Here is a 72,089-nt window from a genome sequence, read left to right on the forward strand (position 1 = left end):
ATAGCTGAGTGAACTGCTCCCAAGTCAAAGCTGGTGATCCGGCTGGTCTAGCCAAGCAATAATTCTCCACCAAGTCTTGGCGGATCCAGATAAGCGAAAAGTAGAAAAATCGACCCCATTGGTCTCCACTATCCCCATGTTCCCGAGAACCTCATGACAGCTGTCTAGATAATCCTGGGGATCCTCAGTAGATGCACCGCTGAAAGTAGTAGTGAAGAGCTTGGTGAACCTGTCCAATCTCCACAAAGCATCGGCAGACATAGCTGCACCATCGCCGATCTGAGCTACCACACCCGGCTGAACTGCTCCAACTGGCCGAGCTGCTGGATTCTGAAACTGGGGAGCTACCTGCTCCGGAGTGCGAGTAGTAGGAGTCTGGGCTCCTCCTCCAGCCTGAGAGACGGCTGGTGCTACAGGAAGTAGACCTGCTCGGGTGACACTCTCTATAAGGCCCACTAGACGGACCAGAGCATCCTGAAGAATTGGGGTAGCAATAAACCCTTCTGGGACCTAAGCTGGGCCCACCGGAACCGCTGAGGCCGGAACCTCATCATCAAAATCAACCTGAGGCTCCGCCGCTGGTGCTGCTGCTCTAGGCTGAGCTCTGCCCCTGCCTCGGCCTCTATCATGGCCTCGGCCTCTAGCACGACCTCGGCCTCACCCTATGCCCCTCGTGGGAGCTGCTGCTGGGGGCTCGGGCTGCTGATCGGTAGATGAGGAAGCGCGTGTTCTCACCATCAGCGAAAGAACAGAATAGAAGTTCAATTAGCATTGAGAAACCAAACCGCACGACAAGAAAGAACAAATGTGAAGTTTTCCTAACTCTGTAGCCTCTGGAGGATAAATATAGACGTCTCCGTACCGATCCCTCAGACTCTACTAAGCTTGTCCGTGAATTGTGAGACCCATGTAACCTAGAGCTCTGATACCAACTTGTCACGACCAGGATTTCCCACCCTCGAGAGTCGTGATGGCGCCTACTCGTAGAAGCTAGGCAAGCCACGAAATATAGAAATTCTTAACTCTTTCATTTTAATCCTTTTTAACAACTTGAGTTAGCAGGTAATCAACATATTAAAATTTGCGATAAACAGAAATAAGTGGAAGATTTAAGCAGCTAAAAATAACCAAGCCAGTACTACAATGCCAATATACTCCTCTACCCAGAATCTGGTGTCACAATATTCACGGACGGACTAAGATTACTACATCAAATGTCTCAAAGAAATACAATCTGTCTCGAAATCTAATGAAAACAGAGTACATAATGAGATAGAAGAGAACGCCGGGCCTGCGGACGCCTGCAAGACTACCTCGGGATCTCTGGATGGACTGAAGGCTGGCTCCCCAAGTGCTACTGTCCAAATGCTGCTCCGGTATCTGCATAGTGCAGAGTGTAGCATCAGCACAATCGACCCCATGTGCTGGTAAGTGCCTGGCCTAACCCCGACGAGGTAGTGACGAGGCTAGGACCAGACTCCAGATAAACCTGTGCAGTTATATAATATATAGCGGAAAATAAACAGGAATAAACAATTTAAATGGGAGGGGATACATGCTACGGGGAAAAATCTCAAATCCAGCAGGAACTTAAGAGAAATATGAGAGAACAACTCAGAATCTACAACAAAACAATAGTAATACTATTGCGGCCCGCAACCCGATCCAATATAACATTTGTTGCGGCGCGCAACCGGATCCAATATAACATTGTTGCGGCGTGTAACCCGATCCATATTTAGTATTGCTGCGGCGTGCAACCCGATCCATATTTAATATCGTTGCGGCGTGCAACCCGATCCATATATAGTATTGTTGCGGCGTGCAACCCGATCCATATATAGTATTGTTGCAGCGTGCAACCCGATCCATATATAGTATTGTTGCGGCGTGCAACCCGATCCATATTTAATATACCTTTAGCAACAACCATATCAAGAGTCCCGGAAAGGGATCAACAATAAACTACACTATCCCGGCAAGGGATTCGACAGTAAAAGTAAATACGTCCCGGCAAGGGAGAATCAGCTATAACCATTCTTAACTCAACTTCTATTCATCTCAGCTAACACCAATATTCAAATCATAAGTAATTTCTACGAAAGCAAACTTAATCCTTGCTCAATATCAAGAATCATCAATTAAAGCATCCGTAGTATCATTTAAGAACACAACAATATCAATTTAAGACTCACGGTCATGCTCGCCACCAACGTATAGATACTCGTAACCATGCCTATACGTCGTACTCAACAAGAAGCAAATAGCAAATAGGACTCAACTCCTAATCCCTCAAGCTAAGGTTAGACCGAACACTTACCTCGAACTTCCACGGCCAACTCAATCCTCAAACACCGCCTTTCCTTTCGAATTCGGCTCCAAATCAATTGTATATATATATAATCGACTTAATAACATCAATATATGCTAAACAATCCAATAGTTTTCTAATCATTCTTCCCAAAAAGTCAAAAATTGACCCCGGGCCCGCTTGGTCAAAACACGAGGTTCGGACCAACACCTGATCACCCATTCACCCACGAGCCCGAATATATAATTAGTTCCAGAATTCGACCCCAAAACGAGGTCTAAATCACAAATAATCAAAAAGCCCAAACTCTACCCAAATCCCTAATTTTCTACCCTTAAACCCCTAGGATTATTGATAAAAGTTGATGAAAAACATTAGATAGTTGAAAGAAATCAGTTAATGAATACTTACTTGTGATTTGGGAAGAAAATCTCTAGAGAAAATCGCCCTAGTTCTTCTATTTTTGTGAAAGTTTGAAAGAAAAATCGCTGAAGTTATATTTTAAAAGACTCACTGCCCGACTTCCGTATCTAAGGCTCGTGGGTCGCATCTGCGCAACCGCACGTGCGGAAAAATGACCGCTTCTGCGGAAATGACTTGGCCCACTGGGGCCGCGTCTGCGAGGGAGAAATCCGCTCCTTCTGAACTGCTTCTGCGGAATTTTGCCCGCATCTGCGAAGGCTGGACCGCACCTGCGATACACTTCCCGCACCTGCGGGTCCGCATCTGCGGCCCAAGAACTGCAGGTGCGGTTACACCAGAACTGGTGCAATAGCAGTGTTTTCCTAAGTTTAAACACCCCGGAACCTACCCGAAACTCACCCAAGCCCTCGGGGCTCCAAACCAAACATGCGTACTAACTCAAAAACATCATATGAACTTATTCGTGCGATCGCCAAAATAACATCATAAGCATCGAATTAAACCTCAAAATCAATGAAATATTTCAAAACTTCTTAAAACATCAAACTTTGAATTTAAGGTCCGAATCACGTCAAACGGATTCCGTTTCTCACCAAACTTCACAGAATTATCTTAATTCATATATAAGACCTGCACCGGGTGCCGGAACCAAAATACGGGCCCGATACCAGCATGTTCTAATAAAAATTCATTTCCTAACCTTATCAACAATTCCAGAAAACAATTTTCTTTAAAAATTCATTTCTCGGGCTTGGGACCTCGGAATTCGATTGCGGGCATACGCCCAAGTCCCATATTTTCCTACGGACCCTCCGGAACCGTTAAATCACGGATCTGGGTCCGCTTTCCCAAAACATTGACCGAAGTCAAATTAATTCATTTTATAGTCAAAATTTATCATTTTTACAGATTTTCACATATAGGCTTTACGGCTACGCGCACGGACTACGCACGCAAATCGAGGTGATGCTAAAAGATGTTTTTAAGGCCTCAGAACGCAGAATTCATTTTAAGGTCATCACATTCTCCACCTCTAAAACAACCGTTCGTCCTCGAACGGACAGAAGAAGGAAGTACCTGAGTCGGGGAAGAGATGGGGATAACGGCTCCGCATATCGGACTCGGACTCCCAGGTCGATGCCTCAGGATGCTGACCTCTCCACTGAACACGAACAGAAGGAAAACTCTTCGATCTCAACTGATGAACCTGCCGGTCTAGAATAGCTACCGGCTCCTCCTCATAAGACAAGTCCTTGTCCAACTGGACAGTGCTGAAATCTAACACGTGGGATGGATCACCGTGATACTTCCGAAGCATGGATACACGAAACACTAGATGCACGGCTGATAAGCTCGGCAGCAATGCAAGTCTATAAGCCACCTCTCCCACTCAATCAAGAATCTCAAACGGGCCAATGAACCTAGGGCTAAGCTTTCCCTTCTTCCCAAATCTCATCACACCCTTCATAGGCAACACTTGAAGCAATACCCGCTCGCCGACCATGAAGGCCAAATCTCGAACCTTGCGGTCGGCATAACTCTTTTGCCTGGACTGAGCTGTACGAAGCCTATCCTGAATGATCCTGACCTTGTCCAAGGCGAACCAGATCCGTACCCAACAACTGAGCCTCTCCCGGCTCAAACCATCCAACCAGAGACCGACACCGTCTACCATATAAAGCCTCATAGGGAGCCATCTGAATACTTGACTGGTAGCTGTTGTTGTAGGCAAACTCTGCTAAAGGCAAAAACTGATCCCACGAGCCTCCAAAGTCAATGACACAAGCTCGGAGCATATCCTCCAAAATCTGAATAGTCCGCTCGGACTGCCCGTCCGTCTGGGAATGAAATGTTATGCTCAACTCAACCCGTGTGCCCAACTCTCGCTGAACTGCTCTCTACAAACTCGAGGTAAACTGCGTACCTCGGTCCGAAATGATAGACACGGGCACACCATGAAGGCGAAAAATCTCCCGGATATAGATCTCAGCTAACCTCTTAGAAGAATATGAGACTGCCACAGGAATGAAATGCGCTGACTGTCTCAGCCTATCAACAATAACCCATACTTCGTCGAACTTCTTCCGAGTCTGCGGGAGTCCAACAACGAAATCCATAGTGATCCGCTCCCACTTCCACTCGGGAAGCTCAATCCTCTGAAATGAACCACCAGGCCTCTGATCCTCGTACTTAACCTGCTGGCAATTCAAACATCGAGCCACATATGCAACGATATCTTTCCTCATTCTCCGCCACCAATAATGCTGCCACATATCCTTATATATCTTCACGGCGCCCGGATGAATAGAGTACCTGGAGCTATGGGCCTCCTCTAAAATCAACTCTCAGAGTCCTTCCACATTAGGCACACAAACTCGACCCTACAATCTCAAAACTCCATCATCACCTAAGGTAACCTACTTGGCACCTCCGCACTGCACCGTGTCTCTAAGGACCCACAAATGGGGATCATCATACTGCCGATCACAGATATGCTCCAATAATGAAGAACGGGCGACTGTGCAAGCTAACACACGGCTAGGCTCAGAAACATCCAACCTCACGAACTGATTGGACAAGGCCTGAACATCCAAAGGAAGCGGCCTCTCACCGACCAGAATATAAGCAAGACTGCCCATGCTCGCTGACTTCCTACTCAAAGCATCAGCCACTACGTTGGCCTTTCCCGGATGATATAAGATGGTGATATCATAGTGTTTCAATAACTCCAACCACCTCCACTGCCTCAAGTTCAACTCCTTTTGCTTGAACAAATACTGAAGACTCTTGTGATCCGTGAACACCTCACATGCCACGCCATACAGATAATGCCTCCAAATCTTCAACGTGTGAACAATGGCTACCAATTCCAAATCATGAACCAGATAGTTCTTCTCATGAATCTTCAACTGCCGCGAAGCATAGGCAATGACCTTGCCATCCTGTATCAACACTGCGCCAAGTCCAATACAAGATGCATCACAATACACTGTATAAGGCCCTGAACCTGTAGGCAAAACCAACATCGGTGCCATAGTTAGGACTGTCTTGAGCTTCTGAAAGCTCGCCTCACACTCATCCGACCATCTGAACTGGGCACCCTTCTGGGTCAACCTGGTCATCGGGCTGCAATAAGAACGGACGGCACGTAAGATGTTTTCTCACAACTTCCACGAGATACAACTCATACAGGTAAGCATACCACAACACAATATCAAACAACAAGAATTTCCCCAGGCCATCATAAATCATCACAATCAACCCCTGACATAGCCCACCTTGTCTCGCCACGTGTGCAAATAATAACATAATAAGTGCCCGCCTTGTTTTGCCACACGTGCATCATAATGTTCCCACCTTGTCTCGCCATATGCGCAACCCACATATAAGTATATACATATACATATCCCGCCTGGTCACACCGCATGTGCAATATGTCAATAGTAGAAATAGCACGGCAGAAACCTCGTGCAACCCCATAACAATAACCGCACGGCAGAAACCTCGTGCATCACAATATCAACAATCGCACGGCAGAAACCTCGTGCACCACCACAACAAGTGCCACAACAACAATGACAATATATACAAGAAAACGACAAGTAAATCAACTCGAGAACTTTCGATCACAAGGAGACAGTAAAACTAGCTCACAAGGAATAACCACAATAGAGAATACTAAGCGTAATAAGAACAGCTCAACAAGGGAGAAAATAATGTGAAGCAACAATCCCACAATATGTAGTTCAACAACAAGGAAGCTAACACGAATCAAATAATTCCAAATAAGGAAATATCAATTAAATATAGGATACCTAAGCTTCGTTTAAGGTTGGGCAATTTACGAAGAATATACAACAATTTCAATTAAGGATGAGCNAAAAGAATGAAAACTAATTCAAGAAGTTTATTGAGATGATGAAAAGCTTGTCGATCAATGTTCCTTTGGTGGAAGCTCTTAAGCAAATGTCGGGATATGCCAAGTTTATGAAATACTTGGTGACTAAAAATAGATCTACATCGGGCTGCAATAAGAACGGACGGCACGTAAGATGTTTTCTCACAACTTCCACGAGATACAACTCATACAGGTAAGCATACCACAACACAATATCAAACAACAAGAATTTCCCCAGGCCATCATAAATCATCACAATCAACCCCTGACATAGCCCACCTTGTCTCGCCACGTGTGCAAATAATAACATAATAAGTGCCCGCCTTGTTTTGCCACACGTGCATCATAATGTTCCCACCTTGTCTCGCCATATGCGCAACCCACATATAAGTATATACATATACATATCCCGCCTGGTCACACCGCATGTGCAATATGTCAATAGTAGAAATAGCACGGCAGAAACCTCGTGCAACCCCATAACAATAACCGCACGGCAGAAACCTCGTGCATCACAATATCAACAACCGCACGGCAGAAACCTCGTGCACCACCACAACAAGTGCCACAGTAACAATGACAATATATACAAGAACACGACTAGTAAATCAACTCGAGAACTTCGATCACAAGGAGACGGTCAAACTAGCTCACAAGGAATAAACCACAATAGAGAATACTAAAGCGTAACTAAGAATAGACTCAACAAGGGAGAAAATAATGTGAAGCAACGATCCCACAATATTCACGAATCAAATAATTCCAAATAACTAAATGTCAACTAAATATAGGATACCTAAGCTTCATTTAAGGTTGGGCAATTTACGAAGAATATACAACAATTTCAATTAAGGATGAGCAGCGGGAAGATAATCATAACCTCAATTAAGACTAAACAATTATAGGAGAGATAATAATGGTTTCCAATAAAGACAAGCAGTTATGAATAATAGCATGACAACAGAAGAGGTAAAAATCTTCAATTAAGCAAAATAAGAGTCAAATAGGCAATAAGAATGAATCATAAAGCAATTAATTCCAATTAAAGCATGTAGAGGTGAAACTAGTAAATGGAAGCTCGATCATATCAAGAACGACTTCATACTCAGTGAATACAAGGACTTAAGAACTCTAAAAGGCCAACTTTCCACAAATAAGTCCGAACACTCACTCGTCACCTCGCATACACGGACTACAATCAACATAGAAGACTCAAATCCTAAGGGAAAGTCCCCCACACGAGGTTAGGCAAGATACTTACCTCAATCCGGCCAATTCAATACTCAATTTAGCTTTTCCTTTACCAATTCACCAACACTCGGCTCAATCTAGCCAAAAACGACTTGAATACATCAACCAATGCAAGAGAAAACACTTTCAATTAACAAAACTATGGTTCTTTCACAATTTGCAAAAAGTCAACAAAAGTCAACTCTGGGCCCGTACCTCGGAACCCGATAAAATTTACAAAAACCGAACACCCATTCCGCTACGAGTTCACCCATACAAAATTTATCAAATTCCGATACCATTTGGTCCTTCAAATCATCATTTTACCTTTTTGAAATATTCTACAATTTTTCCCAAATTTTTCCTTTAGATTCTCATGAATTTGATGTTAAATCTAAGATATAATCACAATATATAGTTGAAAATTGATTGGAGACACTTACCCAATGATTTGGTATGAAAATCTTCTCTCAAAATCGTCCACTCTCGGAGTTAGGGTTCAAAGAATATGAAAAATGAGTAAAAACTCGAGTTACACAGCTGAAAACAAGCTGCAGATGTCGCATTTGATGGATATGTTCGCGATTGCGACCATACCAGAAGCAGCAGTTTTCCCGACACAAAAATGAGCATAACTTCCTCATACGATGTCCATATTTGATGATTTTTTTTCTATGGCTCCATAATTTCGATAAGGATCTAATGGTTCAATAAAAACTGAATTTGGATCTCATTTGCTCAATGTGGTATCATTTTTGCTTGAAGAAACGACGATGAAGCATCCAAAAACAAGCGCAACATAGCCTAAACCTATCCGAAACTCACCCAAGCCCTCGAGGCTCTAAACCAAACATGCACGCAAGTCTAGAAACATCATACGGACTTGCTCGTGTGATCAAATCATCAAAATAACATCAAAAACTATGAATTTAACCTCAAAACTCATGATTTTCTAACTTTTCCACCGGACGTCCAAATCACGTCAAATCAATTCCGATTCTCACCAAATTTCAGAGATAGGACTTAAATATCATAACAAACTTGTACCAGGCTCCGAAACTAAAATACGGGCCCGATACCAATGAGTTCAAATATTAATTCATTTATTTATTTCCTTTAAAAACCAGCACAACAATTTTCTTCAAAAAATGTTTTCTAAGGCTAAGGACCTCGGAATTCAATTCCGGGCATACGCCCAAGTCCCATATTTTACCGCGGACCTCCCGGGATCGTCGGAACACAGATCCGGGCCCGTTTACCAAAAATGTTGACTAAAGTCAACTAAAAACTAAATTTTAACTCTAGAAACTACTATATTTTTCATACTTTTACATAAAAGCTTTCCGGTTTCACGCCCGGACTGCGCAGCAAGCTGATACACATAGTATGAAGTTACTCGTGACCTCAAACTGCCGAACCGGACGAAATTGCTCAAAACGACCAGTCGGATCATTACAGGTGTTTAGGTGATGTCCCGTTACCCAGCAATTAACCAATTACCCGCATAATAAAGAATTATCTCAACTTACTTAAAATATTACTTAGTTTTAATACACTTTATATAATTTAATACCATGATCATGTGGTATCATATAAAATAAATACATACACTATTATTTTATTAAAACATCCATGTAAAAAATACATATATTTTCTCAACTTCTAATTTTCCTAATCTCGTATAAATAGTAAAAATTTCCGTATGCTTAATTTTAAAATGGTAAAAAAAAATAGCCTTCTTTCCTTGTGCGAAAATAATTTCTATCCTTCTACAAGAAAGAAAATCCAATTATGGTAGATATATTACTATTTCCTTCAACAGATATAAAAATAAATATGGTAAGAAAATCAGAACAATCTTCTCAATTATTTTGATTTTTCTTCGGTATAAGTATAAATTGATTAACTTTCAATATTCTTTTCTAAAACATCATGTAAGGTTCGTACTATTATTAAGATATTTTTTTTTTGTTATGTAAAATAATAATAACTTATAATATACATAAATGAAGACTATTTGAATGAGACTGTGTAGATGTGTGTACTAACTTCTATCCTTTCTAAATAGATATTAATCACTTATATATTCCTAGAATTGTATAACCTTTTCTGCTAGTCTAGTTCTTTTCATTAAATCATTTAAAAGGTTTAACCACACAAACTTATTGGCTTTATAAATCGAAATATGTTGCCCAGAGCATAACTTCATTAACATGTATTTATCATGATTTTTTTTTTTGGACTTATAAAAACTAAAATAAAATTACTCACGGCAATCACAAAGATTTTATGTTTGTTGAGCGCAATTTTTATTACAACAGCTTGTATGAAAATGTATCTAACGCTATCAAGGTTGTCAAACTTACGGGGTGTAACAAGTTGACTTTGTGGTTACTGGGCTCGAATTTTTGTTCCGAAAGTTGGAAAAGGTCTGTTGTGTCATTTGTGACTTGTGTGCAAAATTTTTGGACAATCGGACTTGATTTTATAAGTTTCAGCATCGATTGTAGAAGTTGGAATTTCTTAGTTTTCATTAGGCTTGAATTGGGGTGCGATTCATATTTTTGATGTTGTTTGATGTGATTTGAGGCCTTGACTAAGTTTGTATCATGTTTAGGACTTGTTGGTATATTTGGTTGAGGTCCTGGGGGCCTCGGGTTGGTTTCGGATGGTTAACGGATCAAATTTGGCTTAAGTTTAATGATGAGGTGCTACAGATCTGGTTTCATCGCACCTGCGGTGGGATTGGCCGCAAGTGCGGACCTGTAGAAGCGGCTAAGCTTGCGCAACTGCGAAAAGGTGGAAGGTCACTGGGGATCGCAAGCGCGAAAACGTTTTTGTAGATGTGGATGCGCATCTGCGCAAGGTCGACCACAGAAGCGGATTTGGGCAGGCAGCATGGAGTCGCAGAAGTGACGAATGGTTTGTAGATGCAGTCCCGCAGGTGCGAAGCTGGGACCGCAAGTGCGCATGGTCAGCTGTTAAGTGGGTTTTGTAGATGCGAAGTTTTCTCTGCAAAAGCGGGAGCGCAGGTGCGAGCCCAAGCTCCACAGCTACGAAAATGCCTGGGTAGTGTTTAAAATTCGAGGGTTTCGTGATTTTTATCATTTTCAACTTTGCTAACTCGGACTAAGGCGATTTTTGAGAGGGATTTCGAGGGGCTTCTTTAGGTAAGTCACTCTTGATCATTTTTATGCAATAATATTATTTCCCTATTGAATTTTCCACCTAGTTTGTATGTTTTTAGGGTGGAATTTTGGGAGTTTTAGGCTAGGGACCGGAGAGTTAAATTTGGGGATTTGAGTAACGATGTAGTGTCGGAATTTGGTAAATTTTTGTATGGTTAGACTCGTGGTTGAATGGGCTTTCGGATTTTGTAACTTTTATTGGATTCCGAGGCATGGGCCCGTGGGTTAACTTTTTGACTTTCAAATAAGAACTTAGCATTTTCATATGGAATTGATTCCTATAACTCGTGTTGATTGTATCGAGTTGTTTGTGGCCAGATTCGATGCGTTCGGAGGCCAAAGGCAAGAGCTTGCTAGCGGAGTGATTCGATTTGCTTGAGGTAAGTATCGTATTTAAACTCGGTTGAGGCACCAGTTGTTGATACCCAATTTTTCCCTATAATATTTTTAAAATGCATATATACCTTCAAAACTATGCATTAGCATCAATGGACATTTTTCATAGTTTTCATATTTTTAAATTAATTTATTCTAGTATTTTATTTATATAAATGATCATAAAATTGCATCACAAATGGCTCTATAACATTTCATTGATATAATTTTGCTATTTATAGCCATATGAAGTTCTATTTATTTCACAAATGGCCAGATTTACACCTTTTGGTTATAATTGCATTGATTTTGCAATTATAGCCCACGTACACATCACTGCATGATTTTACCAAAAATTGGTCCCTTATATTTTTAAAATATTGAATAATTATTTTGAAGCACTTCTACGCATTTGAAAATTATTTTTTCTCATAGTTAATTATTTTATAAAATAATTTTTATTCAATTATTTGGGTATTTAACAAATAGCCTTTTAATTTCTCTAATTTTCGGACCTAAATACCAGCCCAAGTCCGTAACCCAATTCAACCCACGCCCAAATTCAATTAAACCCGACCCAGGCCCCCCTAATCTTGGCCGTTGATCTCTCAGATCAATGGCCCGTATTTGTTCTTACCATTTTAATTCCAAACGACCCACTCTAACCTAATTCATTTCCCACCATACTCTGTCGCCCTCCGTTCCCTTCTCTCTCAAACGCTCTCTATTTGAACCTTAATCATCAGGCGTCGTCACCAGCTCACACCACCATTCGATGATGTTTCTTCGTCATCTCAAGCCAATACTGGCCTCCTACTTGCTATGGTCCATCAGTTTCCTAGATCCTTGAGAAGATCCAAGGGACCTAGGCGGTCTAGCTTGCACCTGTGATTTCTTTGCCTGTTTCAGGCCGTTTGCTCGACCATGAGTAAGAAACCTTTCTTATTTTGCTATGAACCCATCGTATTGGTCCATTCTATATTCTGATTTACACGCTTTTCCTTAGTCAAATTCCTTGCTTTGTGATTTTTATCCTAATTAATCTGTATTAGGGTTTTTGAATTATTTTCCGTCTAATTTCTCTGTGTTCCTAAAGTTTTACTCAGCCTATTTTGTTTACGGAAACTGATATGTTCTTTCCAGAATTGTTGAGTGATTTGCTATGTTAAAAGTTCGTGTGCATGATTCTTGATTATTTCTTTGTTTACGACTTTAATTAGTCTTCTGTCACGACCCAAAATCCCTCCGAAGGAGTCGTGATGGCACCTAGTCTCTAAACTAGGTAAGCCTAACATTTACTGAAATAACATTAACATTTACTGACTTCAAATTAAATAACTATCAATAAATCACAATTTCCAAAACCGGTGGTACAAGTCATAAGCCTTTCTAAGAGTAGTTATACAAAATAAATACAACACTATTCCAGAACGAGAAGGAATCAATGGAACGTAAATACAAATCAAGGTGACTCCGAGGCCGCAGGCCTGCGAACGCAACAACAGGTTACCGTGAGTCTCCACTGCGACGAGTAAGAATGTATTCAAATAAAGAAGGCAATACCAACTCAATCAATCACATCATGTCTAACACACAATCCCGACCATCTCAATCCTCGGTTTCTCATATCATAATCCAACTTCCGAACCTTCAGCACACATGGCACCTTGTGCCCCCATATTTTCCATCTCCCTTTTAACAACAAAATCCACATGCTATACTATACATAATGTTCCTACAAATGCACTCTAGATGTTCAAGAAGTCTCATTTACCTAGTATAAGTAAATTACAATTTCTGAACTAATTAGGAAAGGCAGCGAGAAAAGATGAGGTTGTTTCTTTTGAAATCATTTGAGTAAAGAAAGTACCCCTTTCAATTAAAATACAACATCGACTGGATTATTACCTTTAACATGGGAGTTAATAACTTAAAACTTAGTAGAAATTCCCTTTTAAGTAAAATACGACCTCAGACGGTTTAAGGAGATATAATTGAGAAACTAATTGAATTAACGAGGTAACAATTTTTGAAGTTTGAAGTATTGGAATGTATATATATATATAAATACGGCGAAGTATTGAAAACACTGTAGGTTCCAACACAAAGGATCACAACAATAAAGGAAATTAAATAGTTAAAACACTTGAATTGATAACAACAAATAAACACAGCAACAAAAAGTGCACGGCATCACCCTTCGTGCTTTTACTCTCGTTCTCACCATAAGAATAAATATTCACTTTCATTCTTTCTTGTTGCGGCGTGCAACCCGATCCCAAATCATATAATACTGTTGCAGGCGTGCAACCCGATCCCATTTCATATAATACCGTTGCAGGCGTGCAACCCGCTCCCATTTCATATAGTACTGTTGCAGGCGTGCAACCCGCTCCCATTTCACACAATACCGTCGCAGGCGTGCAACTCGATCCCATTTCACACAATACCGTTGCAGGCGTGCATCCCGCTCCCATTTCACGCAATACCGTTGCAGGCATGCAACCCGCTCCCATTATATAGAATACCGTTCCAGGCGCGTAACCCGCTCCCATTTCATATAATACCGTTGCAGGTGTGCAACCCGCTCCCATTTCATATAGTACTGTTGCAGGCGTGCAACCCGCTCCCATTATATAGAATACCGTTCCAGGCGCGTAACCCGCTCCCATTTCATATAGTACCGTTGCAGGCGTGCAACCCGCTCCCATTTCATATAGTACCGTTGCACGCGTACAACCCACTCCCACTTCATATAATACTGTTGCAGGCGTGCAACCTGCTCCCATTTCATATAATACCGTTGCAGGCGTGCAACCCGCTCCCATTTCATATAGTACTGTTGCAGGCGTGTAACCCGCTCCCATTTTATATAGTACCGTTGCAGGCGTGCAACCCGCTCCCATTTCATATAGTACCATTGTAGGTGTACAACCCACTCCAATTTCATATAATACTGTTGCAGGCGTGCAACCTGCTCCCATTTCATATAATACCGTTGCAGGCGTGCAACCCGCTCCCATTTCATATACTACCGTTGCAGGCGTGCAACCCGCTCCCATTTCATATAGTACCGTTGCAGGCGTGCAACCCGCTCCCATTTCATATAGTACCGTTGCAGGCGTGCAACCCGCTCCCATTTCATATAGTACTGTTGCAGGCGTGCAACCCGCTCCCATTTAATATAGTACCGTTGCAGGCGTGCAACCCGCTCCCATTTAATATAGTACTGTTGCAGGCGTGCAACCCGTTCCCATTTCATATAGTACCGTTGCAGGCGTGCAACCCTCTCCCATTTCATATATTACCGTTGCAGGCGTGCAACCCGCTCCCATTTCATATAATACCGTTGGAGGCGTGCAACCCGCTCCCATTTCATATAGTACTGTTGCAGGCGTGCAAGCTGCTCCCATTTCATATAATACCGTTGCAGGCGTGCAACCCGCTCCCATTTCATATAATACTGTTGCAGGCGTGCAACCTGCTCCCATTTCATATAGTATCGTTGCGGGCGTACAACCCACTCCCATTTCACAAAATACCGTTGCAGGCATGCAACCCGCTCCCATTTCATACAGTACCTTTGTAGGCGTGCAACCCGCTCCCATTTCATATAGTACTGTTGCAGGCGTGCAACCCGCTCCCATTTTATATAGTACCATTGCACGCGTGCAACCCGCTCCCATTTCATATAGTACCGTTGCAGGCATGCAACCCGCTCCCAATTTGTATAGTACCGTTGCAGGCGTGCAACCCGCTCCCATTTCATATAGTACCGTTGCAGGCGTGCAACCCGATCCCATTTCATATAATATCGTTAAAGGCGTGCAACCCGCTCCTATTTCATATAATACCGTTGCAGGCGTGCAACCCGCTCCTATTTCATATAATACCTTTGCAGGCATGCAACCCGCTCCCATTTCATATAGTACCGTTGCAGGCGTGCAACCCGCTCCCATTTCACATAATACCGTTGGAGTCGTGCAACCCGCTCCCATTTCATATAGTACTGTTGCGGGCGTGCAACCCGCTCCCATTTCATATAGTACCATTGTTGGCGTGCAACCCGCTCCCATTTCATATAATACCATTCCAGGCGTGCAACCCGCTCCCATTTCATATAGTACTGTTACAGGCATGCAACCCGCTCCCATTTCTTATAGTACTGTTGCAGGCGTGCAACCCGGTCCCATTTCATATAGCACTGTTGCAGGCGTGCAACTCGCTCCCATTTCATATATTACCTTTGCAGGCGTGCAACCCGCACCCATTTCATATAGTACCGTTGCACGTGTGCAACCCACACCCATTTTATATAGTACCGTTGCAAGCGTGCAACCCGCTCCCATTTTATATAGTACTGTTGCAGGCGTGCAACCCGCTCCCATTTCATATAGTACCGTTGCAGGCGTGCAACCCGCTCCCATTTCATATAGTACTGTTGTAGGCGTGCAACCTGCTCCCATTTAACATAGTATCGTTGCAGGCATGCAACCCGCTCCCATTTCATATAGTATCATTGCAGGCATCCAACCCGATTCCATTTTATATATCAACACCAATCATATGTGATGACCCAAAAGATCATCACTTATTTTAAATTAAATTCAATGACTCTGAGGCCTTGAAAACCTCATTTAGAGTCACCTCGATTTGCGTGCACAGTCCGAGCGCGTAGCTAGAAGGCTTAAATATGAAAATCTGTGAAAAATGGAAAAATTTGGTAATAAAATGAGTTATTTTGACTTCGGTCAACGTTTTGGGTAAAGGGACCCGGACCCATGATTTGATGGTCCCGGAGGGTCTGTAGGAAAATATGGGACTTGGGCGTATGCCCGAAATCGAATTCCGAGGTCCCAAGCCCGAGAAATGGATTTTTGAAAGAACTTGTTTTCTAAATTTGATACTTGACGAAGTTTGAGGAAAATTTCTTGATTTTGAGGTTTGATTCATTAATATTGAGGTTATTTTGGAGATTTGATCGCACGGATAAGCCCGTATGAGGTTGTTGAGTTAGTGCGTGTGTTTGGTCAGGAGCCCCGAGGGCTCGGGTGTGTTTCGGAGGTGATTCGGGAAGTTTTTGACTTAAGGAAAAGTTGCAGATTTTCTGCTACAGCTGCTCAGGCCTGTTGTTCTTCGCGATTGCGTAGTCACTCTCGCGATCGCGTAAGGTAATTGGGGACATGGGTGGATTTATCCATTGCGAACGTGAAGCCACAGTCGCGAACGCGGAGCTTTGGGGGAGCTCATTGCGAACGCGACCTGTGTGACGCGAACGCATAGTGTTAATTGGAGGGGGTTGGGATTTTGGTCGTTCTTCTACGCGAACGCGTACGTGTATCCGCGAACGCGAGGGTCAGGGGGTTCAACCCTTCGCGAACGCGTGGAAGATCTCGCGATCGCGTAAGTCCACTTACTGGCAGCCTTCGCGATCGCGACAGTGTTCTCGCAAACGCGAAGAACACTGTCACCCAGCACTTAAAACAGTAGCTAAAACGGGATTTGTTCAAAATTTCATAACTTCTTCATCTCAACTCCAAATTGGGCGATTTTTGAAAGAGGATTTCACCAAAAATTCATAGGTATGTAATCTTAGACTCATTTTCTTCAATTTCCATTAACACCCATTAGATTTCTAGGCTTAAATCATGGGAATAAGGGTAGAAAATTAGGGATTTGGGTAGAGTTAGGGCTTTTTAATTAATTGTGATTTAGACCTCGATTTGGGGTCGAATTTCGAAAATAATTATATATTCGGACTCGTGGGTGAATGGGTGATCGGATTTTGGTTCGAACCTCGTGTTTGGACCAAACGGGCCCGGGGTCGATTTTTGGATTTTTGGGAAGAATGATTGGAAAGCTATAATTAAGCATTGGAATTAGATTATTTAGCATTTATTGATGTTATTAAGTCGATTATGTATAGATTCGATTGGGTTGGAGCTGAATTTGAAAGGAAAAGCGGTGATTGGGCTTGAGTTGGCCGTGGAAGTTTGAGGTAAGTGTCCGGTCTAACCTTAGCTTGAGGGATTAGGAGTTGTGTCCTATTTGCTAATTGCTTCTTGTTGAGTACAACGTATAGGCATGGTGACGAGTATCTATACGTTGGTGTCGAGCATGACCGTGAGTCTTAAATTGATATTTGTTGTGTTCTTAAATGATTCTCCGGATGCTTTAATTGATGAATCTCGATATTGGGCAAGGATTTAGTTTATTTTCGTGAAATTCATTTATGACTGAGTATTGGAAATAATTGAGCTGAGTAGAAGTTGAGTTAAGATTGGTTATAGCTGATTCTCCCTTGCCGGGATGTTTGTTTCAATATTGTTGTTCCCTTGCCGGGAAGTTATTATATTGCTTTTGTTCCCTTGCCGGGATTTCCTTGTGATTTTGTATTGGCTTGAAATGGGAGCGGGTGGTACGCCTACCACAAGATTTAATAAAATGGGAGCGGGTGGTACGCCTACCACGAGATATGATGAAATGGGATCGGGTGGTACGCCTACCACGAGATATGATGAAATGGGATCGGGTGGTACGCCTACCACAAGATATGATGAAATGGGATCGGGTGGTACGCCTACCACAAGATATGAGAAATGGGATCGGGTTGCACGCCTGCAACGAGATGTGGACCAAGAGTGAAATCTACCTTTGTTTTTCATTATCCTTTTTAGCAGTTAAATTTTGGTTTCTTGATAATTCTCTTGAGATTTTATTTTATCTGTTATTCCCCCGAAGCATGTTTCCCCTTCCCAGCTTTAATTGTTTGCTCTAGTTTATTTTTCCGCTGTATATATATATATATATAACTGCACAGGTTTATCTGGAGTCTGGTCCTAGGCTCGTCACTGCCTCGCCGGGGTTAGGCCAGGCACTTAGCAGCACATGGGATCGGTTGTGCTAATACTACACTCTGCACTCTGTGCAGATACCGAGGCAGCATTGGGACAGCAGCAGTAGTTCGGGAGTCAGCCTTCAGTCCACCGAGACATCGAGGTAGCCCTGCAGGCGTCCGCAGGCCCGGCGTCACCTCTATCTTTTATTATGATCTGTTATCACTTGTATTCGAGACAGACAGTGTTACTTTCTTTCAAACCGTTGTATGTAGTAATCTTAGTAGTCCGTGAATGATGTGACACCAGTTTCTGGGTAGAGGCATATGTGGATTTTCTTATCATTTTGGTTCATTTTGTCTAAGTCTTCCGCTTAAATCTCATATTCCGCTGTTATTTAAATTCTTATCACTTGTTAATGTATGTTGCGAAAAGGATTGAAACAAAAGAGTTAAGAATTCTAAAATTTCGTGGCTTGCCTAGCTTCTACGAGTAGGCGCCATCACGACCCCCGAGGGTGGAAAATCCGGGTCGTGACATCATAAAAGAATCCCGGCAAGGGAACAAGAGTATAACAACAATATCCCGGCAAGGGAAACAATATCATAAGAAATAACATCCCGGCAAGGGAACAATAGTATAACAACAATATCCCGGCAAGGAAAACAATATCATAAGCAATAACATCCCGGAAAGGGAATCAACATGTACATAATAAGGGTCACAGAAAAACCAAGAAGCACGATAACCTCAACAAGACAACAAGACATAATAAGCACATGATAACTACACCGGTAACCAAAATAATTGGACATGTAACATATTTGCACGAAGTCATAGAGAAACTCACAATCAAGAAGTATCAAAACAATAAGGAAGGCAATCACTTCAATTAAGGCAATTAAGGGTCAATGTAACACGTAAGAATTAGAGGAAAACTAACAACATCATATGGGGCATATAGAGGCAATTTAAGCAATTATTAAACCCAATCATAACGGGATACTTTCCACAATATGAACATAAGGACCTAAGAACCCTAGAGCAAATTTCTCACAAATAAGTCCGAGCAGACACTCGTCACCTCGCATGCACGGACTACAATTAGCATAGAAGACTCAAATCCTAAGGGGAAGTCCCCCACACAAGGTTAGGCAAGATACTTACCTCAATCCGGCCAATTCAATACTCAATTTAGCTTTTCCTTTACCGATATCAACGTTCGGCTCAATCTAGCCAAACACGACTTGAATACATCAAACAATGTAAGAGAAAATAATTTCAATTGACAAAACCATGATTCTTATACAATTTGCAAAAAGTCAACTCTCCGGGCCCGCACCTCGGAACCCGACAAAATTTACAAAAATCAAACACCCATTCCGCTATGAGTTCACCCATACAAAAATTATCTAATTCTGATACCATTTGGTCATTCAAATCATCATTTTACATTTTTGAAAGATTTCACAATTTTCCTCAATCTTCCTTTAGATTCTCATGTATTTGATGTTAAATCTAAGATATAATCACAAAATACAGTTGGAAATTTATTAGAGACACTTACCCAATGATTTGGAGAAGGTTGGGTCTTTGGAAAATCGCCCGTGGAGGTTTAGGGTTTGAGAAAATTGAAAAATGGATGAAAATCTCGTCAAAGACCTCACTTAACATGCCTTAGATGTCACATTTGCGACAAAGCAGGGCTGGCAGAAGTTGCATTTGCGACAAAAATTTCGCATTTGCGAACTGGGCGTCGCAAATGCGAGAACACACCAGAAACCAGCAATTTTTCCCGACACGAAAATGAGCATAACTTCCTCATACGATGTCCAAATTTGATGATTCTTTTTCCTATGGCTCCGTAATTTTGATACGGATCTAATGGTTCAAACAAAACTGAATTTCGATCTCATTTTCTCAATGTGGTATTATTTTTTCTTGAAGAAACGACGATAAAGCATCCAAAAACAAGCATAACATAGCCTAAACCTATCCGAAACTCACCCAAGCCCTCAGGGCTCCAAACCAAACATGCACGCAAGTCTAAAAACATCATACGGACTTGCTCGTGCGATCAAATCATCAAAATAACATCAAAAACTACGAATTTAACATCAAAACTCATGATTTTCTAACTTTTCAACCGGACGTTCAAATCACGTCAAATCAATTCCGATTCTCACCAAATTTCACAGATAGGACTTAAATATCGTAACAAACTTGTACCAGGCTCTGGAACCAAAATACAGGCCCGATACCAACGAATTCAAACATTTATTCATTTCTTTATTTTCTTTAAAAACCAGCACAACAATTTTCTTCAAAAATTATTTTTTAAGGCTAGGGACCTCGGAATTCAATTTCAGGCATATGCCCAAGTCCCATATTTTACCGCGGACCTCCCGAGATTGTCGGAACACAGATTCGGGTCCATTTACCAAAAATGTTGACCAAAGTCAACTAAAAACTAAATTTTAACTCTAAAAATTACTATATTTTACATATTTTCACATAAAAGCTTTCTGGTTTCACGCCCGGACTGCGCACTCAAGTCGATACACATAATGTGAAGCTACTCGTGACCTCAAACTGCCGAACCGGATGTAATTGCTCAAAAAGACCAGTTGGGTCGTTACAATATATAAGATGGTTACATGTATGTTTATTGTCAACCTGCAGCTTGACATTTGAAATTGCTTTTCTCAATTAAGAGCATAACTTTCAGATTATCAAATCAAGACAGTTCATCTTGATAATGATAGTTTATATCCAAGCTGGTTTAGCATTGAATACCTCCTATTAATGGGTAAACTATTGCTTATGTGAACAAAGCTTCATGTGTTGGTCTAAAAAAATTTCTAAATTGCATACAATACCACTTGTATGCATCAGACCAACAAGATATAATAAGTCCTCCCCTCACAATTGGTTCTGGATCAGAATCCAAATATTTATACTATCTAATAACTTTTGATGCGTGGTATATGATTAATTTCTCTACCACAAAGCACAAAGATAGGTTTCCCAAAGAAGATTTGGGATATATGTTAGTTTTTCTAACATTATAGGGATGGAATAAGCAGTTGAAAAATATATTATATGAATCGAATTATCATTAGTGTGATCCTCATTCAGAAGATAATTCTAGTCACATGTCAGAAGCATTTGTCGATCCAAAATAAAATATCATATTTCAGCTGCAAATGCTCCTATTAACATTAAAGTCCCTGAAGGATAGAGTTTTATTGTACGCATGAAGCGTGGTAGACCAATCGATTCCAAAGGTAACAATCCTTGAAAAATGATAGGATCTAATGATCAAAATGATCATAATGAGGAGGAAATAAGCTCTAGAAGAGCCCACGACATAACATTTCATGAAACTCCAGAAGAAGTTCAGGTACCTGAAAATAAAGAAAGTGATGAGATCTCAACAAGTTATGTCGCTTAAGAACTGATACAAAATAATCGTCGACGATATATTTGATACAATTTAGTGCACAATATTGTAAAAGATTGTGAGGATCGGACCTGTAGTCTAGGCACTTGGAGATGTCATGCCATTTAAATGCAAGGCATAACCTATACGACTCATTTGATTAAGTTTATATGAAGATCCCTGAAGGATTTAAAATGCTTGAAGCATATAATTCAAAGTATCAGAAAATGTATTCAATCAAATTACAAAGATCATTGTACGGTTTAAAGCAATTTGGGCGTGTGTGGTATAATCGCCTCAGTGAACATTTGCTGAAAGAAGGTTACATAAATGATGTTATTTTTCCATGTATTCAGAATTTGATATACTTGCTGTTTATGTTAATGACATAAATCTTATTGGAACTCCAGAAGAGCTCCAAAAGGCAATTGAATATCTTAAGAAAGAATTTGAGATGAAAGATCTTGGAAAGACAAAACTTTGTCTTGGTCTACAAATTGAACATTTAGCAGACAAGATCTTTATCCATCAATCTGCCTATACAAAAAGGGTCTTATAACGCTTTTACATGGACAAAGCGCACCCATTGAGTACACCAATAGTTGTTCGATCACTTGAAGTGGATAAGGATTTGTTCCGACCTCCAGAAGAGGATGAGGAACTCCTTGGTCTCGAAGTACCCTATCTCAGTGCAATTGGTGCACTAATGTATCTTGCTAATGCTACAAGGCCTAACATTGCATTTTCTTCTAATTTACTAGCAAGATATAGTTCTTCTCCTGCACGGATTAAGGATCTGTTCTTACTTCCAGAAGAGGATGATGAACTCCTTGGTCCTGATATACCCAAGTCTCTACACTGTACTCTTTTCCCTTGCTCAGATTTTTTTTCACTGGGTTTTCCTGGTAAGGTTTTTAATGAGGCAGCTTGCAATGTATATTATTAGCGTACTCTTTTTCCTTGACTAGGATTTTTTCCCATGGGGTTTTTTCCTAGTAAGGTTTTAACGAGGCACATAATAATGAACATCCAAGGCGGAGTGTTTTGAAAATATTATTGTGGATGTCCATTTATTACTCCGCTGTAGATAATCTTCCTGAAGAAGATTATTCATTTAGTACTCCATTGAAGTTTTCTACAAGCAGCTGATGTAGGCAGGTTGCAAGCAACTCAATGAAATGACTTGTAGCAGCTTCTTGGTTTGATGAGATTAATTTAAATCGATCTGAGATAGTGGTGGATAATATTCTCTACAAATTCAACTTTGAGAAGATGGTATACAATATTGGAATGCGGAGACTCGAATATTTGAAACAAGGTTTTCATCAGGGGGAGTAAAATACGCGATGCGCTCTTTTTTCCTTGCTAAGGTTTTTTCCCACGGGGTTCTCCTTACAGGTTTTTAATGAGGCACATTATCTTTTAATGAACATCCAAGGAGGAGTGTTATAAATATATAATATATTATGGATGTTCATTTAGTACTCTGTTATGGATAATATTACCTCGGTAGAAGATTATCTATACCTGGTACCATAGCAGCTTACAAGCAACTTACAAGCAGCTTACACAACAACTTGCAGTAGCAGCTTACACAGCAGCTTGCAGTAGTAGCTTACAAGCAGCTTACACACCAGCTTGCAGTAGCAGCTTACACAGCAGCTTCCTTTCTTCTATAAATAGAGGAGATTTCAATTCATCATGTACATGAGTTTTGAAGTTGAATAATACATGAATCTCTCCCTCTCTCTCTACTTGTCTTCGGTTTCTTTACTTTAAAGTCTTTATTTTATAACACGGATAAATCTGATTATTTTTCCAAAATAAAAATAAATAAATTGATGTTCAAGTTTTGTGGTACTAACAACAACAACAACAACAACAACGACCCAGTGAAATCCCACTAGTTTTGTAATGGTACTATAACAGGAAATAAGCCTATTACAATAGGGGCTATGCGTGATGCATCGTCAGATCTACTCCTGACATTGTATAGCCGCTCTCAAAATAATAACAATATATATATATATAATACAAATTTTATACTTTTTTTCAACTACCAAATGTAAATAATTTCTAGCGCCGGCTAAAAGTGAAAAAAATCTTTTTTTTTGGAAGAAGAAAAATAATGAGAAATTTTTATAAAGCACTATCTTTTAGTGGTAATTAGCTATCTATAGATACCATTTGCTATATTACGGATTATAGATGTGTTTTCTGTTGTTATAAGATGTATTAGATGTATTTAAGCTACTGTATTCATGAATACAGTAGCAAAAATAGGCGTGAATCAGGGAAGTCCAGCTAATCAGTTGTTGTATTCGAGTGTATTCGACTGTATTCATGGCGTGAAATGTGGGATTATAGCTGGACAGATTATTGTATTCGACTGTATTCACGGCGTGAAACAGGGGATTACACTGTTTTTAAATGGAAAGTGAATCAGTTAACATAATAGACTCCTAATATAACTCAACAAACTCAATTATAACACACAAATTTTGTATTTTCAGTTATAAAAAGATTCTCAACCGAAAAATACCCCAAAAATATAGCAATCTTCAGAGAAATTATATATTACATCTCAATATATAAATTAAAAAAAAAAAACTATGAATACATTCATGCATATAGCGGGACAGTGAATATAATGAAATACATAGAATACAATGGCATACATTAAAATACAATAAAACAAAAAAAAATACAATGAAATACATGAAATACAGTGAGATACATTGAATTACAATGAAAAAAAAGACAATGAATACAATGAAATACATGAAAATACAGCGTAAAAACCAAGAACCAGCAACTCTTTTCATCGCAAAAACCATAAACCCAGCAGATTTCGTCCCTCATATTGTCTTCCTCTAGCTCAAAATTCATTGTCTCCAAGTATTATGAAGATGAAGAACAAGATTTCAAGCCATATGAAGATGAAGGACAATATGGCTGTAATTCACAGGGAAGCAGAAGAGAAGAGGGCACTGATTGAAGCAAATCGAGGCCAAGATTTTCTATACCATAACCACCAGATATGTTTCCAGAAACTAATTACAAACCCTAAAGATCACAAACACAAACTAATCAACAGATTCGTCACGTTCTCCTTCAAAGGCCCACTTATTTTTCTCATAAACCTTTGCCTCTTCCTCTTTTGTGTAATCATTAGTTACATTAAATATCTTCCTAACAGCCTTCATCGACTTGTTCTTAATTCTATCAGCAATTGTCTGACATAAAAACTCAAATAAGCCCTTAATGTTAAGGTAATTAGCAGCAAATAGAACTTCAAACGGGTTTTTGAAGCTAGTGTTCACGAATTCCTTGTCGAAAATTTTGATATCTTCGAAGTTTTTGATATCAGAAAAGAAGAGGGCACTGATTGAAAGCAAATCGAGGCTAAGATTTTCTAAAAGTAGACGAAACTGCTGCAAAATTTCGTAAAACTGGAATTCCCACAGGGAAGCAGATCTTCGTCCTCTCTCTTTTTCTCTATGTTTCTGTGTTTTGGACCTCCCTTCCCTTATGTTGAAGATCTGAAGGGTCGTCTGAAAGTGCACAGGGAGGAGAGAGCGTGGAGTTTTTGACTAATGGTAGGTGATATGGGTGAGAGAAATTTTGAGATTGAGCATCGTGTGTTTAGGGAATGGGGAAGAGAATGACATGTATCAAAGTAGAGAGAGAAAGAAAATAGTTTAACTGAATAGCATATTTAGTAGCTTAGGGGTAGGAGGTAACCAAAATTAGATATTTTGCAATAAACATTAAAAGGTATCTATAGAATATAATTTTTTTAAATAATATTTATTTAAAATAAATAAGGCGTTAACCTATGATACAGGAGGTAAAAATTCCAAAAAGAATTTAGTGGTCTGAGCCGATCAATCATGAGTAAGTGACTGACTAGGCCCAAAATAAGTTGGAAACGTAAAGCCCAACCACTCGAGAATACTAGGGCACACTAGTCCCCTGCCCTCTATGATTTGTGCTATCACTCTGAGAAGCTGAACTCTTACTTTTCTACAAAATCTCAAGCCTTGGATCATCGAACTTCAGAAACAGGTATGCTAAAAGTAGAACTTTTGAAATTCTGTAAAGGCACATACTTGATCACACTCTCTCTCTCTCTTTTTACTCCTGCTTTGATTTTTTTTGTTTCTGTCTGTAAATTTAAATTCTTGAATTTGCGAGGATTCAAAAAATATAAGCTTCTAATCCAGCAAAGTTCAAATTTGTAGTTCATTCTGTGAACCCCATTTACCAAATAGTTAATTAAAAAAGGTGGATATAGTTTGGTGTATATATACTGAGCTCTGCAGTTTCTATGTTGTTAAGGTTTAGCACAATAAGAATAGTCAAACCCCAGCAAGTTAATGATAATTACTGTAAGTTAATATTTAGAGGCAACTATTATTCTTGAAATTGCATTATTATGTGCTGTTTTGGAGTAATTGCATTTCAGATATATCAAAAATGAATCTTTTTAATTAAGATTCCTGTAATTTTAGTGCTCAAGTTCTTGTTTTTTTAATTGCTGTGTTATGCAGTTGGAAGAGGAGGAAAAACTAAAAAGAAATAAGAAAGAGAGCATGGGTGAAAATCCTACACACAACAAGAAAACTGGTCTTCCTCGTAAACGTTTTTATCGAGCCCGTGCTCATAGTAATCCGTTAAGCGACTCACATTTTCCAATTCCTATTTCCCCTGCTGAGGTTGATTATTCCCTACATTACCCCGAAATGGTTAAAGTAGATGGTTCTAAAAAGATCCAGTTTGCTGATGTTGGTTGTGGATTTGGAGGTCTTTTAATTGCCCTCGCACCCCTTTTCCCTGATACTCTTATGGTTGGGATGGAGCTGCGGGACAAGGTAACAGAGTATGTGAAGGAGCGTATTTTGGGGTTGAGGACAACTAATCCTGGTCAATACCAGAATGTTTCAGTTGTACGGACTAATTCAATGAAGTACATTCCAAATTACTTCGGGAAAGGACAACTTAAAAAGATGTTTTTCTTGTTTCCGGATCCCCATTTCAAAGAGAAGAATCATCGTCGACGTGTTATTAGTCCGTTCTTGCTAGACGAGTATGCATATGTGCTTGCAGTTGGTGGAATTATATACACAATAACAGATGTTGAGGAGCTTGGTGAGTGGATGAAATCGTGTTTGGAAGAGCATCCAATGTTTGAGCCACTTACAACTGAAGAACTTGAAGCTGATCAGGTTGTAAAACTCCTCAGTACTGCAACAGAAGAAGGACAAAAGGTAGCACGAAACGACGGACAAACATTCCGAGCTGTTTATAGACGGATTGCAACTCACTGAGTTATCATGGTGAAGTTCTAGGAAGTTTTGTAACTTTATTAGCTGCTTTGAGTCTTCATACATGTTTGATGGTAAGAGATGGGATATTCTCTGTCTTCCGCTGTTGAGCCAATACAAATGTGGTCTACGCACTAATTATAGATACTTCTTGTGACAGATTATGGAGACTAATCACCATTTTGGCCTTTTCATCCTTCATTTTTGGTTGTCCCATTCTTGAGAATGCAGTTAGTTGTGATTTATGTAAGTACCTTATCATTTCTGAAGGCAGCTCATCTGCTGTTGTAAGCTTCTGGTTAATTGCTTGAAATGGACTTTTTGTTGCTGGATATGCATAGCGGATAGCTGCAGAAGAATGTTTTGCTGTTAGTGCATTGTCATCTAGAATTTTGATAGGATAAGATATATTTGAATTAGCAGAGGAGGCTGTTGTATTTTGTCTAAATATTGAGATTCAAATGCTGATGTTCTGCTTATATCATGCTCTCTGCTTATTCATGGTGTATCCAGATTCCAGTGGGCAGTAACAAGTATCATTCTCGTTTAAACTTGACTTGCTACTTGTTCTGTAACGGTCTAGCCCGCTAATGATATTGTCCGCTCTGGGCCTAGGCCCTCACGGGTTTAAAACGCGTCACTAAGTCTAAGGCTTGTTAACTTATATACCCAGCATCTCTCTTGTGTTATGGGATGGACTCAGCGTTCTCGCTGAGGTTTGCCCCACCGCATGGGATTCTGTAACAGTCTAGCCCACTAATGATATTGTCCGCTTTGGGCCTAGGCCCTCACGGGTTTAAAACGCGTCACTAGGGTCTAAGACTTGTTAATCTATATATCCAGCATCTCTCTTGTGTTTGTGGGACTCTGTCTAAAGTCTGGGGTGTTACATGTTCAACACATGATGAACCTTTTTTTCAATCTGAATGATATTGTTTGCTCGTGAAATGATGTCAACTCTAATATTCTCTTCTGTCTTGCACCCTGGTATGCTAATACCTGTTGTACAGATGTCTTTTTGATTATTTTCTGAATCTAGCCCCCCTTCCCCTTGAACACACACGTGCGCGCGCGCACACACATTATATACACATACTCGATTATTTCTTTCGTTTTTCTTCTTTTTTGTGTTTTCTGTGGGGATTATTCAAGAAATTATTAAAGTACTATCATGTTGCAACTGTTATTAGTTCAATCGATGGAAAGAGCCGATAATAGATGAGATTTTGTCGTTCTTATACACTATTTGAAACCTTATTACGAAAAATGTCCAAGTTTTTGTATTTATCCAACCTAAACACGTTTTAGCTACAAAATATATACAATCCACCTTAAAAGGCTCCCAATTCATTATTAGCGCCTTCAATCAAGGGATTTAGTTACACCCTTTTTTCCTTTTTGCTCTCCTCTCTCCCCTCTTCTCTCCAGATCTAACTTATATTTAGGGATTTCTTAGGGATTTTTGTTTGTTAATTATTTCGGTCTTTATTTTTTCTATCCTTAAGCTAATATCTGTAAGAACAGAAAAAAAATATCAAAAGTTGGGGCGGGGCATAAGCCTCATCTTTAATTTTTTAGTAGTTTATAAATTAATATGTTCAGATATAAATATGTATATGTATTATTTATATATGTATATATCTAAGAAGAACCCAATATAATTCAAGCTTTCAAGAATTACAGAAACAACAGAAGCAGTCTATAGTTTGTTAAAATAGGTGCGCAGGCTATTGAAGCTGCACTTTAAAATGAGAGGTCAGAAAATTTAACCAATTAATAGTAATAAGTTATTGACAACAATTATATCTCTTTGTGGGCATCTGCGAAAAAAATTGACAGCAGTTACAACTTTTCATTACTTTGTTTAATTGCATATTAAAGAAGCAATAACTGGGAAGATAAAAAACCAATTAATTGAGAGAAAAAGGCAAACAGATCATTCTCAATTAACATTTTACCAAACTATCCACGAAAAATAACACAAACTCATCATAAACCGAATGAATAAGAAAGAAAAAGAATCAGAAAGCTAATCTATACTATATTAAAAGCACGAAGGCCCTTAGCGAAATATCGTTCGCTTTTTTTATCCTTTGTAAGTGTATTTTATTTTGGATAAAATTGTAATTATAAACTCTAAATTTTTCCTATGGAATAAAACTAAAAATTGCTGTTTACTTCCGTTTTTGTTACATACGGATTTTTATTATTATTTAGGTTTAAGTTTCACTTTTAGTTTAGAATTAATTTACCAGTAAATATTTATTTAGTTATGTCTTTTCTTTGTTTAGGTTTAGGATTTACTTTAGATTTGGGATCTTTTGTCAAAATTTTCTTATGCTACGGATCTTTTATAACAACTTAATTTTTGTTTTAATTATTGTATGTAGCTTTATTTCGGTAACAATTTTTGTTTTCTTTTAATTATTGTATGTTTCCTACAATTGATCATTGGAATAAGCAAAATTTGAATATCAGTTTGAATATACGACAGTAACAACGTCTCTAGAGGCAAAAATGATTTGTATTTGAGGTAATCTTTTTAATTTTTAATGTATTTTGAAAGTTAAGTAGTAGTTATGGTTCATGTATTCTTGAATGACAATACAAATTAAAAAGTTGTTAGTTTTGTGTTTTTTGTTTATAATTTTTTATATATGATTATCAGTTTAATGGCATATTTATAGATTTTGTACAAGTTGTTTAGACTTTAGATCATTGCATTCCGTAACAAAAAAATAGTTAGATATTCTAACTCATGATATCAATTCAAGAACTTATTAATTCAAGATTATTTAAACTTATGTTTTATAATTAAAACTAGGGGTGTCAATGGTTCGGTTCGGCCGGTTATTTCATAAAATTTGTACCATACCAATTTTTCGGTTATCCTATTATGTATAACCAAAATTAGACTTTTCGAAACCGTCCCGATCATGTAGGTTTCTCTTCGGTATCGGTACGTTTCGGTTACTTTTCGATATTTTTTAAATATCATATAAAATTCACCAGTAGAAGTAGAATGCAATAACATATGTTCTTTTATATGACTTAGCAAAACTCACACTTTTACTATTTAAAGGATGATGAGTTAAAAAAAATGAAAGATGGCTAGAGTATAGATCCATCAACTATTCTACAACAACGTAAAAGAAATCAAGCAAAGGCAAAGAAAATATAAATCACACGAGTAGAAAGATATTAACCAAGATGGGACTCAAATAAAATCAATAGAATATTAAATATTCAAAAAGATAAATCTAAATTATATGAAAGGAAACATATTCAATACATTGTAGTTTGCTATCGCTAGAATACTTTGTGTCTTGCTAATAAAGATACTTGAAATAACTTAGTTTAAGTAGAAGTAGTATAATATGTTTTAGGAATTAATATTTTGAGTTTAATTACTTGTTGGCTTGTAATAGTTTTCATAATTCAAAGGCCCAAAGAAAAATTTAATGCATTATTATTTTTAAACTTACTAGATAAATATATTTCCACATGTAAAATTTATTCGGTACGGTTCGGTATTTTTTGGTTTATTTTTATAAAATAAAAAACCTACCCTTATTAGCGGCGCGGTTATAGATTTATATAAGAATCTACGGTTTCTTAAAAAGAAATCTAAAAGTCGGTTCGGTGCGGTACGGCTCGGTCGGTTTAGTCGGTTTTCGAATATCCATTGACACCCCTAATTAAAACTGCTAATTGTTGTGCCAGCTCAAGTTGCTCATATTTTCTAAGATTTTATTTTATTAACTCTTTTGATTGATTTTATTATAAATATTACATGATCTAAGAATTGTGTCACTTATAAAGAATAAACATTAACAAATGGCATCCCAAAATTTTTTATGCTTCCGTTGGTTCAAGTAAACAATTCTCCTTATCTCATAAAAAAAAGTTATTATAGAATACTATGGTACTATTTTAGATTTTTTCATCATAAAATTTTAAGGAATATTAATTTTAAGGTATGGTGTATAATTTTTCCGTCTCACTTACAATTTTAAATTTTGCTAAACAGTGAAATTACTTTAACACGAGAACAATTTTATTACGTTTAGAAAGTTATTTGTCTTTGTTGAAGTTCAGCTACGAGTTTTTTTTTTTCAATCTTTGATCTTTAGAGATTGAATTTTTCTAAAATAACTATTTACTTTAATTTACTTTAGGATAATTTAATTGCTTTATCTTTCTTTAATATTTATACTATTTGTGTATTATTATTAATTGTTTGAAGTTCCCGTGATGAAGAGGTCATCGGGTCATAGTCGTCACTTTTGCTGTATAACCTAATAGGCGTAAAACTTTTGGTTAATTAAAAAGTTGACAAAGTTTAATCATTTGTAAATAAACCTTTATTTTGTATTATTAAAAAAACGAAAATAAACTATACGGAAATAATGGACAGACTTGCAGTATGATATGGTGTTGTTTAACCCATGTAAACTAAGTACTGCATATTGTGGCGCCAATGCATTATAAGATAAATTTACCTACTCTGTTCAATTTTTATTACGCATTCAAATATTTTTATTGAATTTTCTTTTGAATAAAATTTTAAATATTTTGATCGATTTTTACGATCTTACTGCTTTGTTGGTACTAAAATACTTGTGTACAATTGATTTCAGGTATACTCGCAATGACAACTGAAACAAAATTGACAAACGAACGTGTGCCAAGTAACGTTTTAAAAAACATGATTTTCAAATAAAAGTCTTATTTATAATAGATTAATCAAAGTAGTACAATGATAAATGTTAGAAAATCATGTTGTATCAATGTACTAATCGTATGTAAGCGCAAGACAAAAAAATGACACTAATTATATCCAAGGTTCTTTTTTCGGATATTCTTTTAAATATCCAATAATTTTAAATTTTATTGCGCTAAAATATAATTAAACTTATTTTTCATTTAAATACATGTTACATTTATTTGGACGATTTTCTATTATACATAGTTTATACGTACGGTAGACAATTCTTTTATTGAGAGACGCAATTTTCACGTGCAACGCACGTATCTTAAAGCTAGTAGATATAATGACACAAAGCTAAGAAAAAGCTAGGTCAATGGCTATTAGCCTGTTTGGCCAAGCTTTTTTAAGGCAAAAGTGCTTTTTTCCTAAAATTAGAGTGTTTGAAAAGCTTTTTAAAGGAAAAAAGTATTTTTGAGTAGAAGCAGAAGCAGTATTTGAGAAGCAAAAACAAGTAGTTTCTCCCCAAAAATACTTTTTAAAAAAGAACTTGTCACGACCCAAAATCCACTAAGGTCGTGATGGCGCCGGATACCACTGTCAGGCAAGCCAACACTATTTAGCTAGAGATTTCTCGTTTTAGACATTCCCGTAATCATTTCTTTTATACATTTAAACAACAAATAATAAGTTCCACTGAATGAATATTAATATCTTTAACAATTTCAAAATACTGAACAATCCCATAGACATCCCAGAACCCGGTGTCACAAGTGCATGAGCTATCTCTAGGAAATAATATAATACAACAATTGCCCGGAATACAAATAGGACAGAAAGTAAATATGGAAATCTGAAGGAGACTGCTAGCTGGGGGTCGTCTCAAGAGGTGCAGCTCACTTAAGTCTCCGTATCAATCATGCTGCTACGCCCACTAGGCCGCTAAAGATGCATATGCCTGTGCAACAAAAATGCACATCAAGTGTAGCATGAGTACGAAAACAACGTGTACTCAGTAAGTATCCCGCCTAATCTCGAAGAAGTAGAGACGAGAGGTCGACTTCGACACTTACTAGTGGTCCACTAATGATAAATCAATAATGTAACAAGTTGAGGATTTATATAAACATGATTGTAAATTCAATAAAGTGAAGCAAGTAAGCAATTCTTTTTTTAATATTAAATTCCTAAATCCCTTTTCATCATTTATACATTCATTCTNACTACTATACAAACAAGAAAGCATAAAAAACAGAAAACATCAAATGAAGAAAAATTGGAAAAAAAAAACACAGAAGGACAGTAGAGAGATGAAGACAGAGACAGAGAGAGACGGAGAGAGAGGCGAAGAGAGAGAGTGGGCAACTATAAAGGGATAAGGAAATAATTGATATTCCTTACTCAATTCCTAATATAAAGGAATACTCATTTAAAACTTATTTGTATATAATTGGTAAATTGTATATGACCATGTAATTAAATTGAAACTTGAGTAGGGAGGGTAATAAGGTTTCAAATAGTGTATAGGAAGGTAAAAAATTATGTCAACCAAGTCAATGTGACACGCTAATTTCAAGTCCAAATAAATTGAAGTAACAGTTTTTAGATCAATTTTGGAAGCAATCCATTGGTTTTCATGAATGCTTAATGAGAGCTATTGTATAATCATATACATCAATTTTATTTGTAATTTTTTTTTTTGGGCATTGACTTGTCGTCTTTAATTTGCATGTTGCTATATAATTATCACCGTTTGCCTCTCAAGTTTGATTGGACATAAGCTTCTGGCAAGTCTCTTTGCTATAAAAACTTTGTTATGCTCAACGAAGCAAGAATGTTGTTACTGCATGACCTAGTACTAATAAAGCAGAATTAAGAATGTTGTTACTGCATGACCTAGTAGTAACCCAAGAATGCCTCTATTCAGTTTGCACCACTCTAGAAGATATGAATACGATGCTTTTCTCGAGTTTTTTTCTGCCCGTAAATTATTACTGACTAATAACTGATGTTTACATATAATAAGCTTCTTTCTTAACTTTTTTACTTTTTTATTTTCAATGATCATGATGCTAGCACAATATTTATAATCTGCTAGTAACTGTCGTGTAAATAATGTTTATTTGTAGTGATTGTGCCACGCTCTCTTTAATAAGTATGGGCTGTTTGGTCCAAAAGGTAAAAGGATACGGTGCTTTATTTTGGTAAAAAATGAATTGCACAGCCTCATTTTTCTCATATATCAACAAGCTCTGCAACTTTAGTAGCACTTCACAACTCTGATACACACAGCTTCCGGCTGGTCCACCACCTAAGTGATAATTAAATTAATTTTGAGAGAGCTCTCGACTGCGCTTAGCTGCAGCTACAACTGCATTCATCAAGATACCACGAAATCCAGCCTTCTCCAACTCGTGAATTCCAGCTATGGTTGTCCCCCCAGGTGATGCAACATCATCCTTAAGTTGACCAGGATGCTTGGCCATACCCTTGACCATTGATGCTGCTCCTAGTACCTGCAACAGAGAATCAGTGGGTCACTCAACCAGCAGCATGTTCGAGGGCATGCGTGTAACTCTCTCTCTTGAAGAAGAAAAGGAATCCTCTAAACACAGTATCACTAATGTGCAACTCATTTAAATTTTAGTTTCTAGTAAATCTTTCAGAGAACAAGAAAAGTTCAATGTAGAGAAGTTGAAAAGATGCCTTTCCCTTGTCATAATAACAAAGGAGAGAACACTCAAAAGATGATCCCCAACTTATTCTACTTATTGTGGGTTAGAACACTGCTTAACTGTAGTTTTACTACTACTACTACTATGTCAGTTAAATAAGCTACAAAATAAACAACTGTTAACAGTTTTTGAGGCATTGAAAGGACTAATTGATGCAAGTAGAAAGATGAAAACAAATTAGTACATCTCTTAAGAAAAAGATTGTACTTGTACATATATAAAAGTTGCAAGGTAAGTTAGATAATATAATATACTTTAGCCTAAAAAATGCATATGACTGTAAGCAAACCACTGTCTTCGCGAACAACCACCTCACCCCTATAGAACAAATGAACCTTGACATCTAAATGGAACTCAGGCTGAATCAGGGAGAGAAAAAGCACAATTTCGCTGCTTCTCGCTATTCCGAAGAACACAACCATACTAACATATTGAACGACAGCGTATGAACAAATTGGTGAGTAACTGTTAACTTACAGTTTGAGAGGCTAGTCCAAGTGCAAGCTCCCTAGGTAAACCAGCAGCCACCCCTCCATCAGCCAATGCCTCTATTGCTAGAAAAATATAGGCTGGTCCACTACCACTGACATTTCAAGGAGAAAGAATAGACTCTGTTAACAATGGTACTGGATTCCCAACTTCGCATGAACTCTGCTTGTATAGGCTAAAGCAGTTCGGAAGAACTAAGATCCCCAAGCGGGCTCAACAAACAGCTAGTCACAGGAGCAGACATTGGCATCAAATTAAGTGATATAAATCTGGTTTTAGAAACATTAAAAAAAGAACATGCCTTAAGCCTGTAACTGCATCAAACAGCTTCTCATCAGCTCTCCACACCTTACCAATTGCTCCAAATAACTGGGAAATAAGTTCTCCATCTTCTGTTGTTGCCTTTTCCCCCAAAGTAAAGACTATATAAAGACACTTAAATTAGAAGGATAGATAAATAGCAATAACTGAGAACAACTCACACGTAGTTATATTAGAATCAACCAAAAAATTAAAATTACTAGTGTCTCAGTAACCTACACTAGAGAAAATATTTCAAGGTAAAAGATCAACCAAGAGAATATATTCATGTCACAAACATGTAAAGTTCATGTGTGCTTCAGAAGATAGAATTACTTCAATACATATGGGACAGAATTTGACAAAAGTCTGATTATGGATATTGTAAGAAAGTATTACTTCTGAATTCAATTTCCTAACATCTCAATTTTTTATTTAATTATCAAAGGCTCCAAACAAAATTCTCAACAACAAACCATGTTACATAAATCCTTTGGTGTAGAACGGAATATGTATGATATGGGGTGTGCACTTAGTGTGGATTCTTCAAAACTGCATGCACCTTTACCGGAAACTAATTCACCCCTATAGGATTCTTATCCATAGCCAAATCAATGTAGCATAGACAACAAACATTTGGTAGATCCATGTCCAAAGTTAATGCTTAGATACAACTAGAGATTGAAGTATAGGGAGAGGACTTGACTCGGGAATATTTTATTTGAAGGAACAATCAAGTATAACTGTAACATGATTCAAAAATCAGTATCTATTTCTCATTTACCAGTGGCGGCTTCACCAACAGCAGAGGGAGTGTTTGGCATCACCCTAATAAATCGTCCTTGACCTGCCCATTCCTTGAGAAAAGGATTAAAATAGGAGATGCTTCAGCGAAATGGGCAAAAAATTAGAAAATTGAATCAACAAAGTGAATCATTAACTGAGAAGATATGCATGCTATCGTGCATCTAGTTGTCATTCTACTCTTTACTCAGAGCAAATATACAGGTAGCAGTAGACACTAAAAGGCATGGCTAGCTTAGGCATGTGAGCTAATTGTCAGTAAATTGAGTCGTTGGTTTCACCTTCATTTCTAGAAAATATGATTAAGCAAATAAAAGTTTTCTACTGGGCCAATTTTAAATTTCCCACCATCAGAAGGTCTGTTACCTTTGGAACCACAAGAAGAATATGTCATTGATTTGAAGAAAGCAATAAGCCCAATAGAAGAAAATCATAAGCTTAAAGAAAAGAGAAATGATCCATCTTTCAACTATGTACACTTTAGGTCATTGTTAATCATGTATATTGCAAAACAACAGAAGCTTGACACCGGGCGTCTAGTGTCAAGTTGCTCATTACTGGTGTTGTATGTAAGCAGAAAATTACTTCAGCGACATGTAACTTGTAAATAGGAGTGGCAAACGGGCGGGACGGGGCGGATATGGTTCGGGTCGAAAACGGGTAATGAAAAAAAGGATAATTTATCCGGCCCGATCCATATTTAATACGGAAAAAAAACGGATTAACCGGTAGATAATATGGGTAACCATATAATCCATGACTTCTTGCATATATCACTTTTGGGAGAATTCTTAGTCTCTCTAACTTGAGGAACCCCCAAGTTGAGGCTTTACAAATGTAAAAGTTAGACCCATTGGTTATCTATTGGTTACCCATTGGTTATCCATTTTCTAAATGGATAATATGGTTCTTATCCATATTTGACCCGTTTTTAAAAAGTTCATTATCCAACCCATTTTTTAGTGGATAATATGGGTAGTTAACTGTTTTCTTTTAACCATTTTGCCACCCCTACTTGTAAAGAAAGAGGAAATAAGTGACTAAACAGAAGGAACACCCCTATACATATATCATGCACACAATAACGTATAGGAAATCACACAGAAAAGATCCTAAATGCTCATGATACAGGACTGAGGGAACAGAATTAAATTTTCACACTAATTTTAATTATTCTCTAGTTAATCCAGAAGTCTTGTTCTATAGTTATTTTCCTGTGTTACATGACCCTTATATGCCTTTATCTAGCCATGTCAAATGTATGTACATGGGTATGGGCACTTGGATGCTTCAACATATGCTAAAAATTAGCAAAAACCACATGTACCCTGTTATATTGTACCATATTGTTTAAGAAAATGGAATGTGGTCTCCTTATATGGTTTTCGGCAATCCTCACATCATGCACTATCTTTTAGGGTTGAGTTAGGCCCAACGTTCATATTCTTCACATGGTATCCGAGTCAGGTCATTCCTATTCTTGGTTTACACAATGTTGGATCCTCATGTTATGTTATTCACGGTCTAGTTAACCAGGCCAAGGTGGGGGCTGTTTGATTTTCCCACAGCGGTTGAGGAAGTGGGCTGTTTCCTTATATGGTTTTTGGACAATCCTCATCTAATGAGCTAGCTTTTGTGATTGAGTTAGACCCAAGCATTTTCTTCACATACCCATATTAGATATTTACTCATCAGTATTTTAAGAACTATTATTTATATTATTTTCAATAGTTTCTTGGTTGTGACGGATTAATAGTCCTATTAAGTTTAGTTTAGAGTTTTTCATTATTTAAACTTTCCTACTTTTTATTTGATGGTGAATTTGTGTGATTCTCAGCAAAGTTTCGTGATTCTCTTAATTTAAGAAAACAGTACTTGCCACTTCCATGGTGCTAGATTAAACTACCAATAAATTGTAGAACAAATTTGGTAATCAAGTCACAAAGTCCTTATAACGTCAAAGCCAGCTCCCGAAACTATAGCATCTAAAATAAAAAGCTTGTTTCAACGATTTAGCTTGTTAAGGAATTTTATGTGAAGCTCTAACACCATTTGCAGACAAACCTGCAAATCCTTTAACTTAACACCTGCAGCAACCGACACCAGAAGCTGCTTCTCTGAAAGAATTGGCCTCAACTGTGACACCACATTTTTAACTGCATTCAAAAAGTGAGTAGAACAGCAAAATTACCACCAATTTTCAATATATCCAATAAAAGTGAAAATGCAATCAATCTGCAAACTGCAGCTTCTTTAAAATATGTCAATCACTCAATTTAACTGTTCCTGAGTTCCTCAATATCGAAATAGTAAGGTTGGGATATGAATCCTCTATATACTTCTATTCCTGTCTTTTTTTGTAACTACTATTCTTTTTTGGTTTTTTAGAAGTGCAAAAGAGAACGAATAGTGCTTATCTGAAAAACCAAGGACTCTCTAAAACTAGAGATTCTCTAAATCTCACACTTATTCCTTAGGAATAACCTAATGTAACTGTGACAACAACTAAACTTTAACACCAACTAGTTGATATTGCCTATATGAATCCATTGCTTCCATTGTGTTTAATTTTACCTAAATCCGCAACGACTCCGAGATATTGTAGTTGCATCTAAGGATTGGTGCATTTTGAGTTTAAGTAGTCAAATCATCTCAAGTGATCTTTTCCTATCTTATCCTCTATGTAGAATCAAATGTTGCATTACTGATGCATAGTTGCATACCATGAATCATAACGTTGTATTAGTTATGCAGAAATTACATTAGTAACACAGAGTTGTATGCTAAAAGCGAAAAGTTGTACTCCCTCCGTTTCAATTTAAATGATGTAGTTTGACTTGGCACAAAGTTTAAGGGAAAAAAAAAGACTTTTGAAACATGTGCTGCTAAAAGCTTAAGGAGCAAAATCTTAGTGGGGCCATAATATTTGTGTGACTATAAAGAGCTTCTCATTAAGAGTAAAGTGGGTAGACTAAAAAGTTTAAAGTGAAATTGTTTCTAAATATAGAAATGTGTCATTCTTTTTTGAACGGGCTAATAAGGAAAATGTGTCATCTAAATTGAAACAGAGGGAGTATGTAATAATCCGAATTTTTTTAAAAATAATTATTAATTGTGAGATTGAAGAATTAATTTTTATTTATAGCTATTAAGTCAAATACTAAGCTAGTGAAAGACGTTAATTATAATTATAAGATAGCATAGTAGTTAATTTGCTAGTGGGCCAATTCTCATTACATCTCATAGTTGGACAATCATGGGCTTTAGCTAATAAAAGTAATAAATTAGGCCCAACCATCCCAATTGCTACTCACGTTAGGAGAGTATTAGGGCACTAGAATAATAAATAAACTAATTAATTAAGTTTTCTTCACCAAGACAGAAACAAAGCCTTGGGGATTTGACGGCACCTTTGAGAAAAGCTAAGGCGCTTTAGTATTGGGGAAAAGCTACAAGAACTAAGGATGTTGGTTTGCCAAGGTATTACAAATTTGAGAGTATATTTTCAATTTATGTAGTCAATTAGTAATTATGGTAGTATAGGAGATATGAATGAAGTTGTTATGCCATAAATAGTGGACATAATAATGGGTGATAATGATTATATAATTAATAATTTGTAAGGATGAGATATGGGATTTAAATTTGGACGAAGACTTAGTCACCGCCTTTATGTATCTATCTGCACAATAATATGAAGCTACTACTTGAAATCCTTACTACTATATTTAAGAATGGAATTCTATGATTGAAAATTAATGATGATGATAATAATTAGGAAGAGAATAATCATTTAGTAATTATGAGAGTTATAAGCTTTACTTTGAGAATATAAGGCATAAGCCAACATGTACTGTTTCGGCAATTTACTTTGCTGAAAATAAATTTCATGTTTGACCTTAATTGGTCTATATATTTTGATTAGTTTACTCAGGGTTAACTTTAATTTTGACTCGTTCTAAGATTATGAAAATTATTCATCTAGACTAATTAGGACGCGTTATTCAATTTTTTGATAGATTGAGGCCATTGAAGGCCATTTGGTTGGTGTTCTAGACGTTGCAATGTTGGGTAACTTCCCGTTAGCGACGTAAGTGAGACTTTAAGCTTTGATGCTTGCTTTTCCAAAACCCCGTTTTGAAATATGTTTTGTCTGCCTGGTCCATGTGTTGAGACGAGCGTGCGCTTGGCAGAATCGGTGGTCATTGACCAGTCGCAAATATTGTAAAAAGCTAAAATTATTTAATAAGTGATTTGTGATGTAGTGTGATGTGGCGTAGCCTCGTGCTATGGCGTTGGGGCATTAGAAATTATTTCTTCACTGTCCGTGATAGATTTGGGGCATTGTATATGCCGCCGTGATATATTTGGGGCATAGAGTATGTCGCTGTGATAGATTTGGGGCATTGTGTATGCCGTCGTGATAGATTTGGGGCATTGTGTATGCCGCCGCCGTGATAGATTTGGGGCATTGTGTATGCCGTCGTGATAGATTTGGAGCATTGTGTATGCCGCCGTGATATATTTGGGGCATTGTGTATGCCGTCGTAGCAGATTTGGGGCATTGTGTATGCTTGCTGCCGTGGACTCGTTTTGGTTAATTTCCTGCAATGCCGTTAATGACAAGTCCTTAGTGTAGATTGTGTTGAGATATATATAGTATTTGTTGAATAATTGTTTGGACCTTATAAAGTAATTATATGGTGAAAGAATTTCTGTGCATATTATTTCTGTGCTCGTTGTGTTTGTATTTTCTAACACTTGTTCCAGAGGTATTCAGAGTAGCGGGTCGAGGATCTTACTGGGTTATATTTACATATAACTCACTCCTTACTTGCATGTCTATGCAGATACTATAGCCGAAGACGAAGCTAGTAGCTGACGAGTTCGCTAGAGTTGATTTAGTTATTGAGGTGAGCCGTTGCATTGTTCGTGGAGGTTGCCAAAAGAGTCTTTATCATTAGTTCATATGATGTCTTTTGTAATTTTCTTAGATGCTCCATGGTCTAGTGTGGGATTTGAGCTAGAATTTCAGTATAATATTTCAATATATTAATTGTTTGTAATTTAGTTGTCAGATTATTTGGATACTCTTGTGATTAATCAAATACTGTAAATTAATGACTAAGGTAAGAAAGTATGATTCGCCTGGCGGGTGGTGTTAGCTGGGTGTCAGTCACGTCTAAGGGGGTAGTTTGGGACGTGACAGAGTATTAGTTATGCGGAATGTTATTGCTACGACATTTTTTTCCTTATGCATCCAACCAAATGATCCCTCTTTACAATAGGTTGTTTTACAACTTTATCTTAAGGTTGCTTAGTTCTAACATTTCATTGAGGAAATATTATCTTTCACTTATTTTCCCTGTTTCCTCAAAATGGAAACTTTGCGACTATCGAAACAGAAACAAAATTATGGCGAAAAAATGGACCTCAAATTCTCCCCAATTGTTGAAACTAAAACATAAGGTTTTTTTTTTAAAGAAGACAAAGAGAGAGAAAGGAAAAGAGATGCACCATACCTACTTGAGGCTTCACAGAGAATATAATCACATCACTGTCTTCAACCACCTGCTCGGACAAAAACAAGAAACATGCAAAATAAGAATCTTCAAAGAACCATTAAAAAGTTATAAGACAGATATAGTGAGAAAACTAGAATCAGTTACTAGATCTCAGATTGTCCTATTTCTAGAAACAACAAAAGATATTTTTTTTTTTAGAGAAAACCGAAAATGCAGGCTGCAAATGTTCTAAAATAAGATCTTCAGAAAAACAAAAAACAAAAACAAAACGATCATGTAAGCGAATAGAGAAAGAAGATAGTGTAAATTTTGTGTAAATTTTTGCTATTCCTAAGATGAGATGACCTTGAGGTGATACTGACATAGCAATTGCTAAGTATTTGTGAACTCAGGTCTTAAATGATGAGTCTCTTTGCTTGAACAAGATTTTTGAGGTCAATCTGAATCCAAGAACTTTGCTTCGCATTATAGTCAGGGGCGGAGCTAGGTTTTTCTAAGCGGTGTCAAGCGACACCCCTCTGCCGGAAAATTACACTGGGTAGATAGGTCAAATTTCTTTTTTATACTGATATAATATACATTTTGACACCCCTTGACACAAGTTGGGGCTTCAGCTCAGTCGTTAAGGGGTAGCAAAAATCCCCGAAGGTCGTACATTCTATTCCTGTTTGCAACATAACTTAATTTTTCTACTTCATTTGTTTCTTTTGAAGAGTGTTTGTTGCTCACCAGTTGCCTTTGCCAATGATTATTCCACCAATGACGATGAAATATGAGATTATACATTGCAGGAGGAAAACTATCTTTGGAAGAATGTTAAACTTGAACATATTAGTATAAACGAAACCAATAGAATGACAAAAACACACAATTAGTCACAGAAAAGTAACACAAATATAGGTAATTTATCTGTCAAAACTTGATGACAAACAAGTTATTGACACAAAGATATGAGACCACAAAAGCAGCAACTCTTTTTTGTCCAAGACTCTTTTTAGCTTAATAAAAATATCAGCTTAACCACCTGCAAGACAAAGCACCGTCTAACTAAATAGATTAAGTGCGGAGTCAGATGAATGATGAATTTTTGATTGGTTGTGTGGTGCTTTATGTTAAAGAAGATGTATTTAGTATATTTTTAATGATACTATTGTAAAATCATTTCAAGAAATGAAACCTTGTTGAGTACGATTGTGACAATGTAATCACGTTGTGTTTTCATTAGTAAAACTGTGTTTCATTTATTTTTTCGTTTCTTTACTTCTTTATCTTTTGACACCCCTAAGTTAAAATCCTAGCTCCACCACTGATTATAGTTATTATTTTATCTGAAAAAGGGTCTTCTCGCTGACGTATTCAAGGTCACTTGTCTTGCATCAATACAAGCAATAAGTAAGTCAGTCGCCGCAATAATTGTATCTTTTACCTATATTCTAACTTTTCAAAATCAATAACTTTGATTGTTGCTATTAATAGCCTGTAAGGAGAGCGTGAAAACATCAATAATTTGAAGCATTTATATTACCAATTTTGTTGTCTGAACATATGATCAAATCAATTCGGGAAGGAAAAAACAAATGACCGACAAGATTGTCCTGTTACTTTAGCATTTTTTTTTTATCAGCAAAGAAATTACCTGAGTATTATTGTCAAAAACAGTAACTCCAAAAGACTCAAAAGCAGTACGACGAGCTGATCCTGTGTGGGCAGTTCGAATACGAGAAGCAGGCAATATCCCAGATTTAACCACGCCTCTAGCTATGCTTTCAGCCATTTTTCCAGCTCCTATGAACCCCACCTTGTATGAATCGCTTGGAATCGGAGGACAAATATTCTCCATCGCAAAACAATGATATTACGTATATTCTGAAAGCGATTAAAAAGAGGAAACCAAGAGTCAGAACTTCTCAGAAGCATTTCATCGAATATCTTGAATGCAAAACAGATTTCCCAAATCCACAGCAATGAAATGTAGAAACATAAGATGGTCCAAACTAAAACCCAGAATTAGAAACAAGAAAGATAAGAGAAAAAGATTCAGATATCAGGAGAAAAAGCGAAGGTAACGAACCTGAAGTCAGTGAAGAAGGCAAGGCAAGGCAAGGAGTACCGGATATTGTGGTTTATAAGCATGACTCTTTCTCCTATTTGAACTAAACAACATTGCAGTAAGTGACTGTTTAGTCCTTATACTCTGCGCATATTTGCAGTTTTAAGTCTATATTCAATTAGACACTGCTATTTTACATGTACATGTTCTCCCTCTTTTTCTATCCATGTGGTACCAGCATCCATTATTTCTTAAAAGAGGTGCTTTCAAATACACATACTATATTATTGTTACATTACAGTCTTAGGCTAGCTTACATAGAGCAGACGTGATTTATCAAACGACCATAAAATTTAAAATTTTAATGATTTTCTTGCTCAATTAATCAATCAACTATTTCTTAATTTCAAATTAGTTGAAGCTCATTATATGAATCTTTTGCTCTATTCTAGCTATCTATAACATACATAAAGTTGTTAAAATTTAATCTTTTTACATCAGTTTTGTCAATTCGTTGCAAGAGTTTATTGGACTGTAGATGCAACAGATGATGCGCATAATGCCTTTGCAACAAGGTGAGGCTGAGTTTTAAATAAAAACAAATCAGGTTTCAGAGACATTGAATTTGTCCTTATTTTTTGCTCTAAACAGCCTGTAGTCATTTGAATAAAAAGGGAAGTAGGAATAATTTTGGACACTCAGTTTTCCACAGCTATATCTGGAGTGCAGGATCAGAAAGAAGTAACAGGGAACAATCAGTATGTAGAGAGAGCAACGGAATCTTTTCTCCTCCAGTCCAGTATAAAAAGCTAGATACTCGTCTGGTTTCTTCAAGTAAGACTTCATATAGAAAGAATACTTGCAACGCTTTGCACTCTAATTTGGAAAAGAAAAACCAACAGCACAAGACATTATGTGCAATAAAGAATTATTCACAAGGCCTAAGAGGTGGCACGGCCTTAATAAACATGACCATCACAGAGATTGAACGAAAGGTTCCCTGTCATTACAAAATCATTACAAAAGAAGATTGAATGAAAGGTACCCCGTCCATATCTGACCCTGAAAATCCTCCAACTCTCTTGGGACTCTAGTTCACTACCTTCATCCCCATTTGAGCAGCATTTCCAGAGCACCTTTTCTTTGTCACAGCTTTCCAACTCAACTCTAGATTTATAGAACTTGCAAACCGATAGTGCTAAGCATGCTTCCAGATATGGATCCTATCCCATCAACTAAAGATCTTCCTCCACATGTTTTGCAGGATGCCTTATCTGGCTGCATTCCCTACTGAATCAACATCCATGTTGACTCAAAGCTCACAGGGCAAGTACACAAGCGACTCTGCTTAGCATCATCAAGTTATCTGACACAGCTGTGACTGCAATATTTTCATGTGTACACTATAACACAAACCCATAGCATCGCTCTACACCAGCTTTACCACTCAGATTGCTCTTTGCAAACTCAGAATCAAAATTACAACGCATGACAACACCATAAATGGACGATGCTACAAAAGAGCACATCAAGATCATTTCCGAAGGAAATGGCCAAACTATTTGGGGGAAAAGATTAAACAAAGCTGCTTGTAGTGATAAGCACGAGCCACGAGCTATGCTAATCAAATCACTTTTAGCTGTTAGGATATTGCTATGAATCTTTTAGTATAGTATACCAATGATGATTATCGTGATTATAAAATGAAAGAATAAATTTCTTTTTTTTTTTTGTTCTCTGAAGGATGCTCATGCTTCGAGAAGCTTCAACCAACATCTCAAGCTTTGGCTACTCTAAAATAGAAGCAATATTCTGAAGAGAAAATTCCATTTTTGAGGATATAAGATCCAAAATATCATAAATATCTTCATTCTGTGGATGTCTTTTGTCTCCAGCAACAAATGCAGAGACTTGATCCTTGACCTTAATCCAAGACCAGCCAGGCTCCTTCATGACGCCTTTCAATCTCATCAACTTCCTCAGTTCTGCTACTTCAGCCCACTTCCCTTTTGATGCATAAATGTTTGACAGAGTAGTGTGAGTCACAGCACAATTTGGAGCAAGTTTAAGAATTTGCTCAGCCGCACGCCTTCCACATTCAGCATCACCATGTAGCCTACAGCCTCTAAGCAAGGTTGACCAAACAACATCATCCTTTTCAAATGGCATATTCTTGATCATGTTCTCAGCATCAATTATTCGTCCAGCGCGACAGAGAAGATCAATCATACAACCATAATGTTCCTTTGACAAACTTATTTTGTACTCCTCTTTCATCAATTTGAAATAGTGAAAACCTAGATCAACAAGGCCAGCATGACTACAAGCGCTTAGAACACCAATGAAGGTCACAGAATCTGGTCTTAGACCAGCAAAAAGAACTTTTTCAAATAAACTTATAGCATCTCGGCTGTATCCATGTTCAGCATACCCATTAATCATGGCTGTCCAAGATACAACGTCAATATCTTGTGATGAATTAAATATCTTTGAGGCTTCTGCTATACTTCCACATTTTGAATACATGTTGATCAAAGCACTCAGTACTAAAGGTGTATGATCTAATCCAATGATAAGAACATGAGCATGAAGTTGCTTACCCTGGTCAAGGATTGCCATACTACCACATGCACTAAGTACACTAGCAAGAGCAAATTCTGTTGGCTTTGGTCCTTCCTTTCTCATCCATGATAGCAGCTTGAAAGCTTCCTCACCGCAACCACCCTGAGCATATCCAGCAATAATAGTGCTCCAAGAAACAATGTCCTTTCTACTCATTTCATGAAATATAAGTGACGCCGAACCCAACTGTCCACATTTGGAATACATTGTGACAATTGAATTTGACACAGACAGAGAATCAAGAAAACCTACACATACAACATTTGCATGCAGTTGTACGCCCCAGTCTAGTCTTGCAAGATTTGCACAAGCAGCAACAACTGCTGCAAATGTATACGCATTAGGAGTCACACTCGATTCTTTCATTCTCAAGAATGCTTGTATGCCATACTGGTCTTGACCTATTTGAACATATGTAGTGATTACTGTAGTCCACGAGACAACATCTCGCAACTTCATTCTTTTAAACAAGCACATACCGTAATTTAGTTTCCCACATTTATTGTACATTGTAGCAAGACTATTAGCCACATAAGAGCTAATATCCAAGCCTTTCTTCACTATCCTAGTATGCATTTCCCTCCCGTAATTCAGACACCCAATATCAGCACACGCTTTTAACACAATAGCATAAGCATACGAATCACACTCTACGCCGTCCCTCCACATTTCAGAAAAGTACACCAACCCTTCCTCATTGTAACCTGCACGTACAAGGCCAGTTATAACAGCAGTCCAAGAAACTACATTCCTAAGAGGCATTTCATCGAAAACTCTGCAACCCTCCAACACTTTACCAGCTTTCATGTACATGTCAACAAGTGAACTGCCCACAAAAACAGAACTAACAAAATCAGCTTTTATCGAATACCCATGTAATAACTCACCACACCTCAAATGCATACTAAGCCCGCATGCCTTCACGGCGAGGCTAAGAGCAAAAGGGTCCATTTTGAGAATAGGATCACGCTGCATTTCTGAGAATAATGACAACGCCTGTAATGAACTAGAGTCATTGACATAGCCAGAAATCATGTTGGTCCATGAGACCTCATCCCTTTGAGTCATTTTGTCAAACATCTGGCGTGCATTTTCCAACTGACCATTCTTTACCAACTCCTTCAACTGGGAGTTGATTTCGAGCATATCTTGCAGGGGAAAATGTCGGGATTCCTGCATTAGATGATAGTTTCTTTTCGCCACATCCAAAAAGTATCCCCATTCAGCATAGGTAAATTTTGGTGTTGCATAAAGTCTTCTGTGACAAAGCCTGAGCGATATCATTCCAGTTCAGTACTAGCTATGTAACTCTACATGCACCACCCAACTTTGGGACGAGGAACAAGTTTCAAGTTTAGAGGCCACTATTCCAGTTACCCTTCTACCCAACTTAAGGTCTAATGGCAGCAGCTTTGATACTGTCAACATCGCGGGATGAAATTGAGGCGGGGTTTACTAAAGGTAAATTTACGAGGTCTGTGTATTACGACATTCAGCTCAGTCATTAGTTATCTAAATTCATCTCAAGGTTGGAGTATGTACTCTGTTATCCTTCAGACCGGCATAATCTAGACTAGAGTTCATAGGAATATTAGTTTTTCGGTCATTGGACAAATGAGGATCGGCTGTATCATATTTGAAGTTTGAAAAAATAGTAGTACTAATTAATTACTCTAAACCCTCTTATAATGTGATTCATTCGTATAGATAGTAGATACTAGGTATGTACAAATTAAACCGGAAAACCCCAAATTGAAAAGTCAAACCAAACCGTTGAAAATTGTTTGGTTTGATTTAATTTGGTATTGAGTAAAAAAATCCGAACCAAACCGACATATAAATATATATTTTTAAACTTTATATAGAATTTTCTTTAAAAATTATCTAAAAATATTTGGGATGTACAAATATTAGTAGTTGTGACAGTTGTACTTGATGGATATAGAGTAGTATTTAGTTGCACAATTAGTTAGCTAAGGACTATGTTAGAAGATAGTTAAGTTACTTAGTTAGTGAGTTGTATAAATAGGCGTGTAGATATACATTGTAATTAAGATTGAAGAAATACAATTGAGATTTTCTCTCTCCTTCTCTCTGTAACCGACTCAAGCTCTCACTCTCTAACTCAACTCCATTTCTCCTTTTAACATGGTATCATAGCAAACCGATCGGTTGAATTTTGAGCTGAAAAATGAGCAATTGAGAACAATCGATGAGCAGAGAATGATTTTCGGAGCATAGCAAACCCTAATTTTTGCCATTGTTGTGTTGTCCAAAGCTTCTTCTTTCTTCACAAGTCTTTTTGTATTTTTTTCCTTTTTTGACCTAAAAGTTAGTTCAATTTCTGGAATCGTAAGCTCGTTGTAGCTGCAATTTCAAATCGCTTCAAACATTTCTGGTAATTTTGCACAAATGTCAACTGACGCTGAAGATCCAGCGCATACAGCTGGAGATCCGGTCGAACGATTCACCGATTTTCACCTAAGGAATCCTCTGTATCTACATCCATCTAATACTCTGGGTTATATCTTAATCCCTCAACAGTTAACTGGTATAGAAAATTACATTGCATGGAGTAGTTCTATGAAGGTTGCATTGTTAGCAAAAAATAAACTAGGGTTTATTGATAGTAGTTGTCGAAAGGAACATTATAAAGAAGACCTAGTACATGAATGGTATAGGTGCAATGCTTTTGTCTTGTCATGGATCACAAATTCAGTATCAAGGGAACTAGGAATGGATTGATGTATTCATCTAATGCTCATAAAGTTTGGATGGACTTGAAAGAGCTTTTTGATAAAAGAATTCTTACACGAATCTATCAGTTACGTAGGGAAATCTACGCAATGACACAGGGACTTCTACTGTATCTGAGTACTTCTCTAAGTTGCGTAATGTTTGGGATGAATACCTTTTATTAGTTCCACTACCTGGGAGTGTCAGGGCTTATGCAGATCATATAGAACAACCGATGGTAATGCAATTTTTGATGGGCTTAAATGAGACTTATGCACAGCACGCAGCCAAATTTTGATGGAAATAAAATGCGAAACTGGCAAGTTACGATTTAAAGCATAATAAAAGAGTATGAAATGTCGCTCGACATATACAATACACACTCTCAAACTAAAACAAAACTCCCAAAACTCGGAATCTCATGAAATCACAAGCTATGGAAAACTACATAGTGTTCTAACTCCAGAATGTCTAATCAAAAGTAAATACAGGAAGTCTAAAGCTAAAGGGAAGAATAGAGAGGGACTCCTGGATCTGAGGACGCGGGAGATATACCTCGAAGTCTCTGATATCGACTGCTCACTGATAGAACGGCTGAGCAGCAGAACCTGAATCTGCACACGAAAAACATGTGCAGGAAAGGGCATGAGTACACCACGGCGGTACCCAGTAAGTACCAAGCTTAACCTCGGTCGAGTAGTGACAAGGAAGGTCAGGGCCCTACTGGTTATATATATATAACAAGGTAAGCGGTATGAAATGAAGCGGCGAACCCTGTCGCAAACATATATAATACAGTTCTAGATCTGATGCTGGGAATAAGCCCCTCAATAAACCGGCGAACCCTCTCGCAAACAGTAGAAACCAAGGCTGGTGCATGCCTAGCCAAGTCAGTGAAACGGACAGCATACTCCGAGACAGTCATAGTACCCTAGCGCAGATGCTCAAACTCTGCGCGCCAAGCGTCCTTGAGGCTCTGAGGGACATATTCTCTCAAGAACATATCTGAAAACTGAGTCCATGTCAGGGAAGCCGCCTCAGCTGGACTGTCCAACTCATAAGTACGCCACCACTGATAGGCTGCTCCTCGAAGCTGGAAGACAGTGAAGGAAACCCCACTCGATCCTGATATACCCATGGTACGGAGGATACGGTAGCACTCCTCCAGAAATCCCAGAGCATCATCTGATGCTAGACCACTGAATGTAGGAGGCTGGTACTTCTTGAACCTCTCAAGCCTCCTCTGAAGTCACTGCCCTCTCCTCGGTCTGAATTGGGGCTACAGGCGGTACCGGTATAATCTCTGGGAACTGATTAACATGCACTCGCTGCTCAGGAGAGCGGGCGGTGGGAGTCTGTGCTCCTCCCCCGGCCTGAGATGTGGGTGCAGCAAGGGGAAGCAACCCTGCCTGAGCTAGAGTGGTGTACATACTCATGAACTGTGCAAGAGTCTCCTAGAGAGCTGGAGTAGTAGTAGGAGTAGGCGTATCGAGCGCCTGGGCTCCGGCTGGAGCTGCTGGTGGCTCCTCTGTAGCAGCTCGCGCGGGTGCTCTGGCTGCACCACGTGCGCGTCCTCGGCCTCTACCCCGGCCCCGACCTCTGACGGCTCTAGAAGGGGGCGCGGGTGTCTGGTCACCTCCGGTAGCTCGTGTCCTCACCATCTGTGAGAGAATAGAAGACAGAGGTTTAGCATTTTGATATCAAAATCTCGCACGACAAGGAAATCAAATGAAGTGGAATTTTCCTAACAGTTACATAGCCTCTCGTAGATAAGTACAGACGTCTTCGTACCGATCCGCGAGGCTCTAATAAACAGGCTTGTGATTTATGACTCCTATGAACCTAGAGCTCTGATACCAACTTGTCACGACCCAAGTTCTCCCTCCGTGAACTGTCGTGACGGCACCTAGTCTATACGACTAGGTAAGCCTAACAAATTGCGTAAAAAGGAAATAAAATGTGAAACTGGCAAGTTACCATTTAAAGCATAATAAAGGAGTTTGAAATGCCGCTCGGCATATACAATACACACTCTCAAAACTAAAACAAAACTCCCAAAATTCGGAATCTCATGAAATTACAAGCTATGGAAAACTACATAGTTTTCTAACTTCAGAATGTCTAATCAAAAGTAAATACAGGAAGTCTAAATCTAAAGGGAAGAATAGAGAGGGACTCCTGGATCTGCGGACGCGGCAGATATACCTCGAAGTCTCTGATATCGACTGTCTCACTGATAGAACGGTTGAGCAGCAGAACCTGGATCTGCACACGAAAAACATGTGCAGGAAAGGGCATGAGTACACCACGGCGGTACCCAGTAAGTACCAAGCCTAACCTCGGTCGAGTAGTGACGAGGAAGGTCAGGGCTCTACTGTTTATATACATAAAAATGGCATAAGATAAAACAGTATGAAGTGAGACAGGATAATAAAGATAATAACAACTATAATGGAAGGAAAAAATCACAGAAAGGATGTAACTCCACACCGAAATGACAACAGGGGATCTCCCAGGATATCGTCCTGTAGTCCCAAATGTAAATACACAAAGGATCTCCCGGGATATCGTCCCGTATCCAGTTCATAATGCACAGGGGAACTCCCGGAATTCCAGTCCGTAGTCCCAAATATAAATATCCAGTACATGGGGAAATCTACCGGGTGTTGTCCCGTAGTCCCAATATAAATGTGCAGGGGGATCTCCCGGAATACCAATCCGTAGTCCCAAATAAACAAGCAAGGGGGGGGGGGGGGGATCTCCCGGGATATCGCCCACAGTCCCAAAGTAACACACAACAGTAGCACGAAAAATATTCAATTTTATCCAATTTCGTTCCAAGGAAGAATAGATATTTCTATCCTAACATGCTGCACAGAATTCAGGTAGACAATTTAAGCAAGTAGAGCAATTAAGTCACTTAGCATGCTTCCCTAAACTAGACATTAGGCTTTAAGTTGCAAGTAGTGTACAGCGAGGAAGAAAAATACAATTATAGAGACTTAATGAAAACGGGATTTTTCAACAATTAGCACATGTGTGCACTCGTCACCTCACGTACACGGCATTCATATAACAACAATACCAAATCCTAAGGGGAGTTCCCCCACACAAGGTTAGGCAAGCCACTTACCTCGAACCAGCTCAAAATTAACCCGAAACCACGCTCTTGCCATGAGTATCCAACTCCGGGTGGCCCAAATCAAAATTAATTGCATAATGTAAATATAACTTCAAGTAGCTAATTCAACTAATAAATTCGAAGCTAACACACGAAATTAGGAAAATCGCCCAAAAAGTCCCCCGGGCCCACGTCTCGGAATTGGATAAAACTTACAAATTCAGAACCCCCGATCACTCACGAACACACTCGAACAAAAATCACTAAAATCCGACGTCAAAATCTCACTCAAATCCCCAATTTTCAATTGGGGAACTTTTCTCCCATTTCACAACCTTTAAACCCAAATTCCTTAATTAGAAGAGGAAAACAACAATAGATGAATGTTATAATATCAAAATAAAGATAGAAATCGTTACCCAATGCTTCTCCTTCAAAAACCCTCGAGAAATCACCCTCAACCGAGATCCAAATTATTTTTCCAACATATGAACTCAAACCCTCAATTTTCCCTTCTTCTGCCCAGCGAATTTCGCACCTGCGAGGGCCCAAACGTACCTGCGGTACTGCTTCTGCGGTCTCTTAGCCGCACCTGCGACTTTTCATTAAACGATCAAAGCCCGCACCTACACTCCTTTCTCCGTAGATGCGGTCCGCTTCTGCGGTCCAATAACCGCATCTGTGGTCACTGGCTAACAGTGCCAGAATCGTACCTACGACTGACTCCACCGCACCTGCGGCATCGCAGCTGCGGTCCCCAATCCGCAGGTGCAGAAATATCAGAAGCAGAAAAATTTGCAGCACAACTCCAAACTCAAAACCCCGTCAACCATCCAAATCCACCCCGAGGCTCTCAGGACCTCAACCAAACATACCAATAAGTCACATTACACTATTCAAACTTGTACCAGCCTTCAAAACACTCAAAACAATGCCGGAACACCAAATCACCCTCGGATTCAAGCCTAAGGATTCTAAAACTTCTAAATTCCGCATTCAATCAAAAAGTCTATCAAACCTCGTCCGAATAACCTAAAATTTTGCGCACACGTCCCAAATTACACAACGGACCTATTCCAACTTCCGAAATTCCATTTCGACCCCGATATCAAAATCTCACTATCGAACCGAAAACTTCAAAAGTTTAACTTTCGCCATTTCAAGCCTAATTAAGATACAGACCTCCAAAACATAATCCGAACACGCCCCTAAGCCCGAAATCATCCAACGGAGCTAACGGAATTGATGGAATTCCATTCTGAGGCCGTCTTCACACTGCTCCGACTACGGTCCAAATTCTAAAGCTTAAGCTCTCATTTAGGGACTAAGTGTCCCATAACACTCCGAAAGTCAAAACGAATTCTCCTGACAACTCACAATAGGAGAAAAAAACATGGGGAATGCAGTTAATAGGGGATCGGGGTGTTAATTCTTAAAATGACTGGTCGGGCCATTACATCTCGTCATGCGGTCTGGTTGGTTCCCACAGATCGAGATAGGATTAGAAGGTTTATTGATGGCCTCGGTTATCAGCTTCGGTTTCTTATGACCGGAGAGAGTATCTGGTGCTATCTTTGATGAGGTTGTTGACATAACTCGACAGATTGAGATGGTTCGTGGTCAGGAGAGGTTTAAGCGGGAGGCTAAGAGGCCTCGTGGACAGGGTGGATTCAGCGGTACTCATCATGGGGGCCAGTTTCAGCACGACAAAGGTCGCCCATTCAGGCATGCTCAGTCAGCTCGCCCAGGTTATCGTGGGGCATCATCGGGCCATGGTTCTCACAGTTCTCATTAGGGTCATTCCTCACTCAGTGCCCTTCCAGCCCAGAGTTCGTCCCGTGCTCCGTCAGTGCAGGGCTCTTCTATGCGAGGTTCTTCTGCTATTCATCCCGGTGCTAGGGGTTCCCTTCAGTCCCCGTCTCCAGTACCAGGAAGTTGTTATGAGTGTGGAGAGTTGGGGCATATGTGGAGGCAGTGTCCTCGTTGTCTTGGGGGTTCATCTCAGCAGAGGAGTTAGCCCTCGACTTCAGCACCAGTTACTTCACCACCCGCCCAGCCAGCTAGGCGTGGAGGACAGTCAGCTAGGGGTCCCCCTAGAGGGGGAGGTCGATCAGGTGGCGGTCGGGCCCATTTCTATGCACTTCCAGCTAGACCTGATGCTATTGCTTCAGATAGTGTGATTACAGGTATTGTCTCAGTCTACCACAGAAATGCCTCTGTGTTGTTTGATCCCGATTCCACTTTTTCCTATGTGTCATCATATTTTGCTCGTTATTTGTATATGCCCCCTGAGTCTCTTGTTTCATTTGTTTGTGTATCTACTCCGGTGGGCAATACTATTGTTATGTATCGTGTGTACAGGTCGTGTGTGGTGACTATTGGGGGTCTGGAGACCCGAGTGGACATGTTGTTGCTTTGTATAGTGGATTTTGATGTGATTTTGGGCATGGATTGGTTATCCCCATGCCGTGCTATTCTGGACTGCCATGCTAAGACAGTGAAATTGGCGATGCCGGGTGTGCCACAGATTGAGTGGCGAGGTTCAACTGATTTTGTTCCCAGTAGGGTGATTTCATTTCTTAAGGCCCAGCAGATGGTTAGAAAAGGCTGTCTTTCATACTTAGCCTTTGTGAGGGATGTCAGTGTAGAGACTCCTACCACTGATTCTGTTCCAGTAGTGAGGGATTTTCTCGATGTGTTTCCTGCAGACCTGCCGGGCATGCCACCAGATAGGGATATTGATTTTGGTATCGATTTGGTGCTGGACACTCAGCCCATTTCTATTCCTCCATATCGTATGGCACCAGCAAAGTTGAAGGAGTTGAAAGAGCAGCTTCAGGAACTCCTTGATAAGGGGTTCATTCGGCCTAGTTTGTCGTCGTGGGGTGCGCCTGTCCTATTTGTGAAGAAGAAGGATGACACTATAAGGATGTGCATTGATTACAGGCAGTTGAACAAGGTCACAATCAAAAACAAATATCCATTGCCTCGTATCGATGATTTATTTGACCAGCTTCAGGGAGCGAGGGTGTTTTCCAAGATTGATCTCCGTTCAGGGTATCACCAGTTGAAGATCAGGGACTTGGATATTCTTAACACAGCTTTCAGGACCCGATATGGTCATTATGAGTTCCTCGTGATGTCTTTTAGGCAGACCAATGCCCCAGCAGCGTTCATGCATTTGATGAACAACATGTTCCGGCCTTATCTCTACTCGTTCATTATTGTTTTCATTGATGAATATTCTGGTGTATTCGCGTAGTCAGGAGGAGCACGCGGAGCATTTGAGAGTTGTGTTGCAGAGATTGAGGGAGGAGAAACTTTATGCAAAGTTCTCCAAATGTGGGTTTTGGCTCAGTTCAGTGGCTTTGTTGGGGCACGTGGTGTCCAGTGAAGGTATTCAGGTTGATCCGAAGAAGATAAATACGGTTCAAAGTTGTCCCATACCGTCCTCAGCCAAAGACATTCGCAGATTTCTTGGTTTGGCGGGTTATTACCGTCAGTTTGTTCAGGGATTTTAATCTATTGCATCACCCTTGACCAAGTTGACTCAAAAGGGTGCGCCTTTCATGTGGTCGGATGAGTGTGAGGCGAGCTTTCAAAAGCTCAAGACTGCCTTGACCACGGCTCCAGTGTTAGTTTTGCCATCAGCTTCAGGTTTATATACAGTGTATTGTGATGCTTCGAGAGTGGGTATTGGATGTGTGATGATGCAGGAGGGTAGAGTGACTGCTTATGCTTCTCGACAGTTGAAGCCCCATGAGAAGAACTACCATGTTATGATCTAGAGTTGGCTGCCATTGTTCATGCGCTGAAGATTTGGAGGCATTATCTGTATGGGGTGTCTTTGAGGTATTTACTGATCATCGTAGACTCCAGGACTTGTTCAAGCAGAAGGATCTCAATTTGAGGCAGCGAAGATGGTTGGAGCTGCTAAAGGACTATGATATTACTATCTTGTACCATCCAGAGAAGGCCAATGTAGTGGCGACGCTTTGAGTAGGAAGGCGGTGAGTATGGGTAGTTTGGCCATATTCCGGTTGGGGAGAGACCTCTCGTAGTTGATGTTCAGGCCTTGGCCAATCGGTTTGTGAGGTTGGATATTTCGAAGCCCAGTCGGGTCTTAGCTTGTGTGGTTTCTCGGTCTTCCTTGTTTGATCGCATCAAAGAGCGCTAGTATGATGATCCTCACTTGCTTGTCCGTAAGGACAGAGTTCAGCACGATGATGCCAGAGATGTGACTATTGGTGATGATGGGGTGTTGAGGATGCAGGGCCGGATATGTGTGCCTAATGTGGATGGGCTTCGGGAGTTGATTCTGGAGGAGGCCCATAGCTTGCGGTATTCTATTCATCCGGGTGCCGCGAAGATGTATCAGGATCTGAGACAACATTATTGGTGGAGGAGAATGAAGAAGGATATTGTGGGATTTGTAGCTCGGTGTCTCAATTGTCAGTAGGTGAAATATGAGCATCAGAGATCGGGTGGCTTGATTCAACAGATCGATATTCCAGAGTGAAAGTGGGAGCGGATTACCATGGACTTTGTAGTTGGGCTCCCACGGACTTTGAAGAAGTTCGATGCTATTTGGGTGATTGTGGATCGGCTGACCAAGTCCGCGCACTTCATTCCTGTTTGTAATACCTATTCTTCAGAGCGGTTGGTAGAGATCTATATCCGAGAGATTGTTCGCTTGCATGGTGTCCCAGTTTCCATCATTTCAGATAGAGGCACTCAGTTCACTTTGCAGTTTTGGAGGGCCGTGCAGAGAGAGTTGGGTACTCAGGTCGAGTTGAGCACAACTTTTCACCCTCAGATGGACGGGCAGTCCGAGCGCACTATTCAGATATTGGAGGACATGTTGCGCGCTTGTGTCATTGATTTCAGTGGTTCATAGGATCAGTTTCTACCGCTCGCGGAGTTTGCTTATAATAACAGTAATCATTGAGTATTCAGATGGCTCTATATGAGGCTTTGTATGGGAGACGGTGTAGATCTCCAGTTGGTTGGTTTAAGCCAGGTAGGGCTAGGCTATTGGGTACAGACTTGGTGCAGGATGCTTTGGACAAGGTGAAGGTGATTCAGGAGCGGCTTCGTACAGCACAGTCGAGACAAAAGAGTTATGCTGACAGGAAGGTTCATGATGTGTCCTACATGGTTGGGGAGAAGGTTCTATTGAAGGCTTCACCCATGAAGGGTGTTATGAGATTTGGGAAGAAAGGTAAATTGAGCCCTCGGTTCATTGGGCCTTTTGAGGTGCTTCGGAGGATTGGGGAGGTGGCTTATGAGCTTGCTTTGCCACCCAGCTTATCGAGCGTGCACCCGGTGTTTCATGTTTCTATGCTCCGGAAGTATATTGGGCGATCCTTCTAATGTTTTAGATTTCAGCACGATTCAGTTAGACAGTGATTTGACTTATGATGTGGAGCCAATGGCTACTTTGGAGCGTCAGGTTCGAAAGTTGATATCAAAGGATATAGCTTCAGTGAAAGTGCAGTGGAGAGGCCGCCTGTGGAGGAGGCTACCTAGGAAACCGAGCGGGAGATGTGAAGCAGATATCCTCACCTATTTGAGGCTTCAGGTATGTTTCTTGACCCGTTTGAGGACAAACGTTTGTTTGAGAGGGGGAGGATGTAACGACCCGACCGGTCGTTTCATGAGTTACCGGTCCGTTTCCCCCATTTCTGCTTCTCTATGTGTTGTTCAGCTTCATTTCATTGTGTCGTGTTGGTTAGTTTGGGTTCAGAGTGGTTTTGTAGAGAAATGAGACACTTAGTCTCTTAAGTTGGCCTTTTAGCTGGAAAAGTCAACTGAAAGTTGACTTGTGAGTAAACGATCTCGGAATTTGGTTTTTATGATTCGGATAGCTTCCTGAGGTGATTTGGGACTTAGGAGTGTGATCGGAATGTATTTTGGAGGTCCGGGGTAGATTTAGCTTGAATTGGCGAAATTGGAATTTTGGCATTTTTCGGTTGGTAGGGGAGATTTTGATATAGGGGCTGGAACGGAATTCCGGAAGTTGGAGTAGGTCCACTGTGTTATTTGGAACGTGTGTGCAAAATATCAGGTCATTCGGACGAGGTTTGATAGACTTTTTGATCAAAAGCGGAATTCGGAAGTTTTGGAAACCTTAGGCTTGAATCCGAAGGTGTTTTGATGATTCGATGTTGTTTTAAGTGTTTCGAAGATTGGTATAAGTTTGAATAGTGGTATATGACTTGTTTGTATGTTTGGTTGAGGTCCCGGGGGCCTCGGGATGATTTCGGAAGGTTGTCGGAAGATTGGAAGTGAGTTTGGGCAGCTTCAGCTGCTGTTCCTGTCATAACCGCACCTGCGGATTGGGGACTGCAGGTGCGGGCCCACAAAAGTGTAGAAAGGGCCGCAGATGCGACGAAGGATGTGAAGGGAAGGAGCCGTAGATGCGAAGAGCTGAGCGCACCTGCGATGGCGCATGCCTATTTGACCGCAGATGCGATTTTGGGCGGATAAGTGACTTCCGCAGGTGCGACCCATTGGACTGCAGGTGCGGTCTCGCAGGTGCGTGTTTGAGGCCGCAGGTGCAGAATCCCAGGGCCAGAAGCTATATAAACTTGCCTTCGCGAATTTCAGCTGGTTCCACCATTTTTTAAACGACATAAGAGCTATTTTGAGAGGATTTGAAAAGGGATTCAAGGATAACACTTGGAGGTAAGATTTTTGAACTCAATACTCGATTCTATGGCATTATTTCACTGATTAGGCTTGAAATTAATGGAGATTAAGGGTTAAAGTTGGGGTTAGGGCTTGAAAATTGGAGACTTTGAATTAAGGAGTTGAGGGGTCGTTTGTGGTCGGATTTTGATGCATTTGATATGTACGAACTTGTGAGAGTGTAAGGATTCTATTGATGTGATTTTTATTGGATTTGAGACATGGGCCCGGGGGTCGGGTTTGGCCAATTTCGGTATTTTTGAGTAAATTTGGTTATTTTTGCGCGGGCTTTGTTCCTTTAGCCAATTTTGATGTTATGATTCTGATTTTGGATAGATTCGACACGTGTTGAGGCCGCGGTCTAGAGTTTGGACCGGATTGAGGTAAGTAATGATTGTGAATGTGTTCCTGAGGGTAAGAAACCCTAAATTTCACATTGTTGTGCTATTTTGAGGTGAAGCACACGCTAAATGACAAGCGTGGGGTCGTGCACCGCTGGGGATTGTGACTTGGTCCACCCCATACGACTATTGAGTCGCGTAGTTGATTGAAAACTATTTGATATTATTTTGTTTTGGAAAATATTACTATGTTTTGGGTTGAATGCCGTGTTTGGGCCTTGTGCCGACTGTTTGGACCCTTAGGGATTTTACTACTGTTTCCTCACTGTTTTTGATAATATTTACACTCAGTCATGCTATGCTTTCACTGATTTCATAACCCGGATTTTATTTACTCCTTTTGATTTTATGAATGATATTTTGAGCCGAGTACCTATTTTACTGTTAGCCCGAGGGGCTTGAGTGAGTTTTGGCTGAGTGAGGCCGAGGGCCTGCGTTGTGAGGATATCATGGGATCGGGTTGCGCGCCGCAGCAGGTTGTACTGATTTGTGATATATGAGAGGCCGAGGGCCTGATTTGTTATGCCACGAGATGGCTTATGTTAGCGCTTGGGCTGTAGGAGTCCCTCCGAAGTCTGTACACCCCCAGTGAGCCCGGGTACTCAGTGTGTGTGATGTGATATCGCCGAGTGGCTGTTGTTGTTTCATGTTGTAGCTCGAGGGGCTGATTAAGAGTGATTGTGAGGTAGCCCGAGGGGATGGTTCTGTTGATATTATGCCCGAGGGGTTGGTTCTGTTGATATTATGCCCGAGGGGCGATTTATGGTACTTGTTTTGCCCAAGGGGCTGCTTACGTTTCTATCCTTTTACTCACTATTTTCATCACTCGTTTGAAACTATTGAAAGATGTTTTAAAAGGTTTTACGGAACTGAGTTATTTTTACGAGTTTTATTGCTTTACTACATTGTTCTGGGCTTATACTGTTTTGCTGTAGCGTTATTACGTGGTTTACGTGTTTTCTTACTGCTCAGTTGCCTTTACTTTCATTACTTACTATGTTGGGGTACTCACATTACTCGCTGTACCTTGTGTGCAGATCTAGGAGTCCCGGATCGCGATAGCGAGAGCTGATCAGCCTTTCAGCAGGTCTCTGGAGTTGACTAAGTAGTTGCTTGGCGTTTGCAGCCCAGTGCTTCTCCTTCCTATCTTATTTAGCTTTGTGTTAGCATTTGTTCAGACTATGTTGTCTTTTCTTATTCCGAGATGAGTTGTAGTTGCTCATGACTGGTGACACCTCGATGCCAGACTGTGTTATGTTTCCGCACTGTTTATTTTAACTTATATTATGGGATTTTAGCTAATTAATGACTTAATGACTTATTATAAACGTCTGGTTGGTTTTTGGGTTTGTGTCGGCTGGCCTAATTTCGATAGGCGCCATCACGACCGGGTCCATTTTAGGGTCGTGACATAAATAAACTCTAGACCAATCAAAGGCACCTCTTTGGTTCGAACCAACCCACTGGAGACCTACATCTTCGCCCATACAACGCTTCATAAGGAGCCATACCAATGCTGGACTGATTGCTGTTATTGTAAGCAAATTCTATAAGTGGCAAGTGATCATCCCAATTACCTCCAAAATCTATAACACATGCTCGCAGCATATTTTCGAGAGTCTGAATGGTCCTGTCTGCCTGGCCATCAGTTTGTGGATGGAAAGCGGTGCTCAAATTGACCTTGGTACCTCCTCTTTTATGAAATGCTTGCCAAAAATGCATCGTGAACTGAGGGCATCTGTCAGATATGATTGAAACTGGAGTACCATGCCATCAGACTATTTCTTTGATGTACAACTGCGCATACTGCTCTGCAGAATCTGTCGTCTTTACTGGTAGGAAATGGGTGGACTTTGTCAGTCGGTCTGCAATAACCCAAATTGAATCATGGTTATGGTATGTGCGAGGTAGACCTACTACGAAATCTATATTAATCATCTCCCACTTCCAATGTGGTATCTCTATATCTTGAGCTAGGCCAACAGGCCTCTGATGCTCGGCTTTGACTTGCTGGCAATTCAAACATTTAGTCACATGATCTGCTACTTGCTTTTTTATGCCTTTCCACCAATACAACTCTTTCAAATCTAGATACATTTTGGTAGCACCTGTGTGGATAGAGTACCTTGAACTGTGAGCTTCTTCCATTATGGCCTTCCTAAGACCATCTACATCAGGCACACATAACCGATCATTCAACTTCAAAACTCTGTCACTTCCTAGAGTAAAAACGGTGATTTCTTTGATTCTGACTCCTTTTAACTTCACTAAGTACGGATCTTCATCTTGCTTAGCCTTAACATGCACAACAAGGGAGGATTGCGCTGAGGCATAAGCAGTTATACCTCCTTCTTCAGTCTCATCCAATCTAGTTCCATCATTTGCCAGTTTTTGAATTTCTCCACCCAAAGTTCGCCTTTGTACTGCAAGATGGGATAAAACACCCATTGACTTCCTACTAAGTGCATCTGCTACCACGTTAGCTTTGCCCGGGTGATAAAGGATATTGATGTCATTATCCTTCAATATCTCGAGCCACCTTCTGTGTCTCAAATTTAATTCTTTTTGCTCGAAAATGTAATGTAGGCTTTTGTGATCTGTAAACACTTCAGAATGCTCGCCATAAAGGTAGTGTCGCCATATCTTTAATGAAAACACCACTGCTGCAAGCTCCAAGTCGTGTGTGGGGTAGTTTTTTTCATGATTCTTTAACTGCCTGGAAGCATAAGCAATAAATTTTCCATTTTGCATAAGTACACAACCAAGGCCCACTCTGGGGCATCACAATACACTCTGAACCCACCCAAACATGTCGGCAAGGTTAACACAGGTGCAGTGGTCAACCTCTTCTTTAACTCTTGAAAACTCTACTAACAAGCGTCTGACCACTGGAACTTAACTGCTTTCTAAGTCAACATAGTTAGTGGAGCTGCAATTGAGGAGAACCCCTCTACAAACCTTCTATAGTAGCCAGCTAACCCCAAGAAACTCCTGATTTCGGTTGGCGTTGTTGGCCTAGGCCAGTTCTTGACTGCTTCTGTCTTCTGAGGGTCTACTTTTATGCCTTCACTAGATACCACGTGGCCTATGAATGCCACTGACTGCAACCAGAACTCACATTTTGAAAATTTGGCATAAAGCTAATTCTCCTTCAAGGTCTGCAAGGCTATCCTGAGGTGTTCGGCATGCTCATCCTTGCTCTTAGAGTATACCAAAATATCGTCTATAAATACGATAATAAAGGTATCAAGGAATGGCTTGAAAACTCTGTTCATGGGGTCCATGAATGTAGTTGGAGCATTTGTCAACCCAAAGGACATTACTAGAAATTCATAGTGCCCGTAGCGAGTTCTAAAGGCTGTTTTAGATATATCTTCTTCTCTGATTCTCAACTGATGGCATCCCGACCTCAAGTCTATCTTTGGAAAGTAATTTGCAGCCTGAAGTTGATCAAATAAATCAACAATTCTTGGCAGTGGGTACTTGTTCTTAATGGTAACTTTATTCAACTGCCGATAGTCGACGCACATTCTGAGAGACCCATCTTTCTTCTTAACAAATAGGACCGGGGCACCCCACAGTGAAACACTCGGCCTGATGAAGCCCTTTTCAAGAAGGTCTTTCAACTATTCTCTCAACTCATTAAGTTCTGCTGGAGCCATCCTATAAGGAGGTTTAGATATGGGCTGCGTGCCTGGCATGAGTTCAATGCCAAAGCCTATGATTCTTTCAGGAGGAAGTCCGGGAAGGTCATCCGGGAAAACTTCTGGAAATTCTCTAACAACTGGCACAGACTGAAGAGCTGGTGGTTCTGATTCTGGATTAATGATGTCAGCCAAATAGGAGAGACACCCCTTACTGATCATTCGTTGTGCCTTAAGGTAAGAAATAAACTTACCTACACGCGATGCTGAACTACCCTTCCACTCTAAGACTTCTTCATTTGGAAATTGGAACATGACTATCTTGGCACGACAATATAACATGGCAAAGCAGGAAGACAACCAATCCATACCCATGATCACATAGAAATCTTCTAATTCTATTAGATCAGCCTTGGTGTTGCGGCCTTGGACTGAAACTATACAACCTCTATAGACTCTTGTGACTTTCACTGACTCCCCAACTGGAGTAGATACTAGGAATGGCTCACTAAGTTGTTCAGGTTCTAGCTCGAGGTTAATTGTAAAGTATGGAGTCACATATGAAAACATTGAACCTGGATCCATTATAGCATAAGCATTATGTGAGCAGACTAAAAGTATACATATATGCAGATGCCTCTGCACTCTGACGATCAAGTGTAGCAAACAAACGGGGTTGTCCCCCTCCTTGAGTAACTCGATCTGCACCTCTGCCTGCCTCATGCCCGGTCTGATTATGAGAACCACGAGCCTGAGGTGGTGCAACTACAATACCTGAGGAACTAGAAGGACGAGTTGATCCACTACTGAATTTACATTGCAACCTTACGCAGTTGGCCTTTATATGACCAATGTCTCCACAAAGATAGCAACCATGAAACTCGAGCTTGAACTAACCTGAATGTTGCCACTTACATGTTCCACAAAGACCTTGTTGGTGTGAATATTGCTCAGCATGACTCTGGCTATGTGGGTATGATGTCCTAAAATTCTGATTCTGGCGAGACTGGTTTCCATAACTCTAAGTACGTCTGAAGGAAGACCCACCACCTGACTGATGACTGGACAGAGCTGGTGCTAATGACTCCTTATTAGAGGAATCCCTTCCACCTCCGCTGGATGTACCATTAAACCTGCCCGCTGTCCGGGCTTTCTTGTTATGCTCTTTTTCTTCTCTCCTTTGTTGTCTGGCTTTTTCTAATTTCTTGGCGAATCCCACAACAGAGGAGAAAGCTGTCATCCCTACCGCTGCAACTGATGTCGTATCCTTTATGTGGTAAGCCAAACCCCCAACAAACTTGCGAATCTTTGCTTTTTCTGTCTTAACCATGTGAGTAGCATGCTTAGCTAACCTTATGAATTCCATGTAGTACTCTTGCACACTTTTATTCCCTTGCTTGAGTTGTTCGAACTCTGTAGCCTTAGCTTCCCTATCCTCTTCTGGGATAAAGTTAGCCATGAAGGTCTCTTGAAATTCTTCCTAAGTAGGCGGACCATCATCTTCATCTCTTTCCTTTTCCCACATCTCAAACCAAGCACCAGCCATATCTCTAAGCTGCTAAGCAGCCAGATCCACAACTTCATCATCAAATGCCTTTATCGCTCGGAGGGCTTTCTTGACACCCTCCAGCCACAACATTGGATCTTCATCAACTATAGAACCATGGAACACTGGAGGACTCAACTTTAAAAATTTATTCACTCTTGAGGACTCAGAATTATTTTGTCTATTTGATTGAGGTGGAATCTCATCTCTTCTCTCGTTCTGGTTGGCCATGAAGGCTTTAAACATCTCCATAGCACTATTGACAGCATTAAACATCTGACCCACCTCTGGAGATATAGTTGTCTGAGCCAGAGCTGCTGTTGGGGGCGGTACTGGATCCTGAGGTACTGGATCATCATGCTCCACCTCTTCTTCATGTTCAACCCGGGGTACTTGAACCCCCTTTATGGAATTACCCTTCATTTTCTGAGTTGAAGCATTTTTAGTTCTGCCTTGAGCTACAATAGTAGCAATAGTTTCTTGAGCAGCATCCTGAGTGTCGGTGTCAGAGTTGCGTGTACGAGCCATTTCTATGAGTTTTGGAGAAACAAATACATTAGATAATTTCTTAGAAGTAGGATCTATTGCACGATCTAAAGTATGAGAAAAAAAAGAGACTTTTCCTAAATGCTTGTAGCCTCCTATTTATAAGTATGGCGTTCTTCATACCCATAATAAAGACTCTACTAACACGGCTTCATAGACCCCTAGGACTCCATAAACTTGAGGCTCTGATACCAAGTTTGTCATGACCCATTTTCTGAACAAGCCGTGACTGGCACCCGATCACTAAACATGACCGAGAGAACCATCTGTGCTTATCAAATCTTTTATAACTTCAAACTTTATATGCAACAAGGCAATACTTTAACCAAATACTTTTGATTAATTTAAATATTTAAAATAAATCAACTCCAAAACTTTATTCGTAGTAACTACTGAAATACTACTAAGTTATTATCCAAAAATATCTGAATCTTAACCCACCGACTGTGTCTATGAAGCCTCTACTGATAAACTGACAACTGCTCATGATATGAGATTTCCTGGCCAGTTCTCTAAGTAAACAAAGAAATTAATACATAAATATGACTCTAAGGAATACTCCATGAACAAAAGCGGAGCTCACCAATAGCACTGGAAGGGATGGAAGTCCTAAACTATAGCCTGCTCGCCTGCAAAATCGGTTGTACCGCAGAGCAACATAGGTTCCCAAAAGAGAACGTCAGTACCATCCATTCTACTCAGTGAGTCTCAACGACAGGGGATGAAACTTTAATAAAATATACATTACGAGCAAAGATTTTAAATGCATGGGAAACATAAAGCTTCTAAGAAGAATTCTGAAATAATTGCATAATAGCACTTTATGAATATTTTAAAAGAAGTTCTTTTCTTTTTCTTTTTAAAAAAAATACTTCACTTCGTACTTGGGGAGTTCCAACTATCCTGACTTATTTCTGTCTTAGTCACCGTGTGATCGGCACGGGTTCAATCCCTACCTGATCGAATAAGCCCAATCCACGAGGTGCCACTCGGTTCATGGTTCTCAGCGCCCATGTACCATACCTTAGCTTAGCTAGGCAAATTCACAGCAACGAGACCCTCGGCTCGTGCGCTCCCTACTTTGGCACAAGTAGTTTCAGGAAGTCAATACCTTGGTCAGGACCCTCGGCCTGGATGATGACCCTTCTCAAAATAGAGGATACTCCCAAAAATCTTTTCTTTCTAAAACTTCTTCTTGTGCCTTTTCAAGTCTAAATCTTTTAAACATACTTATTCTGGAATCCTTAAAGGTAAGGTATGGCATAAGAATGAAATAAATATTCAAAATTATTTCTAAAGTTTCTTGCTTCCTCATGAATTTTCAACATGAAAATGGCATATAAGAATAACACAAAAATCTTAAAATTTATGCACATATATCAAAATAATCATCTAAACTTTAGCTAGAAAATAATTCTAAGCTAATAGGTATCTACTCACTCCAATTAAGTATATATATTAGCTCTTTTATGCAATTCATCAAACACCTTGTATGCATGCTTTTGTGAGTTAAAACACTTTAATAAAGGGGTATATCAACTCACCTCAAAACTGCTTGAGCCAATACGTAGGCCCAATCCAATTTATACCCGTCAAATAATTGAGTCTACAACAACCAGTGCATTTGGACTAATTTTAATATTCGCACCCAAATATGGAACTTACTGTTGATACATAGAAAAAAGGGAATTAACTATTCAATTCTTACCTATTACTACTGTAGGATAATTGACAATAGGGAATTTTATATACCCGAGTTCAAGAATAAGTGAGTTATAAAGAACCCTAGAATTTTCGAGCAATTTCAGGCTGCCTCTGTTCGATCCGTGCGTCTGCGTTTCTGCGTTCTCTAAGGCATTATGCCTTTTTTGTTTTGTTTTTGTGGAATAAGGCTTCTGCCCTTTTGCCCTTTTAAATGAGAATTACGTATTCTCATTCCAAGGCTTTAAGCCCTTTTTTTTGTTTTGTTTTATTATTTTATTTATTTTCCCCTTCTTTTTTTATTTTAACTTAACTAGTATTTAATTATTCCTACTTTGAATAATTAATAATATTAAAATTATTAATATTCCCCTAATTATACATATAATTATTTATAAATAGAGAAGTAACTCAAAATCAATCACAAGGGTTTTAATCCGTAATAGATGTATATAATTTAAGATTATACAAATTAAAATCTATATTTAGCGGGTCTTGAAGCTTTTATAGATTTGAGGAGTGTTACAAAGATAGTGGACTTTACCTAATATATAATAATACAAGAGAAAAGGAGAAAATGATTGCACTAACTGCAAAGAGGAATGAAACACTTGAAGCTGAAAATTCAGATGTAGTAACGTGGCATAGAATATGTGGTCATGTATCTACACAAGTCTTAAAGAAGTTACTTTCAATAGATTTTGAAACTATCAAGAGTAGAATAAATAAGTGCACAGTTTGTCCTTGTGCGAAACAGACTAGGCTGCCCTTTCCTACAAGTATGTAACGACCCGACCGGTCGTTTTGAGCATTTGCACTTCGCTCGCCAGTTCTCGGGCATAACTAGCCCCGTATGATGTATTATGACTTATGTAAATCGTCAGTTTTGGTTTTCAGGATAATCGGAGTAGATTTAGAAGAACTATTCTCAGCTTGAAGCTTTAAATTTGAAAGGTTTGACCAAGTTTTGAATTTTTAGTATTCGATCTTGGATTTGGATTTTTATGATTTAGTTAGCTCCGTTAGGTGACTTTGGACTTGTGAGCGCGTCCGGAATGTATTTTGGAGGTCCCTGGTAGATTTAGGCTTGAATTGGCGAAATTGGGAATTTGGCATTTTCCGGTCAGTAGTAGAAATCTTGATATAGAGTCCGGATTGGAATTTCAAAAATTGGACTAGGTCCGCTATGCCATTTGGGACGTGTGTGCAAAATTTCAGGTCATTCGGAGGTGATTTGATAGGTTTCGACATCGTTTGTGGAATTTGAAAGTTTATAAGTTCTTAGGCTTGAATCCGTGTTTTGGTGTTGTTTTGAGTGATACGAAGGCTCGACTAAATTCGAATGATGTTATGGAATGTGTTGGCATGTTTGGTTGAGGTCCCGGGGGCCTCGGGTGAGTTTCGGGTGGTTAACGGATCATTTTGGACTTTGGAAAGGTAGTAGATTTTCTGGTACGTTTGTTGCATAGATTTATTCTTCGCGTTTGCGAAAGGGAGCTCGCGTTCGCGAAGGTGTGGCCAGTGGAAGGATCGCGTAAGCGAGGAGTTAAACGCGTTCGCGAAGAGGAAAGATGGAACAACTGGACCCCAAGGATTTCTTCTACGCGTTCGCGTAGAGGTCAACGCGTTCGCGAAGGGTCTGGCAGTTAAAGCTATGCGTTCGCGAGGCAGGTATCGCATTCGCGAAGAGTATCTGGAGATTGAGAAAGAATTGGTCTTCACGTTCGCGAAGTATGGGACGCGTTCGCGAAGGGTTAGGAGCAACGTGCATCGCGAACGCGAGATGAGTAACGAGTTCGCGAAGAAGAGAAGAGGCAGCTGGGAACCCATTCATTTGGCCTACGCGTTCACATGGGTGAGGTCGCGTTCGCGTTGAGGAGTTCCAGTAAAGCTTCGCGTTCGCGAGAGGTATGTCGCGTTCGCGTAGAAAGGATTTCTGGTCAGAGGCAATTTGTGCTTCGCGAAAGTGAGAGGACGGTCGCGTTTGCGAAGAAGGAAATCTGGACAGACAGTATTAATTTCAAAAACGAGGATTTGACTCCATAATTTCAAAATTCATTAGAGAGATTGGGAGAAAGCGATTTTGGAAGGGATTTTCAGAGGATTGATTGGGGTAAGTGTTATTCACTCAAATTTGGTTAAATCCCATGATTATGTCTTGATTTTTATCATTTAATTTGGGAATTTGGGGTGAAAATGGGAAAAATGAAAGAAAATTTGGAGAGTTGAATTGGGGATTTGAGGGGCCATTTTAGGTCCGATTTTGATGTTCTTGGTATGTATAAACTCGTGGGAGGATGAGGATTTTTGTGATATGATTTTTATCAAATTTCGAGACGTGGGCCCGAGGGGGGGGGTTGAACAAATTCGGGATTTTTGGTCTAAATTGATAATTTCGTATGGGCTTCATTCCTTTAGCGTATATTGATAATAATATACTGATTTTGGTTAGATTCTGGGACTTTGGAGGCCGAATCGAGAGGCAAGGGCGTCGCGGGCAAGAGTTTGGCTTGGCTTGAGGTAAGTAACGCTTCCAAACATGGTTCTGAGGGTTCGAAACCCCGAACTATGTGTTCTATGATTACTAGTGAGGTGACGCAAATGCCAAGTGACGGGCGTGTGGGCGTGCACCATGGGAATTGCGGCCTGGATCACTCCAGGGCACCGCTTAGTAACTTTTTCTTGTTGATATCCATGTTTCTATCATGTGATTAAGTAAATGTGCTGTAAAAACATGCTAGATATCCTCTTAGGGCTTCACGTCGATACTGTTGAGACCCGAGTGGTCGTTTCTTGCTGTCATCTCATTACATTCATTGATATTCTGTACTTAGTCTTGTCATGCATTTCATATCATGTCTCAGTCTCAATTATTATTATTTTGCACATCATATCATGGTTTCGGGCTAGTTTCATGACATTGTGAGCCCGTGTGTGTGAGACTGGAGAGTGATGACTGAGTGAGGCCGAGATCCTGATTGTGAGTGACAGTTATGGGATCGGGCTGCACGCCGCAGCGGTTATATTGATGATTATGATAGTGCTTGGGCTGTAGGAGCCCCTCCGGAGTCTGTAACACACCCCTAGTGAGCGCAGTTGATTATATTCAGGGATGGATCTTCCCTTGGTATGGAGATGGATCTTCTTCATGAGGCTGGTTGGCCTGTTCCTCGGTATTGGATACCGATGGTCTGTGATGTATATATATTCCAGGATGGATCCTCCCTGGGCCTTGTGAGCCATATATAGTAACGAGTGGGTGTGAGGTTGTTATCATTGTTATTATCTGGAGATGGATCTTCTCCACATGCTAGATTGGCCTTCCTCAGTACTGAGTGACTGTTGTCAGAGATGTATATATTCCGGGATGGATCTTCCCTGGGCCGTGTAATCCATATATAGTACTGAGTGGACAAGCATTTGAGATTGTGGGCACATGAGGCACTCAGCATGGTGCATTTCATACAGCATGTGCATTGGCATGTAGACGTAGCAGAGTTACACTTCCTTATCCTATATTTACCTGCTCTATTTTACTGTTTGAGCTGTTTATTTAACTGAAAGCATGCCAATGTTTCTGTACATTATTTCTGTTATCTTTGATGAGGTTGAGTTCGTCACTACCTATCAGTCCAAAGGTTGGACTTGTTACTTACTGAGTTGGTTTACTCACTTTACCCCCTGCACTTCGTGTGCAGATTCAGGCACTTTGGATCCAGTGGCGGTGGTTGATCGAGGCTTCTGGCTTAGGAGATTATTGAGGTATCTGCACGGCATTCCCAGGCCTTGGCTCTGCACCTTACTTACCAGTTGTATTTCAGTTGTTCCCTTAGACATTATATTAGATTATGTATTTTCCTTAGATGCTCATGCACTCAGTGACACCCCTATTTTGGGCTGGATTGTATCTATTCTTGGAATTTCTTATGTTTCAAATAGTTCTTTAACTGTTAAAAGCTTCCGTAAATTTTTTCAAACTTATCATTATCGTGTTGATAGTTGAGTTGAGGCTGGCCTAGTTTCACAATGGGCGCTATCACGACGGGTCGGGTTTTGGGTCGTGACAAAGTAGTATTCAAAGTAGAAGCTATTTATATCTATTACATATAGATTTGTGTGGGGCATATAAAATAGCTATTTTAGATGGAAATAAATACTTCTTGACTATTGTAGTTGATTTTTCCATAATGACATGAGTGTTCCTACTAAAGCAAAAGTATGATGTGTGGTTATCAATTCAGCATTGCTTTAACTATGACAAAACTCAATTTGAGAAGACAATAAGAATCACCATAAGAGATAATGGAACAGAGTTTGTAACTCTATGTGCGAAAATCTATTCAGAACATTTGGTGTTTGTAATGACCCGGCCGGTAGTTTCGAGAGTTGTAGACTCGTTCCTCCAATTTCTGCTCCTTTTGTGTTCTACAGTTGTTATATGACTTGTCGTGTTAGTTGGCTCGATTCCAGAGAGATTCAGAGTGAATTGAGACACTTAGTCTCTTAATTTAAAGCTTAAGTTGGAAAAGTAGACTGGATGTTGACTTATGTGTAAGAGACCTCGAATTTAAATTTTGATGGTTCTGTTAGCTCCGTTAGAAAATTTTGGACTTAGGAGCGCGTCTGGATTGTGATTTGGAGGTCAGTAGTAGAATTAGGCTTGAAATGGCAAAAGTTGGAATTTGGAAAGTTTTACCGGAAGTGTACTTTTTGATATCGGGGTTGGATTGGATTTTCGGAAGTTGGATTAGGTCCGTGGGATCATTTGTGACTTGTGTGCAAAATTTGAGGTCAATCGGACGTGATTTGATAGGTTTTGATGTCGTTTGTAGAATTTGGAAATTTCAAAGTTCATTAGGCCTGAACCCGTGTGTAATTTGTGTTTTTGATGTTGGTTGAGGTGATTTGAGGGTTCGAGTAAGTTCATATCATGATTTAGGACTTGTTGGTATGTTTGGTTAAGGTCCCGAGGGTCTTGGGTTGATTTCAGGTGTTTAACGGACTTGGTGTTGAGTTGGTGAAACAGTTGGAGTTTTGCTGCTACTGGTGTAACCGCACCTGCAGAGAGGGCACCGCAGGTGCGAGCCCATAGAAGCGGGAAGAGAGCCGCAGAAGTGGGCAAAGAGGAGATGGCAATGGTCACAGGTGCAAGGTTCCTTCTGCACCTGCGAGGCCGCAGATGCGGCGAGAAGGGCGCAGGAGCGGAGTTTGAAGAATTGGGAGTGTAGGCTGCTTCCGCAGAAGCAGATCATGGGCTGCAGAAGCATCTCCGCAGGTGCGAGACCTGGAGCGCAGGTGCGAGCCCAAGTGACTTAACTGGTTTTCGCAGAAGCGGAGAATTTACCGCAGAAGCGGTTCCGCAGGTGCAGAAATATGGCCGCAGGTGCAAAAGGCGATTTTGGCTTCATTTCAACATTTTGAACTCGGTCTTAGGCAATTTA

General features: G+C 39.7%; 3 protein-coding genes across 4 annotated transcripts; 1 reads left to right on the plus strand and 2 right to left on the minus strand.

The window, feature by feature from the left end:
* On the plus strand, positions 25,654-27,536 carry LOC109209683 (tRNA (guanine-N(7)-)-methyltransferase). Of its 2 annotated transcripts, XR_002065409.1 has the most exons (3): positions 25,654-25,771; positions 26,257-27,104; positions 27,191-27,536. XR_002065409.1 is itself a non-coding variant. In XM_019373004.1 (2 exons), the coding sequence occupies exon 2, from the start codon at positions 26,299-26,301 to the stop codon at positions 27,031-27,033; it is 735 nt and encodes a 244-aa protein (XP_019228549.1). In that variant the 5' UTR covers positions 25,654-25,771; positions 26,257-26,298; the 3' UTR covers positions 27,034-27,536. The 2 variants fall into 2 exon arrangements, 1 of the variants encoding a protein (XP_019228549.1); XM_019373004.1 differs by having other exon boundaries at positions 26,257-27,536.
* Positions 33,831-43,914, minus strand: LOC109209706 (pyrroline-5-carboxylate reductase). Its single transcript, XM_019373027.1, has 8 exons — positions 43,663-43,914; positions 43,228-43,457; positions 41,589-41,637; positions 38,131-38,222; positions 36,047-36,119; positions 35,264-35,384; positions 34,951-35,056; positions 33,831-34,254 (listed from the first exon to the last, which is right to left on the minus strand). The coding sequence occupies exons 2-8, from the start codon at positions 43,429-43,431 to the stop codon at positions 34,066-34,068; spliced, it is 834 nt and encodes a 277-aa protein (XP_019228572.1). The 5' UTR covers positions 43,432-43,457; positions 43,663-43,914; the 3' UTR covers positions 33,831-34,065.
* LOC109209696 (putative pentatricopeptide repeat-containing protein At3g47840) lies at positions 45,406-47,896 on the minus strand. Its single transcript, XM_019373015.1, has one exon. The coding sequence runs from the start codon at positions 47,545-47,547 to the stop codon at positions 45,430-45,432; it is 2,118 nt and encodes a 705-aa protein (XP_019228560.1). The 5' UTR covers positions 47,548-47,896; the 3' UTR covers positions 45,406-45,429.

Source organism: Nicotiana attenuata, chromosome 2 (assembly GCF_001879085.1).
Source record: "Nicotiana attenuata strain UT chromosome 2, NIATTr2, whole genome shotgun sequence".
In the NCBI taxonomy this organism is placed as follows: domain Eukaryota; kingdom Viridiplantae; phylum Streptophyta; class Magnoliopsida; order Solanales; family Solanaceae; genus Nicotiana; species Nicotiana attenuata.

Excerpts from the sequence above, each read along its gene's own strand:
- LOC109209683 (XM_019373004.1), top strand. The coding sequence starts at position 26,299 with ATGGGTGAAAATCCTACACACAACAAGAAAACTGGTCTTCCTCGTAAA.
- LOC109209706 (XM_019373027.1), bottom strand. The coding sequence starts at position 43,431 with ATGGAGAATATTTGTCCTCCGATTCCAAGCGATTCATACAAGGTGGGG. Across the intron at positions 35,385-36,046 it reads TGTTGGTGAAGCCGCCACTG|TCTTTACTTTGGGGGAAAAG; the intron begins GTAAATGAGAAA and ends GTCTTTATATAG. Across the intron at positions 35,057-35,263 it reads GATGCAGTTACAGGCTTAAG|TGGTAGTGGACCAGCCTATA; the intron begins GCATGTTCTTTT and ends TTGAAATGTCAG.
- LOC109209696 (XM_019373015.1), bottom strand. The coding sequence starts at position 47,547 with ATGATATCGCTCAGGCTTTGTCACAGAAGACTTTATGCAACACCAAAA.